The sequence below is a fragment of the Abrus precatorius genome, unplaced genomic scaffold, assembly GCF_003935025.1.
Source record: "Abrus precatorius isolate BTA unplaced genomic scaffold, Abrus_2018 Scaffold5, whole genome shotgun sequence".
Taxonomy (NCBI): Eukaryota; Viridiplantae; Streptophyta; class Magnoliopsida; order Fabales; family Fabaceae; genus Abrus; species Abrus precatorius.
The window spans coordinates 7472791-7544879 of NW_020874395.1; the positions used below are offsets into that span (position 1 = coordinate 7472791).

The window sequence follows — 72089 nt, forward strand, 5'->3', positions numbered from 1 at the left end:
TTTTACAAAAAATTAATTAAAATAAAAATAAAAATTTAAATAGAAGTAAAAGGACAAAATTAAATATTAAACATAAGCAATGTAAACCTATTATTTTATTATTGTTACAAAATATTTAAAAATAATTATAATTATTATTATCATATAAATATATAAAAAATATAACTAATGAATATAAATATAACAAAAATTATTTTGCAATTAAATATAAAATATACTATGATGGATGTAAATATTAGATATATTGAAGTAAGGTCTACATGAACGTTTGCTGTTTGCTAGTTGCTTGGATAAGTGTAGGCTACTGAACATGGAATATTTTGGTACTAAGTTTACTTGGCAGAGGAAATGTGTTGGTGGTCGTCTCATTTCTCGACGGCTAGATAGAGCAGTTTGTGACTAAGAGTGGAGGATGGCTTTCCTGGAGGCGTCGGTAGAGCATTTGGTAAGACATCAATATGACCATAATCCAATTTTGATGCGGTGCTGGAGTTCAAGTGGGACCCGATCGAATCGTCCGTTTCATTTTCAAGCTGCATGGTGTTTCCATTCTGCCTATGCTCCTTGCGAATATCCAATTTTATCCAGGTCCCTTTCAAAAATAAATTTCAAAATAAAAAAAATATAATTTTATTTTTTAAGAGGTTAAGAAAATAGAAAAAAAAACTAATTTAAAATTTAAATTTTCAATTCTTAAATTTTAAATTAGATTAGAAATGGTCAAAGTAGTTTGTAGATTCTTTTACTGGTCATCGAAAAATAAAGGAGCCTTTATTAAAAATAAATAAATAAATAAATAGGATTTAGGTTTTAGAAAATACCTATAAATAAGAAGTTTAGGTTTTTAGAGAGGAGACTTGGAGGTGGACACCTTTTATTTTTATGAGAACTCTTTGAGAGAGAGTTCTAAAGAGAGCCTAGGAAACAAAGAGCAAAAGGAGGAGAGAGAATCAGAGAAAACTATCTAACAACACCAAAAATTCTAAAACACATTTCGAGATTGATTACAGAGAACAAATTGAAGGAGAGATCCAACCATAAGGAGAAAAAGAAAAACTTTCATCGAGCAAGTATTCTCTATTTTATTCTTTAGTTTGTTTCTCATCCCCCTTTATCTAATAAAGATTTTTCCTCTTTGTTCATTTTCCATCCTCCCTTTATCTAATAAGAATTTACCTTCTTTGTTCATTTCTCATCCTTCCTATATTTATTAAGGAACCTCCTTCTTTGTTTATTTATTTTGTACGTTCTTCTCTTCTTCTTCATGATTTAACACATTTTGCAAGTGTAATAAATAAATAAATAAATAAAAAGAGAAAATTCAATAAAATTTCATTTTTTAATTTTTTTATAAATTCTAATAATTTTTCTAACCCTAAATTACTTCTCCCTTAGTCAAACCCTAAAAAAAAAAAATTCCAAATACATGAAAGTTAATTCTTTTCTAACTATTTTTTTTTTGCAAACCCTAAAAATAATATTTGTTTTTCTAACCCAAAATCATTCAATTTTTTGCAAGGTCTAAAACAAACTATTTTTTTAACTCTAACAATTTTGCAAATTATAAAAATTTAATTTTTTCAAATCTTAAAAAATTCTTTATTTTCATAAATTCTAGAAATTCTAATTTCTTTGCATATCCTAACCTAAAAAAAAAAATTTAATTCCTAAATCGAATAAGAGTTATATCCTCATCATTTTTGTTTGCTCTTGTATTTGTTTATTTGTTCTGTATGTCTCTTGTTTGTTTCTTTTTTGTGTGCAAAAATCTCATATTAAAAGGTACATCGATTTTTCATTATTAAAAAAAAAGTCTTTTGAATCCACACAACGGCCAAGTAATTTTGATAGAGTGGAGGATCCACCTTCAAGGTTGCTTGGATCATAAGGGTTTATTGAGTAGCCTGTGCTAACTTGAACTCTGTGCAGGAGTGGATTTACTTAAAAAATAATAATAATAAAGAAAAATCAAGATTTTCACAAAAAAAAAAGAAAGAAAATCTTTGAAACTTATTCAAAACACAATTTTTGAAAAAGAACTACGTGGTAGCTTTGATTCTTCCGTTGTATACGGAAGATACGTAGGAGCGGGAACCTTACCCGTCAAGTCTAATTTTTTTAAAAAAAATTTTAGGTTCAAAATATTTTTAAAATTATTTTAAACTAAGATTAATTTCTAGCACATTTTCTTTATAAAAATTAAAAAAACAAAATTTTTATTTTATTGTAAAAAAATAAAAAACAAAAAATAAAGTGTTAAGATAAGTTCTTTTTTTCACTATATATTTTTTTAATACAAAAAAATGAAAAAAAAGAATAATATTTTTACAAATAACTCATTCCTTTAATTCAAATAATTTTTATTGTGTTTCCTTATTTTAAAAAAAATAAAATTAAAATCTTTCAAAAAAATTGTAAAAATTAGAAATAAATCTAAATAATAATAAATTTGAAAATGGTAAAATATTAGTTTCTTTTAGAGTGAAATAAATGTTGTTAAACTTAAAATAAAATTTTGCACAAGCAATTAGAAAGTAACTGTTTTAACCAACGGACGTCTTAAGGTGCTAATACCTTCCTTACCCCGAGCCCAAATCTAGTTTCAAAGATTTTTTTTTTTTTATCAAAATTTTTTTCAACGTTTTCTTTAATAAACTTTGGTGGTGACTCCTTGTCATCACCGTCCCATTGTGACCCCGATTGCGACACTCCTTTGGTCCATCAAACTTGGTAGAAAAATGCAGGTTTGTTGGGCCTCAAACTATAGAATGTGGTAGATGCCTTTGTCAAGTTTAACAAAGAGGAATTTGGGAACATATTTGGGAGAAAAAAATAGCTGGAGGCTTGGTTAAAAGGGGTGCAACGTGCCCTTGAATCTTGAGTCTATTGGGCTTTTTAACTGACAAAAAAAGCTACTCCAGGAGTATGAGGAGTTGTTGTTTCGCAAAGAGGCATTCTGGTTTCAAAAGTCTCGAGATAAATGGATCCGACTGGGTATTAGGAATACTTCCTTTTTTCATATGCAGACTATTATTAGATGAAATAGGAATAAAGTGCATAGGTTGTAGTTGCTGACAAGAGAATGGTGTACGGATGCGGAACGTCTTACATATGAGGTGGTACAATTCTTTAAAAACTTTTTGGGTTCCTGTGATAGAGTTTTTCAGGACATGAATGGTAGGCCTCCATATACTTTATCTACTGAAGCGAAACATGCTCTTGTAGCACCAGTCCTGAAGGAGGAGGTGTATCAGGCCCTTATGGGCATGAAGTTGTACACGACACCTGGTCCAGATGGGTTTCAACCTATTTTCTTCAAAATATTTTGGCAGGTTAGGGATGATGCGTGGAAGTTTGTGGCTAATGCTTTTGTAATGGGAGTCTTGGAGCCAAGTTCCACGGATACACTTTTGGTTTTAATTCCAAAGATTGATATTCCCCGTTCGTTCAAAGAGTTTCGTCCAATAAGTCTTTGCAATGTTATTTATAAGTTGGTTTCTAAGGTGGTTTCTAAGGTGCTGGTCAACAGGATCCGACCATTCTTAAATGATATTGTTAGCCCACTGCAGAGTAGTTTTATTCCGAGAAAGAGCTCAAAGGATGATGCCATTAGTTTGCAGGAGGTCGTCCATCACATGCACAAGTCCAAGAAAAAGAACGGTGATATAATTCTCAACCTGGATCTTGAAAAAGTATATGATAGGGTGAATTGGTATTTCCCCAGACACACACTTTGTTTGTTTGACTTTCTGGGCATTATTATTGAGTTAATCATGTCCAGTATATCCGCATCTAGAATCTTTCTTCTCTGGAATGGCAACAAGCTAGAACCCTTTTCTCCTCTTCATGGTTTAAGGCAATGAGATCCACTCTCTCCGTACTTGTTTGTATTATGTATAGAGCGATTAGGTGATTTGACCTCTAAGGAGGTGCTTTCAAGAGGGTGGAAACTTTTTCATTTTTTTGGAGCAGGACCTCGTATCTCACATTATTCTTTGCGGATGATGTCCTTTTTTTTTTTTTATGAAAGCTAGTGTACAACAAGCTGATTTAGTGGCCAAGGTGTTGAGTTTTTTTGTGACATATCAGGGATGCGAGTTAATGTGGACAAGTCTCGTGCTTTTGTGTCTTCAGGACTCTCTAGAGTCACAAGGGAAAATATTCTCAATAGCACTGGCATTCAGTTTACTCGTCATATAGGTAAATATCTTAGCTTTCGTATGGTACAAGGCCCGGTTACTCGAGCTGATTTTAAAGATATTGTGGAGAAAATGGGTTGTCGGCTAGCTGGTTGGAAGGAACGTGTGTTGAACAAACCTAGTAGAGTGACTCTAGCTAAGTCAGTTTTATCGGGAATTCCATCGTATGTGATGCAAATTCAGTGGCTTCCTTATCTATGTGTGATTTTATTGATAAAACATGTTGGCAATTTGTTTGGAAGGGGCAAAATACCCATGGTGCACATTGGATCGCTTGGGAAGAAGTCACACGCCATAAAAAGATGGGCAGGTTGGGATTAAGAAAGGCCAGATTGCACAATATTGCGTTCCTTGGGAAGTTGGTTTAGAATATTATGTCTAACTCACCTTTGCTTTGGGTGGAGGTACTTCTGGATAAATATCTTCATGATAGGACTATCTTTGAGGCTAGTGTGGTTCGAGGTTCCCCTGCTTGGCATGCTATTATTAAAGATGTAGATGTTCTTGCGGACAGTTTCCAAATTAAATTGGGAAATGGTAGGTTAAATTTCTAGTCTGATCCTTGGGCACTCAAGATCCCTATCGGTCAAGTGGTTCCCTGGGTGGATAGTTATGATGTAGAGGTTTAAGTCAAAGACCTTTGGTCCCCACAAGGTTGACGACTTGATCTACTTTATCAAGAATTGCCCATGTTTGTGACTTAAGCTATTCATCAGGTAAAACCAATTTTGGTCCCTAATCTCTCTGATTTGTAGATTTGGAGTTTTAACATCGAAGGAAGGTATACCACTAGATCGGGCTTCCGATGGCTTACGCAGGAAGATGATTCTCGAGATTGGAAGGGTAGATGAAGTTGGATTTGGCACCAGAATTTACCTGCTAATATTCAATTCTTTATTTGGCAAGTTTGCCATTTAGCTGTTTTGGTTAAGCAACTGATGGTGGATCGACATATGATGGAGGAGGGGCGATGCCTGAGATGTTTGATTGAACAAGGAACAATACAACATACCTTGTTCAATTGTGAGTTTGCTAGACTTGTTTAGGTGGGCTCTGGATTTCAAAATTATATAGCCCCTGTGGATGATAGTGACTTTACTAATTGGCTGCGTGGACAGATACATGAATGTCTAGTTTTAGTGCTTACAGCCATGTGGTTGATCTGGCTGGCATGCAATGCGCTAGTTTTCCGCCAACATGTCTCTACAGTGTTAGAAGTGTGTTCCAAAATTGTGGCTCAGTCAGGATATATTGAAGGAGCCTTTGCAACTTCTATTTCTAGTCTTTGAGTGCCGAGAGAGGTGTGTTGGATAGCTCCTGCTCAAGGTTTTATCGAGCTTAATGTAGATGGCAGTTTAGTCCAATAGCTTCATGCAAGGTATGGTGGGTTGGGTAGGGATCATTGTGGCCGATTCCTGTTTGGGTTTTATGGCTATGCTGGGAATATTTCTATTCTTAAGGCAGAAATATTGGCAGTTATAAAGGGCTTGGAGGAATGCTGGAGGATTGGATATAGATAGGTGATATGTTTTTCAGATTCGCTTATAGTTGTGAATATGGTTTGAGAAGGTGTCTAGCATTCCCATGTTATGCAAATGAGATATCCCATATTAGGCGACTTTTGACAAAGAATTGGAGGTTCTCAGTGCACCATATTCTCCGAGAGAGAAATAGCTGTGCTAATACTTTTGCTAAGATGGGATCGATTTTGGAGAATGGTTTTACGTTTGTTGATCAACCTCCACCAAGATTGCTAGTGTTGTTTCAAACTGATGTCATGTAATTGAGGCTTATTAGGCAGTAGAATGGTTTGCGTTTATCTTGGTATTTGTAATTAACTTTTAATTTTTTTGTCTTCTTATTTCTCTCATTTAACCAAAAAATTCTACATGAATGTAGTCTTATTTTATTTTTAAAGCAAATTAAAGCAAATAATTATGGATAAAATTATTAACTTATGATTTTAAAATGCTATATTTAATATTTGGCTTAAAATATGTGTTATGATAAATCATTTTATATTATGCATTTTGATTTAGATCTATTGTTATATTTAAGATGTATTTTTTATTTAACATAAAAAAAAATATTTCTATCAATTAAAATTATAACAACGTGTACAAATTTAGGAATTATATATAAAATTTAGATAAATATTATCTTAATAACTAAATTAAGATGATATAAATTATTGTATAAATAATCAAATTAAAATTAAGGCAGTAATATATTAATAATAATAAATTAAGAATAATATAAATTATTGTATAGTTTAAGAAATTTTAACTATATATTATAAATTTATAATTGATATATCAATTTTTTTTTCTTTTTTAGTAATCTTCGTAATCTTATAATTAAAGATTTACCTTAAGAACTTATTTATTTTCAAGTTGTTTTATTTTGTGTTTAATGATTATATTGTCTAAATTTTTTTTCTTTTTAATTTGTAAATATCACAACAATGAAAATAAACTTTTTCTCCTGATATTATAAATTTTATAAATAAAAATAATAAAATTTTAATATCATTTTATTTATTGCCTTTAATATGAGTTTCAATTTTATTTGTTGTAAAATTTTATTTTTTACAATCTTTAAAGCTAGTACTTATTTAAACACCTATGATATTTAAAAGTTGTGAAAATAACTTTAAATCAGCACTATAGTTCTATAAATAAAATTATTACATATATATATATATTAATTTTTTTTTGTTTATATAATCAATCATATAGTTAGATTTTCAAGTTAGTTAAACTTTTATACATTTGCTTATGTAATTAATCATGTAGTAAGAGATTTTTTAACTCCACTCCTTCTAATTAAGATAAATATAACTGAATTAGAAGAATTTTTTATTTCAAGATGAAGACAAATTTGTAATATATACAAATTAAAGAAATAATTAATTGCTTGTAACCTAATTTACTCCAAAATTCACTTTCTTGAGGCAAGAGAGAGATAGTTCTGCCACTCTACTAGAGTTTCCTTAACCTCGGGATTTCACCTTCAATCCAGACACCTCCACATCTCTGGTGGTTCCACTATGGATTAGCAAAAGGGTTCTTCCCTAAAACCCTAAGTTTTTCTTGGATGTGAAGAGAAAGATGGAGTTTTTTGAAGAAGAGAAAATATCCAAGAAAGAAGTCGGTCTGGTGTTCAAAAGCAAGAAGAAGATCAAGATGGTTCAACCATATCCTTTCGAGGACCTATGAATGCAAGAAGATTGCCCTAAGGAAAGCAACATGAATCAGGTGATACCAAATCCTAATCTCTCTACATGCATGTCATATAAGGATAAGGTACTTGCAGTTAATGACTTAAATCTAGTATCAGGTGATGAGGAAATTATTAAATCGGTCATGAAAGATTTTAATATCCCTCTGAACTCTGAAAAACTTGTAACAGAAGATGATAATATTGTTAATCTTTGCCTCAAGCTTAAAATCCCATTAAAGGACTAGAAGGCATGGTGTAATCCATAGAAATTTAGTCTCATAATAAAACTCTTAGATAAGTTCATTAGTTTTAATTTTCTAAGCCAAAAAATTAATAAACTCTAGGGAAAGAATGGTTTGATTAAATTTAAGAACTTAGAAGATTACAAACATGCCCTATTTGAAGGGTCATGGCTAATAATGGATCATTATCTCTTAGTTTAAAGATGAAGGCATTTGTTTAGACCAAAAAATCATAACCTTAGGAAATTGGCAGTTTGTGTGCGTATGCTAGATCTCCCCCTATAGCTGTAAAATGAGAAGTTTTTATAGCAGGTAGGTAGTACCTAGGATCTATATTGAAGATTGATTCTAACACCTCCTTATTAGCTAGAGGTTGTGCTGCCAGAATTTGTGTTGAAATAGACTTAAATAAGAAACTCACCTCTTCCTTTAAAGCCCTAGGGCAAGTGTTTAGAATAAAGTACAAGGGTTTGCATCTTCTCTATTTTAATTGTGGGAAATACGGGCATAAATTGGATTCTTGTATTGATATTCATAAACCCTTCTCAATTAAGGTAGTTGCTAAGTATAATCATAATCTATCTGAGATGTCTAAGGACAATGTATCTACTATTCTTGATTGTCACTCTAGAGAATGTTTACAGGAGTCCCATAAAGATATGTTTAGTGAGGTGCAAAGTCAGTTTGGACACTGGATGTTGACAAAGAAACCCTTTAAGTAAAAACCAACACACTCCAGAGGGTCAGGAGGGTCTACTTCTAAGGACAAGGGAAAAGAGTCATTTTCTGGGTCAAGTAATGTTACCAATGGCGGATGGTGGCTCATGAAGAAAACAAAAAAAATTGTCATAAAGCTATGACGGCCGCCATAGCAAGTTATAGCGAATATAATAAAATATATAAAAAAATACTATAGGTCACAGGAAATTATAGAAAGGAATTAACTCAAAATATATGTAGCATAACCTATAATCCAAAGCATAATTCAATACAAAATATGCAATTATCAAATGTCAAGTTAACAATAAAAATAAAGATTATCAATTTAGTCCTCTTCTTCAACTCCAATATAATCATCTTCTTTCTCATCCACTAAGGCATATCCCTCCTCCTTTTCTCGCTCAGATTGTGGAAGATTAATTTCTAATTCATCTTCTATATCTTTTGACATTTCTTCATTATTATCTTCAATTACCATTTTCTCTTTTTCTTTTGCTGTTGAACATTCCTTGATCTTGGAAAGTTTTGCAACTTTGATAGTAATAGCACTTGATGGACTCTTGCTTTTCTTATAATGACGCCTAGTATATGTTGTAGGCTTTCCAAGTTCAGAAGCTTCATAAACAATTGTCTAATTTGAAGTGTTATCACCATAAAAAAAAAAAAAAAACTAAGTCATTTCCAGCATCCTCATCATAAGCATCATCATTCATTTCTCCAACCAACCACTCATTACACTCATTAATGTCATTGAGTGTAATTGGATCAATTACATCTTTAAGATTATAATGTTCTTTGAGTTGTTGGTTATATTTCACATAAACTAAGTCATGTAATTTTTTGTAATCAAGCCTGTTCCTCTTATTTGAATGAATCTACAATGTGAATTTAATTAAAAAAAATATTAATTAGTTTCTTTCTAATTTCTAGAAGAAAGTAGTAGGCCTGAGATATGAGATATTACTTTCTAAAAAATACTCCAATTGCGTTAACATCCGGATGCACTACATGTCAAGTTCAAAATTTTGATAGCTAGTTACTGCAAATGTGGAGTTAAATGTCTATACATTCTCCATCATTGAGCTATAAAATTAAAGATAAATTATAACTCTAAAGATAAATTATAATCGTAAAATTAAAATTTTGAAGTTGTAATATCCTTGTTTTTATATTTATTATTATAGCATTGAATGTTGGTTGTACGTGTGAAGTTATTTGAATTTTAGAGGGTTTAAATGATGTAAATTGTAGGATATCTCGTTGTAGCGAGAAAGAGCATCCAAAATCATGTTCTCTTACTGTAGCAAGGATTCTCTCACTATAGCGAAGAGTTCTTGCTATAGATAGAGTGACAGATAGCAAAGAAAAATATTGTCTGGTTTTTTCGCTACAACATGAGAAGGGCTCGCTGTAGCGAGAATATTGCTAGTTAAGGGTATTTAAGAGTTTTCAACCCAGAAAACTTATATTACAATCCATGTTTCGACCTCTCCTCCATTCTCTCTGATCTTTCATTTCTCTTTTCTCAGAAAATTTCCCCTAAACCTCAACCTTCCTCTGAATCCGGCTTTAGAAGTTCAACCAATCAACTCCAAGTAAGTTCTTGGAGCTTAGTTCTATCATTTTTGTTTGTTTTCTATGTCTCTCACTTCTTAAAATGCTCTCTTTTGTGATACCTAGGAAAAGCTAGGACCTTTCACTGAAACCCTTCATAAATCTTCCTTCAAAACTTCGTTTCGAGGTAAGGAGACTATTTTGCCATTTTAAGCATAGTGAATATTTTGTACTCATAAGAGTACTTTTGTGTGTTTTCTTGTATGTAAATACATGATTGAATAATATGGGATTATAGTGAAAGGTTATTAAAGTATGTTTGAGTGATTTTGGGTGTTAGAACTATATTTAGTAGTATACGTGTTTTGAACTTACTCTAGGAGTGCTTTACTAAGCATCATCTTTTACTTGAATAATGAGATGACACGAAAAAGAGTATGTGATGAGTATAAAATGCTGAATGGATTTAGTCTAGAAATGGTGGGAAATCTGAGAGAAACGCATGATGGTGAGCAACATTCGCGTATGTGTACACACTCTTTTTGAGAGCTAATGCGTCACATGGCCTCACACTCGTTTTTTGACTAGACTCCTGATTATACCTTTGCTAAGAAGCCCGTTATTATATATGTTGTATTTGTGTGCATGGGCTAACTGGCGACTATTTACCTAGTTGGGTAAGACCTCAAGAACTGTTGGAGGCATTGTATATTTGTGATCACAATGTACTGGAAGTGCGTATTTGAAAGAGAGGAATGTAATGACTTGTGATAGAATATTTGAATGTGTGATTGTGTGAGAATAATAAATACACTATGTAAGTAGTTGATAATTATTAATATATATTACTTTTGAGATTGATATTATTGTGTTTTCTTATATTCCATGATTATGATTGTGTTGTGATGTTAGTCCTTGAAATAGTGTTATGTTTAAATGATAAGATAGATGCTTATCCTTACTAAATATTTTAGGGAATAAGGATGACAACACCACAAAAACAACTTAGATTAGTAGACTATCTTGTTAGTAGTAGAATGAACTATGACTTTAGGAAGTATCAACGTTTTGTGTATTTTTAATTTAATATAGATTGTGGGATCATAATATATGGATTGTAGAGATAAATGTAAATTATGATGTTCCTTTAAAGTTTCCTGTAAATAGTCATATCCATCACATCCTTAGTTTTTATATCTATCTAGGAACAATTAGGCCCTAAAAGGTTGTAAATAATGTTTTTACTTTCCACGATCGTGAACTTTTTGAGAGATCCACCAAGTATACATTTGAGAGATTTTCAAGTTTATAGGTTGTGGCAGATTCTAGTGATGCCTACCTCAGAGAAGACGAAGAATTGATCTGGCCGAGATAGAGGGCTAGTACGATTTTGATGACTAGGACAAGGTCTTGAGTGCATGGATGTGGATAGGGACTACTCTTAAGACTTAGTTTATTTTGGTTATGCAAATATTTATTTTAAGTCCTACAACTTTTTAATCAACAATTTGTAAATTATTCCAATGTTCATATGTAAATGGAACTTAGTATCCGTATATTTCTTTAACTATTTCAGTATAATGTAATTACTAAGTCACGATTTACTTTGTACATTTGCTCCCTTGTTAATTTTGTGAATGAATTCATCCATAGAAAAGTTTTAATTTCTTCTAAATTTTATATTGTTTGTTTAATTGAAATTTATTTTATGTCCTCCAAAGATACACAAACTATAAGGTATATGAGAAGTCAAAATTTAGGGTGTTTCAAAAGTTTTTGATGAATTACTAGGAGAAATGCTTTTTCTTTGTGCTTTTGCAAAGTTAGACCCAAAGAGACCACTATTACTCTTATAAATTGGTAATTTAAGTAGTATGCTTTGTTGCACATCCCAACTTGGCACCAACCTCTTGATACAATCATACAATCCATTTGTAACTTCTAAATCAAATTCTATTAGAGGGTTGTCATAATAGAACTCCGGTTTAAAATGTGACTAGTTGCATGTAATGGATGGTGAAGTTGACAAGTCCATCTATTATCAATGATTGCAAACACATCTTTGTATTTGCTTTCATTATTTTTGAATGACTTCATAATAGCTTCTTTACCTTTCTCCATTGTTTTATAAATATACCCAATGGCTGGTCTTCTTTCCTGACCAACCAAATGTAACACCCGACAAGAGGATCCATAATTTTCAAAGTATATACCACATTATTCCAAAATATAGGATTTAATTAAAATTTTGTTGCTTGTTTCCCTTTAGGTTTCTTTGACAACTTGTTTTTACACTACTCCTCAAAAGTAAACATCTTTCTAAGATTTGTTTTTTCTTAATGAAGCCTTTCTAATGATAGAAAAGAAATTGCAAATCTAATAACTACATGTCTCACAAATTACCTATTGTTTGTAAAATTTCTCAACAAACTGAAAGTACTTGAATGAATGTAGATAAAGCCAACAACAAATATTTCCCTTTGAATTGTCTTCTTTATCAAGGGAAGCTTTCTAATATCTTCAAGCATAAGATCTATGCAATGAGTTGCACAAGGAGTCTAATAAAGATGTTGTCTTGTTGCTTCCACCATCTTACCAACCAAGACATAATTGCTTCCATAATCCGTTATTATTTGCACAATTTTATCTTCTTCAATCTTCTCCATAAGACCATTAAGCATCTTAAATAATTTTTCACCAATCTTCACAAAATTAGATCCATCAATGGACCTCATAAACATAGTCCTAATAGGAGAGTTGACCAAGAAATTAATCAAACATCTTTGCTTTCGATCCGTGCATGCATCTGACATGATAGAACAACCATGTTTACTCCATTGCTCCTTATGATCTTTTATCGGAGAATTAGTATAGTCTATCTCTTTCTTAAGAAGTGAAACTCAAATATCATGATAACTTAGAATCGGTAAATTTGGACCAAAGGCACCAACAGCTGTAAATATTTCTTAAAAGCTCTTTAGTTTAACAAGGTTAAAGGAAAGGCTAACTTGATACCAAAATCAAGCTATGTATTGATGGACCCTTACCTTGGCTTCTTTGTCACATCGTTCTCTTATATTTGTTTTCTCAATTTTTCTTTTTTACTTTTCTCAATAGCACTTTCTGGCTTTCTACAAAACAAGTTCATTGGGCTTCTTTGATTTCCCATGGCAATGTTACAGGTTTGGGTATCCTCTTCATCCTCATTTTCATCATAGCTTGTACCTTCAAAGCTTATCAAATTTGGCATCTCAAAGTGGTTTTGACTTTTTTTTTTCCTTTTGATATGTTTCAATCTCTTTTTTAACTTCTTCTAGACACTTGGGACAAGCTTTGACGTTATCTTTCTTTCCAATCAAATGTTGTTTCACTTTAGTAATTCCAGCACTCATAATTTTTCTACAAAAGTTACATACAATATTGTTTGTATCTCCATCTTTTAGCAAATGAGCATATTTCCATCTTGAGTCAAAACAATTAGAAGCTCATAAATAATTTAGTGAAGATTCTTGTTGAGCTATGTTAAGGGAAGCTAAAATAAAGAATTTTTTTTTTTTTAGGAAAAATAAGGAAAAAATAGAGATATGGGAGAGGTAGAAATTGAAAGATGGCAAGTGTAAAATTGAAATGAGAGAAATAAAGAAAAAACTAAGGGAAAAAGTGAAAAAAAAATGGCTACCAAAAAAATGCAGTCACCGAAAATGGAGGTTAGAGTCGTCGAAAATGGAAAAAGAATTGCACCGGAACAGAAACCCAAGTTGTAACACCTTAAATTTAATTTGAATATCAAATTTCATAAAATAGGAGAAAATAAAATTTCATTCAAAAATAGTTTTTCCCATACATAGTTTATTAAAATATTCAAAATAAGGATGGGTTACAACTTGCATCAAATCATTGCTACGAGATTAATTTAATTACAGCAGAGTTCAAATAAATTTCTAATCCTATAGCAATTTCATCCATCCCTTCACTGAGCTCGGTGCTAATCGTCTTAGTCACCTGAAAAATAAATGTAAGGGTGAGTACTCTACACTATCTAACACACATATAACATAGAGACTCACCATGCACATCCACATGTATTCTAACATATTCTACTCAAGTCTAGGTAATCACAAGCAACATTTTCAAGTATTCATTTCAGTTCATAACCGATGCACTCACGGCACCAAAACATTTTATTCGCATGCACTCATCGCATGCCGCCACGCTCACTGTGACACTGTGATCATAGATTTACACCATGGACGGTCGTCAGTTACCCCCGCCTCATGGATATTGTGTGGACAGTCACGAGTCGCTCGACAAAGGTAGTGGTCAGAGGTCTAGTCAGGAGGAGAGTGTGTGGCTTGTGGTGCACCCACGCTCACTGTTGGTGTCACCACCACTCTCTCTTCCCCAAGGTATTTCTACCTCCCCATCTTTCACATCTCTAGTGTATCGCTGAACCATTCATAGCATTATTACAATGGCATTTAGCATGCCTCATTCACATATATTTCAATCGCACTCAATATTCATATTCGCACATGGCACTCGAGCCCACATCCCTTCACATTACACGGCACTCAGGCCCATACTTGTTCACAGCACACAACACTCTGGCCCATACTTGTTCACAGCACACAACACTCAGGCCCATATTCAAATCACATTATTAAATCACCACTCGATAGCATTCCAGAATACGCAATCATCCACAATGGGTTCAACTAACTCATCACACATCACATTGCATTCAAACATACAATAATTCCCAGCAAAACATATGTTTCCTACCCTCTATCTCAGCCACATTAAAATATTTAGCAAAATAAACGGTAAATCATACACAATGAGATAGGATAGAGTCTTACTTATCTCAAATTGAAGACCCACACACAAACAATGGTAGAAAATGTTCTCCACACAAATGTCATCCCTAAAACACACAGAAAACTCCATGAGAACTCAAAGGGAACCTAGAAAACAGAGAAGAGAGACAAAAACCAAAACTCTAACCATTAAAACTCACCTTTAAGCGTTCTTAACACAAATTTGACCTTCAATCTAGCTCACAAACGGCTTTGCAGACAATTTAATCAGTGAAATAGGGTTTGAGATTGAGAGGATCGAAGAAATTTTGAAGGTAGATATGAGAAATGAGGTTCCCCAAACCCCCAACCCCTTTAAACCTCTTTCTAGTCGCGATACTCTTGCTACAACGAGACATTCTTGTTGCAGCGAGGAGTGTCGCGACAACGAGACATTCTCGCTGCAGCGATATCCTCTCTCGTTATAGCAAAAATCTCAGAGGGAGTTGCATTCTGGTTTCTGCAGAATCTTGTTACAACGAGACTACAACCAGAAATGCACCCCAAACTGTCGCTGCAGCGAGAAGACAATAGTTTCACGCTTTTCTCCCAAGGCCTTCTCGCTACATCGAGAACACCCCAATATTATACCCTTAACTTGTTTTCAGTCCAATCAATCCAATCCAATCATATACAAATACATTTATACGCATCCATATGCATTTATACACATCAACATTCAATATTCATCACGCACTCAAGTGCAAATTCCAATATCCATTCACATCATATATATATATATATATATATATATGATACCAGATAACCCAAAGCGGATCAAAGAAAAAACAAACTGAAAGGAAAGTAGGCAGTAGCAGGACTACTAAATGAAATGCAGAATGTAAAAATGCAGAAATATAAATGTAAATTTAAATCATAGAAACTAGAACGACGGTAGAACCAACACATATCTAGTGGAGGGAGAAGAGAAGAAAATAAACTTGAAACAACAAACTTTTATTCAAAATCTTAGAAAGAAAGGCTTACAAGGAAATTTTCACTCGGAGCTTCTCTCTCTAAAACTCTCTTGAATTGTATAATGAAAGGGTGCCTCACATCATGGTCGAAGACTCTTTTTAAAGAAAAAAATAAAAATTATTTCTACAGTTCCGATTGATTACTGGAACTATTTACTACAGTTACAAATTAAAGTTCTTGAATATCAATACCAAAGCAGTCATCTTCATTTTAATACATATCATCTGCATTGATATTTTGTTTTGTAGATGATTCATCTTCATCCTGGCTTTGTAAGAGAAGAAGAAGATCTTGTAAATTTCTCTTCATTTTTTCTTTTGAATCGCAACTTGATAAAAAAGCTGCAATTTTTTTATTTCTGATTCAGAAATTGAAATGTTGCTGGATCTGCCAAATTTAATAATTTTAGATTTTTCCCAAAATATTCGGCAACCCCAGAGGTCTGACATGGTCAGCATTAAACTAATTCCACCATTTCACAAAGGAGTATTTGTGAAGCAGAGGAAGAGTTTCTTCATTTTCTGTCTTGACATATCTATATTGCTATAAGAATACCCATGCTAAATCAAAATCAGAAAAATACTTGAAATCTGCTGGAATTCTTGATTCTCGCAGATATCTACCTTTATAGATCTTATATCCTTCTTTAACAGGTGTAGGAAGGATATCTTCAATTGGTCCAAAATAGTCCCACCATTGGAGAAACCAATTTGGAAAATCATAACTCTGATTCTTTTTAAAATATATTAAGCAAGAATGTCGGTTAAGTTTATTCTCGAACCAGAAGCTTTTTGTCCATGCATCGATGTAATCCGAGTAATTGTAACCTACTGGGTCAAATGGTTGAGAAAACTTTTTATAAGAATTCAGATTTTTACCAAATGTCTTAGGGGTTAAGACTTTTAGGATTTGGATTGTGGAATGGGTTATGATGGAAGGGTCTTTTTGATTCTTGTAATGTTTAATGGAAACAGAGTTTGAATCCACTAAAATAAACTCATAGAATTGTCTGGTTTTATTTGCAGCATATGGTTTAAAATGAAAACCAGGTGGGAAAACTTTAGAAATGACTTTATAGGAATTTTTATCCCAAAATTCAGGCTCCATTTGTATGACTGAAGAGAATTTCTCTTTTGCCATATAATGGTTAGGGTTTGAAGATTTCTGTTTATCTTTTTGAAGGTTAAGGGTGTTTTCTGTTTTGTTTGGATTGCTGACTATTTTTTGGGATTGGTTAAAAGACTGGATTATAGTGTTTAGGCTTGCTAAATCTATTTCCATATCTTCTTCAAAGGTAATATCTGTCCAAGATTTCTTTGGTAAGCTACTTAGGCTTCCTTGTTGGACAGCTAAGAGAGTGCTAATTGATAAAGCATAATTTGCTTTAGTTTGTTTGGTTGTTTTGATAGAAGAATCAATCTTTTTGGATGATTTTTTTGGAGTTCCAGATTGTTGGGTTGATGACTCAACAATTTGGATTGCCTTTTGAGTCGATGACTCGATGGGGGTAGATGACCTAGAAGATACAGATTTTGAATCTGCAGAAGCAGATTTTGGTTTTGATTTATTTATAGTAAGAGCAAGCCTCACTCTTCCTCCTCGGGAAGTCCCACCCCGAGATGGGGTTGTTGCCTTTCTAGGCATCTTACTTATCCTGTAAATATTCACAGGTAAGAAAATCAGGAAGGGAATTAGAAGTGCCTTTGAGATATTCTATGTTAAAATTAAAAACACTTAAAATTGCTTGCCATCTTGCAAAAATTTGTTTTGAGGCATGATTTTTAACATTTTTTTGTAAAATTTCTTTAGCAGACTTACAGTCTACTCTAATAAGAAATTTTTGATTTAATAGATCAGATTGAAATTTTGAAACGCATAAAATAATTGCTAAAACTTATTTTTTTAACAGTTGAATAATTCTGCTGTGCAGAATTCCAATGTTTTGAAGTATATGCAATGATATGCTCATACGACTCAACTTTTTCTTTGAGAATGCCATCATAACCTATGTCAAAGGCATCTGTTTCAACAATTTTGAAGGCTTGAGGAACAGGGAGATAAAGGTAATTTATCTCTCTGACTCTATTTTTAATTTCCTTGACGACATTGGTATGAACATCAGTCCAAGAAGGAGGATTTTTTTTAAGCCTATCATGTAAAGGCTTAACAATATTGTTAAGGTGTGGAATAAAATCACCTACAAAATTTAGACATCCTAAAAACCTTCGTAACTAGGTTTTATCAAGGATTCTGTCAGGAAATTTGTCAGCAAATTCAATGGATCTGCTGATAGAAATGATAGTTTTGAGGAATATTGTGACCAATGAATCTAATATTGGTTTGAAAGAGATTAATTTTAGACTTGGAAACAGCAAGTCCATTTTGTTTGATAACATTGACAAAAACATTTATATGTTTAAAATGTTGATCAATGGAATGGAAAAAGATTAAAACATCATCAATATACACAATGATAAATTTTGAATAAGGATTAAAAATATCATTCATAATCTTCTGAAACTCAAAAGGGGCATTTTTTAAGCCAAAAGGCATAACATTCCATTCGTAATGCCCAAAGGGAACAGTGAAGGCAGTCTTATACCTATCATCTTCACAAATTTGGATTTGCCAAAATTCAAATTTCATGTCAAATTGTTTGATCTTAGCAGAATTTAATCTATTAAGAAGATCTTTTTTATTGGTAATAGGATACCTAATCCACTGGAGGGCTTGGTTAAGAGGTTTGTAGTTGATAACTAATCTGGGAGTACCTCTTTCTAATTCTGCAGGTTTATTGACATAAAAAGCAGAGCACGACCAAGGACTCTTACTTTTCCTAATGAGTTTTTTGTTTAAGAGATCTTTGATCTCTTTCTAGCAATATTGAAGGAGTTCTTCATTCATTTGAATACGCCTAGCTTTAGTAAGGATTTGACTATCCTTAAAATCTGACTCATAAGGAAGACTAACAATATGTTTCTTCCTATTCTAGAATGCGTTAGGCAAATCAGAACAAATAGAAGATTGAATATCTTCAAGAAGAGATTGAATCTTCTTCTGAAGTGAAGAATTTTTCAATTGTTTCTCAATGTTGGCAAAAGAAACTTCTTCTTTCAGAAAATTAATTTGATTAATTTTGCTTTGAATAGAATTGATATTTTTAGTAAAAGGTTTACTAGAAAATTTGAAGGTTATTTGTTTACCTAAATGATAAGTAGAAATACCTTCTTTCGAAATCTGTAATGGGAAAAGAACTTTAATAAAAAGGTGTTCCCCAAATTACTTCATTTTTCAAATTTTTCACAAGGAGAAAGTTTGTTTCAATCATAAACCCTTGATTTTCTATAACAACTTTAGATAACTTATAATTGATTTTGAGCTTCTAACCACTAACAGTGCTGAGTTTTTCAGAAGTCTTTTCAAAATACTTTGTAGGGACTAATCCTTCTAAAATACAATTTGAATCAACACCTTTATCAAAGAGGGCTAAAGTATCAAGAACAAAATCATCAATAATGATTCTAATGCTAATATAAAATTTTTGAATTTTGACCTTGTTGATCAAATACATAAAAGTCTCTTCCAAATTATCATAATCGACCTTTTCAGAATCATTTTCTTCAGGAAGTTTTTCTTTCTCAATATCAGATTCATCATCTAGTTGGGAAAGAATAACTTGATGAATTTGTTGTTGTTCTTTAATCTCTCTAATCACTTTCTTGAGATTGTTAATCTCAATCTAGAGATCATGGATAGTGGTTGGTTTGATATTAGAATTCTTTTCTAATCTTTTGAAAATATTTGTTATGTCAAATTTATTTGTAGTAAAATATTCTCTGGGTTTAGGTTTTGATTCTAAAACTTCTTTGAATTTGTTCAAAAATTCTTTTCTTTCTTGGAGATCATAAATAGAACTTATTGCTTCAATAAGAAGATCTTATTCTTTTGTCAAAATATTAATTTCTAGAGTATCATCACTATCAGAAGAAGAGATTTGATCATCATTTTGGATTTGGTTGACATCCTCATTGGATTCTTTGACAGAATCTTCTTTAGAATATTCAATAAGGAGGTTGTTGATCTGATCTTCCACAGAAAGATCAAGGTTAAGGTTGCTAATTTTCTTCTTCAGCTTACAGTATTTACTAATATGGTCGGGTTTACCACAGTTGTAACAAGTTACACCTGTTCTGGGTCTTTTGGGAATATTGTTGGAGATAACATCTTCCCTTTGTTTCTTCGAAGGAGGTTTCCTATTATACTTTCTCTTGTAAGGTTTCCTATAGGTTTCAACAGTCTCCTTTTTGGGAGTTTGTTTTTTCTTTTTGGTAGGCAAGATGGAAGACCAAATTGCTCGCAGAAAGATCCTAATTCTTTCTTGTTCAAGGCTCTTTCTTTGGCAAGCTGCTTCTGGAGTTTATCCTTTTGACAAACTTTAATGGCATCATGGATAATTATGTCAGTAAGTTGACCATAGTCATAACTGTCATAATTGATTTCTCCATTAGGAGAGTGACTTTGGAGTTTACTTCTAATAAGGTCTCCAAAAGACTTTGGAAGCCCATCAAGGTATTTCTCCTTCCAATAGGCTTGGTTACAATCTTCTCTGGTTAAGACCCTAGACATAAAGGTATCTTTATACCATTTGAAGTTTTTTAAGGATTTACATCTAAGATTAGAAAGAAGCTCACCAGACCTTTCTCTCCATAAAGAAGGGTCTCCAAGAAAATGTTGGGATATGGTATATAACAAAGTACACACCGCATCAGGGAGCTGTTCATTATCATTGACAATGGTTTTACCTTTGTCATCAATTTTTACTGCAGAGAGAATATTTTTTCTATCAGTTTCAGTGAGATAATTATCCCATCATCCTTTGAGCTGACCAGTAAAACCTGCAACTAGAATGTAAACAATAGTGTCTTCAGGCATATTTTGATTGGTAAAATAGCCCATAGCGACAACAGACATGTTTTGGAGTTTGGCAATAATATTATATTCAGATAATCCATCAATATTCCAAATATAAATATCATTAGAATTAAAACTCTGGATATAATCTTGTTTGTCCTTAATTATAAGATCAATAGCAGTAGCTCTATTATAATAAAGTTTAGAAGAATTTTTCCAGTTATTAACTGGATTGATGGCTAAAATGAATTTTGTCTCAGAATTTTGATCTGAACCAGTTTTAGAGAGGGCATTAATAGTTTTGGCAAGAGATCTAGTCCTAAGTTTGACGCTAGATTCTTCAGAAGCTTAAGGAGTATCAGGGACAGTAGTGAGCAAACTAGTGATTTTACTAAGTAGCTCATTCTGGTTGTCATCGATAGCTTTGGCCTTTTCTTTTTGTCTAATCTCCAGGATTTTTTGTTTAGCTTTGGCGCTAATCTTAAAAGGCTTGAAGAGGGGTTTTTCTAATTGAGGTTGGAAAAAGGCAGAAGCGTTGTCTTCCACCTTGGGTTTAAGAGGATTCTTAGAGATTTTTTCTCCTAAAACCTAAAGGTATTTGTTGGTATAATTGGCCTGTTCCATGAGGCCTTGAATATCATTGGGAGTAATGGTTTCATCAGGATTTTTGGTTTTGAAAGGAGTAGCAGTAACATGGTTACCGCTTTTGTCTTTCAAGTTTGGTAATTGATATTGAGTAGTAGGTGACAGTTCACTTTGAACAATTTGTCCATCTTTAATCTGCCAAGATGTAACATTAGTAGAAGAAGTGCTAATAACATCTTCTTGCCAAGGATAGTCAATATTGTTATGAATGGTATAAGTATGATACCAGTCAAAGAAAGGAATATTTTGTTTGACTTTTTCAAGAAATTGGTATAATTTCTCTTGGATATCGGACTTGTTTTTATCCTTGTAATTTTGAAAGAACCACTCTCTTTGAGGTTTCCATTCCTCAGAGTAGAAATCTTTCCTAAGGGTTTCTTTATCTATAATGAATTTATGAGATAACATCATATGACTCATTAAGGAAAGAGTAGGTTGGAGATTGAATACTCTGGTTTTCTTCTTCTTTTTCAGAGGTTTGGTATACATTTCTAGGAATCCTAGAGGAAGTATCTAAACCTTGTAAATTTATAGAAGGATCATGATTAATGGATTTGGGAATTTCAGACCTAAAATGAGATCTAGAAGAGAATGATCTTCTAGCGAAAACAAAATTAGATCGATTGCTATAAGCATCAATTCTAGAGGAGAAAGAGTTTCTTCTATCAAAGGTTATCTCAACCTTTCCTGAATTATCCTGCGAAATATCTAGTATTTGAGGAGTAGGACGAGGAATACAGGGTGAGGCTTTATCCATCACCTATTTTTCTGGGAGAGTAACTTCATCCCATCTAATAATTCTAGGTAAAGAGACATTAGCCTTTGTCATATCAGTGGTAAACAAAGTAGTTTCTCCTCTTTGTGGTTTAAGAAGAACTCTAGATGCACAAGAGTTTATAACCTTATACTAAATTCTATAGATAAGGACTGCGGGAATAGATCCCTCTTTCATGTCTAACCTACGAAAGCAAATATTGAGAAAAAGAGAGTCTAGGATGTGTTCATCCATGAGACTCACCGTTTTATTGGGAAAACAATTAAAATAGATCGGACCAGAAGGGAATTAGCAGTGCCTTTGAGATATTCTATGTTAAAATCAAAAACACTTAAAATTGCTTGCCATCTTGCAAAAATTTGTTTTGAGGCAAGATTTTTAACATCTTTTTGTAAAATTTCTTTAGCAGACTTACAATCTACTCTAATAAGAAATTTTTGATTTAATAGATCCGATTGAAATCTTGAAACGCATAAAACAATTTTTGATTTAATATATATATATATATATATATAATCAATATTACAAAAATTCAAGTAGTTACACAAGCAACCCAACAAAACGTAAGAGAAAGAGATCTTAGTACGGAGAGATCTTAGAAAGAGTAGAGAGAAATCTTAGCAAAGAAAGAGTTTGAGATCTCAACAGAGAGCAGAGAGAGAGATCGTAGAGAGAGAGTGAGATCGCGGGGAGAAGAGAGGGAAAAAAAATCTTAACTTTTAGGTTGGGTTATCTGAATTGGGTCAGGTTGTTGGCCCAAACTTAGAAAAAAAGACTCATTTTTCTACCTAAAACGCCATATTTCTGCCGTTTCCGCCATGCGCGTAATGGGTTCATGGCGCTGTCACGAAGATTACCACACCACACCTGTAACGGGTTCCATCAAAACTGCCACACCATTCTACTATAGCGCCACCAAAACAATTTTTTAACAACACTGGGTTCAAGATTTGGGATGCTACAAAATTCTGATAAAGATTTGGCTTAAAAGTCCTACCCTGTTCAAAAAAGTCCATCTAAGAGTAAGGGTAAGCTTGAGTTGGAGGTTTCACATCATACTAAGGGATTTAAACCTAGGTCTGTAGGTAAACGTCTAAATGATCCTAGTAATAATAAGTTCTCTAAAAAGATAACTAAGTCTAGATCCAAGCCTAAGTTTGAAAAACAAATTAATCTAAGGGGTGCTAATAATCAAGCTGAGATGCAGGATCTTCTTGAATTTGATACTAAGACCGAAGATATAGTTAGTGATAAAGACAAGGATATTCTGCTTCTCATGAGTAAAATGCAGAAAGATATAAATACTCACCCATCCCAAAACTACTCTATCTAGGGCCTCTTAGGCATGAATCCTAATAAGGATTGGTCCTTGTACATCAAACTTGATAAACTTCCAAATAGGGAGTTTCCTTTGGATATGGACTTAGTTTGAACTTTAGGTACAGGGGCTTAAGATCACCTTGATGCTTCCTTGGCCCTGGAATCTAGGCTGGAGAATGCTCAACATCATTCAGATGCTTCCAAAATTTCTCCTCCTCTTATGTATAGCTTTTTGTGGAATTATAGGGAAGTTGGTGGCAGGGCCTTTTCTAGAATTATAAATGACCTGATTGACATTTATAACCTAGATTTTGTGACTTTATTTGAACCTAAGGTCAATCTTGATAAGGCTGATAGTATTATTAACAAAATTAAACTTGGTGGTAATACTAAAGTTGAGGCCTTGGATTTCTCTGGAGGCATTTGGTGTTTTTGGAACACCACTAAGGTTAAGGCTTGTGTCTTGTCTAAATCTAAGTTTGTTATCCACATTAAAATTAGTTATAATGGTCAACCTCATTGGATTCTCTCCTCTATATATGTTAGTCCTCAAGAACAAATTAGAATTAATTGTTGTAATGAACTAATTGAATTTAGTCGTACAGTTACTAGCCCCTGGTGTGATGCTGGGGATTTTAATTTTGTGCAATAAAAAGGAAAAAATTGGTGGGAGTACTATTAACCTGATCTCATTAACAACTTTGCTGATTGCCTTAATGAATGTGGCCTCAAGACTTGGGATTTAAAGGAATTCTCTTTACTTGGCAGAGAGGTGATCTTAAAGAGAGAATAGATAGAGTAATGGCTAATGAGGACTAATGCCTCTTATTCTAGAGTAGCACAGTCATCCATATCCATGTCCCCAAGTCTAACAGTGTGGGACTTTGGCTTAGAATGAGTACTATGGATAGGGTATCTCTTGCTAAAAAACCCTTTAAGTTCTTAGCTCCTTGGGTTTCTCACCCTAACTTCCCTAATATAGTCAAATCCTCTTAGTCCATCTTTAGTTCTTAGACTGAAAATGTTCATAGGTTTACAAACAACATTTATGAATGGAACAAATCCACTTTTGGAAATATTTTCTATAAGAATAAGAGAATTTTTTGTAGAATTGAAGGAATTTCTCAGAAGCTTGCCCTCTATAATAATTCTTTCCTCACTAATCTTGTGAAATCCCTTTGAAAGGAGTATAATCAAATCTTGGACTATAAAAAGTCCTATTGGTTCCATCACTATAGATCTAGATGGATTAAGTTAGGGAATAAAAAGAATAGTTACCTCTATAAAACAGCTGTTGTTTGGAAAATAAAAATTTCATAGTAGCTCTTAAGGATGAAGCTGGCAACTGGGAATACAACTCTGCTAAGCTTCAACTTTTAGTCCTAAACTATTTTAAGGACATTTACCAGGACCATTTCCCTTTGGTTTCTCTTTTAAGAACCCAGTCTTGTTTCCTTATTTAGCATAGAAAATTTTAAATCTCCTAACCCTGATGGAATTCGTGCCTTATTTTGTGACCTATCCCTTATTATCTATAATTTTGTGCTTGATATTTTACAAAACCTTACCAGAATTTCTATTTTTAACCATATTGTAATCACTTTCATCCCTAAAATAGAGAGCCCTGAGGTTATTACAAATTTGTGGCCAATCTCTTTATGCAATATCAGTTATAAAATTGTTACAAAACTTCTTGCCAATAAGCTTAGGGACGCTTTCCCTCACTTAATCTCAGTCAGTCAATCTAGTTTTATTTCTGGCAGACAAGACGTTGATAATGTCCTTATTTTACAAGAATTGATTCATTCTTTTCACAATCTTAAAAGAAGAAATAACTTTATGATTCTTCAACTTGGTCTAGAAAAGGCTTATGACAAGCTTAGATGGAATTTTGTTTATGATACCCTTCAAAATATAGGTATGAACTGAAATATGGTTAGTCTAATTTTTCTATTCCATTTGCTCCTTCCAGAGGCATACGCCAGGATGATCCCTTATCTCCTTATTTATTTGTCCTTTGTATAGAGAGACTTGCCTATATCATTAGGGATAGAATTAATAATGAAGATTGGGCTCCAAGAGCTAAAAATTTCTCATATGTTATTTGCTGATGATTCAATCCTAGTTGCTTAAGCTAGTTCTCAACAGGCTAAAATCATTTCAGAAGTTTTATTTGATTTCTGCTCTACCTCTAGTGTAAAAGTTAATAATGAAAAGTCTTCCCTTTTCTTTTCTAAGCATAAAGAGGCCTCCACTATTAAGGTTATTAGTGACTATCTAGCCATTAAACCTATTAGCTAGCTTGGTAAATATTTAGGGATTTCTATTCTACACCAGAAACTTGCTAGAATTCATCTGTCTTTTATTCTGGATAAAATTAGGGAAAATTGGCCCTTTCAAAAATGAACTCCTTTTTTCTTGCTAGTAGAGATACTCTGGTCCAAGCTTGCCTTATGAATATCTCTGCCTATGTTATGCAATCTCTGATAATTTCCTCTTCTATTTGTAATGAGATAAATAGTCTATGCAAGAAGTTCATTTGGAGTTCCTTGGAGAAGAGAAAATGTTACCTCAATGTTGGCAACACATCTGTAAGCCTAAAAATGAGGGAGGCTTGTGGTTCAAAGATCTGTACTTGCTTAATAAATCTTATATGATGAAATTATGCTGGAGGATGATTACCTCCCCTTCTGACTTATGAGCTCAAGTTCTTAGCCATAAATATAATTTTAGCCCTAGCTAAAGTTTAGGTGTTAAGAAAGTGTATAACCAGTCCTATTTGTGGAAAAGCCTTATGAGCATTTGGCCTCAATTTTCCCAAGGCCTTAATTGGTGTATTAAGGATGGAATGTCTATTAAGTTCTGGATTGATAAAGGGATCCCTTGTGTTGATAGATTAATTGACCATGCTATTACTCCCATTTTTGACCTCGATCTTATTCCCCTGTAGCTTTGTTTATTGCTCAAGGTGGCTGGGACTGAGATAAAATCTATTTCATCCTTCATACATCAATAGGTAATTCCATTGCCTTAATCAATCCCCTTACTAGATTTGATAGGTCTAATTCTGCTTTCTAAAATCTTTCTAACAATGAAAATTTTTCTCTGAATACTGCCTATTATATGCTAGATAATGTTAATATTAACCCCTCCAGTAGGAATGACCTATTCAAAATTATTTGGAAATGGAAAGGTCCTCCTAAAAGTGTTTTTCTCCTTTGGAAAATAGCTCATGAAAAATTATTTACTAACGAGGAGAGATTTATTATAGGTATGACTGAGTCTCCTATTTGCCCTAGGTGTAAGGATGACCCTGAAACTATTATACATATGTTAAGGGACTACTTCTTTGTGAAAAAGGTTTGGGATAATTTTATTTTCCCCAACCAATAGGTCTCTTTCTTTAGTTCAGAGATTTCTAACTGGCTACTATCCAACCCTTCTAAATCTTATTGTACTCGTTTCCATATCTAGTCCATCATTTTTGGTTGTATTGTTTGAAATATTTGGAATAATAGGAATCAATTTATTTTCCAAAATTCTCTTTCTCATCTTGGTAATTTAGCCCAAAAATCTTTATATGATACTGAGTATTTCTCTTTTGGTGGCAGGTTTGATTCTATACCTCTTTCTAATTTAATCTCTGATTATGGGATGGTTAGATGGACTTCTCCCTCTACTGATCAACTCAAACTAAACGTGGATGGAGCAATCTCTATATCCAAAGGTGTGGCTACCTGTGGGGAATTGATTTGGCATAGTCATGGCAGATTTAGTATTGGGTTTTGCAGTAACTTGAGTCTTTGCTCTCCTCTCTCTCTTGAACTTTGGAGGATCTTCTTGGGTATTCAGTTGGTTGTCTCTACCAAAATTCTAGTTATCTAGATTGAGAATGACTCTAAGAAAGTCATTGCTCTTGTGTTGAATGTCCAACTTCTTTCCAATCCTCTGTTTCCTTTACTTTGTGATATTATAAATGATTTAAAATTCATTAACTTTGTTAGTTTTGCTCATATATGTAGAGAAGCATACCAATGTGCTGATTATTTAACAAAATTAGGTCTAAATGCTCTAGTTCCTTATTCCCAGTTTAAAACCTCCTTCTTTCTTTTTGCCTTTCCTTAATTTGGACTCTAGTTTCCAGGGTTATTCTAAGCTTTGTGCCTAGGTTCAGGTGGACCTTCTTAAGAGCGGAAGGGGGCCATGGCTCCCCTAAAACTTATAAATCTTTTCATGATTATAATATATATATATATATATATATATATATATATATTCTACTGGTCCTACAGCTAATTGATAAAATGTGAAACAAATAGATATGCTTTTATAGAATAAAGTGGGTCGTGGCCTATGCCCATTATTTCAATTTTAAAAGCTAAAAGACTTTTTATACATAGAGCAAATGACACATAAGTGAGAGAGAGAAACTTATTCAAAAAGAAACTTCTCAGCTTCTCCTTTCACGGTTTTGCTTCTATTAGACATAGATGTGCACTATTTGCAAATTGCAACTTCAGCTACAGCAAAAAGGTGCACCATTTTTTTATCATTTACTTTCAGTTATTAAACTTATTTATAAGTAGTAAGTCCTAAACTGAAATAGTTATAAGCTATAGCAAAAAGGTGTGTCTCTTTTTTTATCATTTACATAGATGTAAATATACTTAATCTTTTGTATATTTATTACTACTTTGCATTAATATATTATTTTGAGACTTTGCTTGAGAAATATAAATTTTAGTTAAATTACTTGATCAATATTTATGCCTCCCCTCAAAATTTTTAGGCAAGATCTGCCATTGCCTAGGTTGTTTTCTGTTTTGGGCTTTTTTAAGTCCTTTTTACTAGCCAAAAGAAAAAAAAATAATATATATATATATATATATATAACTTAATTATTTTTAAAAATTTATAAATTAATAAACTAATTACCTTGTTATTAGGTACTTAACCTCTTTATAATAACATTTGCATTTAAAATTTTATAGCTATGAAATAAATATTTATCTAGTGATGGAGGCAAAAAATATAATACCAACCATGTCTTAGAAATGTATTGTTCATAATTGCAATACAACAAAGAACACTAATATAAAATTTAATTAAAAAATTAATTAAAAGATAAGATATGAAAAAAATATTAAAAAAATTAAATTTACCATGTCATTCTTTTTTTTTTATAGCCAAATTTTCATATATGTTCTTTAAATTATTACACTTAAGAAGAATAATAGATTCTATGATATCAATATTTTCAACAATATATAAATCATTAAAATTTATATAATAAAGTGATAATGATTAATTAAAAAATTGATTAAAAATCAAAAAATATAAAGTATTATCAATAATTTTTAAATAAGAAAAATAAAAAAACCATATTTAAAATTTTGTAATATATTAAAATTGATATAAATCTTTGTTAATTTTATCGTAAAAATAAAAAAAATGCTATAATATATAAATTTACATAAAAATAAAATCTAATACACAATGCTACTTAAAAAAGTAATGTAATTCTGTATTGACTCAATAAATATAAAATAAAATAAAATAATTTATTAGAATAAAATAAAAATACTAACCTAAACAATGCATGTACTTATTTAAATAACTATTAAAAATCAAAATATAAAAAATATATGATAGTAAAAAAAATTTAAAAATTAAAATTTATTTATATAGTTAAAGATAAAAAGTTATTTAGTAATATAATAAAAAATAAAGAATCATTCTTCTCATTTGTATTATAATTATTTGTATGAATGTTTCTTATGCTTAAAATATAAATTTGGTCTAATAGAATTGCCGCTTTTTCTTCACATTTAATAGTATTTCATTCACCGTTAATGTATCCAATCAAATAATAAGGTAGGGCTGATATTGTAGGGTCAATTTCAAAATTGATATTTAATGGTACTAAAACTCTGACAGGTAACGATGATATTTAGGAGTTTTAATCATTATAAAAATTTAAATAATAAATTTAAGAAAAATGTATTCATTTATTTTATTTCAAATATTTTTAAATTTATTATACACATTTTTATAGTTAATATATTAAAATAATTCATTAATAATATTATTTAAATAAAATAAATTAAAGTAATTAATACTTTTTTCCATTTTTAATATTCTGTGATCAATTTGTTCAGTTCTATTTATAATCAATTTTTAAAAATTCTATTAAATTAAATTCATGATTAATATTCTATTTTCATTTTTAACATCCTACAGTAATCAACATAAAGTTTTTATATATAATCAATTATACTGATTAAATTGTATTTTTTCTCCTAATACTTTTAATATTTAAAAAATTATTAAATTAATTTAAATAAGTTCTTTATTCATAAATGTTTTTTATTTTTTATTCTTATAACTTTTAAATTTTATTTTTGTTTCATATATTTTTAATTTAATATTTTAAACTCTTAAAAAAAGTTATGTAAAAATTACTGATATAGATGGAGATACATATAAAATTTAGTAACGTAATTTAGTAAGAATAGTATATATTAATTTAGTAATACGTTGAAGCGTATAAAAGTTTGCAACATGTTAGTAGTTTAGTAATAAAATTAATTTTAAGATGATAATATACATAATAATAACAAAATAAAAATAATATATATAATTACATAACTAAATATATTGATAAAATATAAATACGTTGGTCATATACTATTTTTAAAATCTTATAAAGCATTAAAAATATTTTTATAATAATATAATAAAAATTGTTCAATCTTCCAAACTTTAAATTATTACTTTTTGTTTAACAGTTTCTTTTTTCAAGTTGTAACCTAAAAAAAATAAAACACATGTAGTACAAATTATATTATACATTAATTTCTTTTGTAAAAAAAATAATGTTCTTATAGTTGGATATTCATATGAAGAAGTAATTATTTTTCATTTTTTTTTTGTTTTGAACTTGATAATTAAATTGTTTAAATTTTTCTTTTTTCAAGTAAAAATATCAAATAATAAAAATAAAGTTTTTTTTCTCATATAATAAACTTTATAAATAAAAACAATAAAGTTGAAATATTCTTTTATTTTTTATTTTTATCATTAATTTCAAAATTTTATTTGCTGTAAAAATGTGCATTCCATGATTTTTAAAGTAAATATTTATTTTTACTTAAAAAATATATGAAATGTTTATAATATTTAAAAATTATGAAAACATATTTAAATCTTCACTATCATTCTGTAAAATAAATTATCACAAAAAAATAGTTATAATTATATATTTTAATATTATCAACATGTAATGTATACAAATTAATATAATAATATATAATTTAATTAATTTTAAGATTAAACTTTAAAAATTAGAACACATTCTTATATTTATATCAACAAAGTAATTATATTATGATTGGGTATTTAACATTTTACAGCAACACTCACATTTAAAATTTTTATATGTGAAAGAAACATTTTTCTTGGAATAGAGTTGAGAAATATAATACTAACAACGTTTTAATTATATATTGCTCACATTTATAATAAAAAAAACAACATCATTATGAAATTTAATAAAAAATTAACTATAAAAAAAATTGAATTTATTATATCACTATTTAATTTTGTCATAGTCAAAATTTTAAATATGTTATTGAAATTCTTTACTTTAAGAAGAATAATAAGACTTTGTAAAATTAATATTTTTAATAGTATATACATTATTAAAATTTTTATAACAAAGTGATAATAAATAATTAAAAATTTCATTAAAAAAGTAAAATATTATCAATTTTTACCATAAATATTTTTTGATTCTGATGTAAAAATCAAAATATTATCTATAATATATGTATGTATATATTTTTGTGTAAGTATATAGGAACTATATTTATAAAATTTATTTAAATAAATAAATTTAAAAAAAAATAATATGAATAACTTAAAATTTCTTTACAATAGTTTATATAAATATTGATGTTTTTGAAAGTTGAAACATTGTTTTCTTTCATTCTTTCTTCAAATAATTCAATATAATCACCTCATACTATTATTTTTTTACTTTATTTCCTGAACAAATAATTTAAGTAAAATCAAAATATTTTTTTATAAATAATTATATTTTCTAACATTAAAACAATTATTTCTACTTTATGTCTTGTAATGAAAGTATTACAATATTAACTATGCTTTAAATAATTATTTTTTGTTTAATTGGACTTATGCACATGATCACTTGAATTACATCTACTCATAAAATAATATCTACTTGATAAGATACTATTTTCACAGTAAATTTTTTAATTCTCTACGTTCGTAAACTCAAAAATATAATAAAAAATTACATCATCATTGTAGTCTAATTTCTTCATAACAATTATATTATAAAATTAGAATATTAAATAAATATTTTCAAGTAAAACAAATTTATCTTTATTTTCTATCACTAATTTTTTTATAATATATATATTTTTTTCATATACTCTCTTAAATCAAAGAGCAATACTTTTTTTATAGAAGTAATTACTCTAGAAAAGAAAAAAAGTCAATTAAAAAGTTAAAAATAAATCAATCAAAAATTAACTAGCATATAACAGTTTATAAAAGAATATAATTAAAATTTGTTAAAATAATAAAAATTTAATTAAAAAAATACAAAGATTAAATACATTTTTATTAATTAGTATCACATCAGTATTAATTAATTCTCTTTTTAAATATATTTAAACTGACTTACCATTGTACTATTTGCACTTTTATATTTCAATAATTTATCGTATAACCATCAAGGAAAATTTATTAATCTTCATTGAAAGATGTCTTTTCTCCAAAAAGTATTAAAAAAATAAAAATAAAAATATTTTTTTAAAAATATCAATGTAAAAAGTTATATTTACATACTTGAATATAATTAATAGTTATATGTGATAAATATAAATTAAATTTATATATAAATATGATATTTACAAAAATATATCATGAACATTATACAAATATAATTATAAATAATATGGATATAAAAATATAGATTGATTTAGATATTTTAATTAATTTTAATTATAAAAAAATATATCATGACTATTATACAATTAATTAAACTTTAATAATATTAATTTTTTATTATTTATATTTTATTTATTACTAATAAGTTTAAAATACCATAAAAAATATATAAATATATTTATCACATGAGATTTTATTATTTTTCAATAATCATTTTTAAAATTTATTCATAGATATTTTGTTTACAACTTTAAAATATGAATATATATGATTTGTTAACTGCATAATTTTTATATATTTTGAATTTATACTATTGTTGGTTGGATTAGTTAACAAAATATTGAAAAAAAGAATTGGTAGAGAAAATTAAAGTAAAGAAACAAAAAAAAAACGAAAAAAAATTATAATATCAAATGTAAGACTCTTTTAGCATGTGCTCCAAGAAGTAATAAGTCTGAAAAAGATAGGACTTAATCTTTGAAACCACAATCTAAAATAGCTCTTAACTTAGCTAAAAAATTTGATGACATATACTCTTTTCTCATTCACTTTTTTGTATCCCAAATAACATTAGCATATTTGTAAAAAAGTGAAACAATTTCTACCACAACGTTTATGTGACAGAAAAAATGTTTAATATTTAGATTTTAAACTATTTTTTACACCTAACAAGCATGACTACAAGTGTAGATATTGTCAGAAATATAATTAACCAATGAGTTCCTTTAAGTCAATTTCCATCCTTATTTTTAGTAAGAGCATCAAAATCAGTTCTTACTAAGCTCCGCAGCACTCTTATCAATATTAAGATGAATTAAAATTTCAACCTAAATATATCAGAGAATTTTGGTCAAGGCTGGGATGACCGGAGCCAAAAGCATGCCAACTTCTATGGTTTCATCACAGAAGCTGTCAACATTTGGTGGAACTGCCTTCTCTGATCCATCTCTGTACAGATCAGTGGTAGGAGGGCTCCAATATGCCACAATCACTAGGCCAGATGTAGCCTATGCTGTCAACAAAGTGTCACAATTTATGGAATCACCATTGGATTAACATTGGAGGGCTGTCAAGAGAATACTGAAGGACCTGGCTGGTTTCATTAACATAGATTTCACAAAATGATAGAGCTGAGAATCATTGCATAGTGTGACTCAGTCTGCAGTTCAGACATTCATGACAGGAAGTCAACAACTGGCTTGTGTGTATACCTTGGTCCCAATTTAGTGTCCTGAGGTAGCAGAAAACAGCAAGCTGTCTCAAGAAGCAGTACTGAAGCCGAATTAGAAGCATGGCAGCATCCTTAACTGAGATCCTGTGGCTACAGAACCTGCTGACTGAACTCCAACTCACTTGCACCTGTCCTCCTCCGATTTTTCTGTGTTAATCCAGGAGTAGTCCAACTTTCAGCCAACCCTGTGTTCCATAAAAGATCAAAACACTTTGAACTTGATTTTCATTTTGTAAGAGACAAGTTCTTGCAGAACAAAATCCATGTCTAACACATTCCAGCATCTGATCAAGTGGCAGACCTCCTCACAAAACCAGTATCTTCTGCTGCTGCCTTTGAGAAGTTCAGAACTCAGAAGCAAACTCAGGGTAGTGACTAAGGGGATATAGGAGATAAAGCCCAAGCCCAATCCGGAAGTCAGCATTAGCAAGTTACTATAAGTTATTATCAGAATTTGTCAAGAAGTTAATCACTTTTAGCAAGTTGTTATCAATGTTGTTTTTGGTTGTGATTCTGTTATTAGTTGTTAGGTGGTGTAAATAGCCACAGTTGAATCTCTCTCTTATCAATTAATACAATACACACTTTGTCCAAGCAATTACAATCATCTCTCTCTTCTCTGTTGAAGCTTTCCTCTGCATCTTGCTTAAGTCTATGATACCTCACAAAATCCAAGGCAAAGCTTTTGCCTTCCATCTGAACTTTGAACACCTCCCTGTCCTCTGAATCTTTAATCAAGCAATGTTTGTCTTCAAACAGCACCTTATAACCTTTTTCCAGCAACTGAGGAACACTCAAAAGGTTTTGATTGATTTTAGGAACATATAGAACATCATAATGTAGTTTCAAACTTGTGTGGCCTTCAAACTTCATTTCCAATCTTGACTTTTGAAAGAACAATTTTATCAAGCTCTTTGAAGAGATCACGATCATAAGTCACATGGTTTGTACCACCACTGTCAGTGAGCCAACTTTTGTAGAGCTATTGGCAGCAACAGCAATCAAACTGCTCCTATCCTCTGCAACCTTACTTCTTCTTCTTGTTGAAATTTGCATATCCTTTTCATGTGGTCAATGTATGACCACATTTTTGACATTGTGCATCTGGCCACCACTAGCACCTTTTCTACGGATGACTAGTTTCTTGGCGATGAGGGCAAGGTGGATGAAGTTGAGCGTTATTGCTTTGATTGTTGTTTTTTCTATTTTCAAAATCTCCAGTCTTGTTGCTATTGCTTTTTCCATTATTGTTGATTTGCAACTTGACTTGAAAGGCATCTTCCATAGATCCTTCTTGCGTCATAACACTTCTTTGCTCTTTCATTCTTTGTAACTCAAATTCCCTTTATTAAATTTAGCACATGCATACTTTGTATCATTTGATCTCCTGTATATTTTTCTTTAAGGTAATCCCAAATCGCTTTTGCTGTTTTGAAGGTCATGATTCTAGCAAAGATAGTTTTTGAGACACAAGCAAATAGACATGCCATTGCCTTTGCCTTCTTGGTTTTTTTCTCTTTCTGATTTTTAATTGGGCTCTGACATGGAGCAACATCATTATCTTCTTCCACAGCTTCAACATCTTTTAAGACTTCTAGGAAGCTTATTATTCACTCTCTTCAAGAACCATATGATCAGACCTCAGATTACTCTGAGAAATCAAACAGAAGGATCAACATTCTATCATCAGGCAATATTGAGGGGAGCCTAGCATCGTATTCTAATTCTCAGTAATCAATATAATCAGAATGGCAGCTTATATGGTGATGTTCAGTTCCAAGGTGGAGCAGAATCAGTCTCGTCAATAGGTGACCTTCCTGGGGATGCTGATATGCAGAGGCCTCTTGAGATGGTTCCTGAAAGTAGATATGTTACTCAAACGGTTCTCATTAAAAAGCCACTTCAAAAGATTAACCGTAAATTTGTTTGTGGCCTTTCTTTTGTTCTTCTAGCGATGGCTACTCCTTTACTATGGATCAATAGTCAAGAAGAAGGCCATTTTCTTGTTCCAACATAATGTGCTCATTCAAGTGTTTACAACCCTCAATTAAGAGCATGGTAGAATGGTTCTGTGAAAGTGTTTGCTGATTTCAACTAAATGCTGGAAGCTCAGTGTAGAAGTAAAAGATGTGTAAGATTGGGCACACTCAATGTGCTTTTATTTTTCTTATAAACTATATAAAAACTTTTGATTGAATTCTACCTTCTGGTGGATGGAAGCGCAAATGCATTTATTTTTATGTGTATTTGGAACTCGATGAACATATTTCATTCAGTCAAATTAAATGTCATATATATTTTTCATGTAATATCTGAAGTTAATTAGGTGGCTTTTAGAGGTTTTATCTGTTTGCCTGACTTGCAAGAATTGTTACGATAAATTTAGCTTCTCGGTTACCATATTGAATGCGTGAGCTTATGATTAACATTTTTATAGTGGATTAAGTTTTACTAACCTTGGTGAAGACATTTTAGGAAATTTTATCATTAGAAATTGTGCAATGCTCATTGTTAGACCATTTGACAATATATTTCGATTTTCAAGTTGCCCTCTTTCGTAATGTTTTTAAATTAGACTGATGATTGAATTGGTGAGGCATTTGAGTATAAATATCCTATTGCCTGTAATGAAATAGATTAATATTTCTCACACATAAATATCAGCAAGTTTTAATCGTGGATACTTTTAAATACTGATGAGAAAATAAATTTTAAAAATATTATTATTATATAATCAATTCAACATCATACAAGTTTGTAGATGACTTGTACAACAATATTTAGACATAAAATAAACAAATTCATGTTTAAACATTCATATTAAAATGATAACTATATCATCATTAGTGGTCGAACACCATTAATTCAATTGTTGAGTTGCTTCCTTAATTGCAACAAGATCGACTCCTTCTTTTAATTAAATAGCAACTTCTTTAAATATAGTAGTGTTTTCAATAGAATAGCAAATTATGTTGACGATAACATCAAGATTGTTTTCAACATAATTTCTTTTGTTTATCCTTTTCCAAAATTAAATGAACCTTTACCACATTAAATAGTTTCTTTTGATTATTTTTGAAACTATATTGTTCTGGATTCATCAACTTGTTAAGGCTCTTGTATCAAATAAAAATTGAAAAGGACAAACCTAAATTTTACACACAAGGCATACATTTTGTCTCTGCTATCCAGTGAATTTGCTTAAGATAATCACAAAGAGAAACTTAGGCAATTTATTATAGATTTGGATTATGTAAATATTGTCCACCTCTCCATACATCTTGAGGACTTAGTATTATTGGTTTGAGGATAGCAGCTTGGCCAACACATATGTAAGAATACTTGCTGTAAATTTCAACTCGTGAGCCAGGACTGAAAAGGTACATTTCATCAAATCCATTTCTTCCAATTGACACGGAGTTTCTTCTACCCTGAGAAAATCAAAGATTTAGTGGATCAGCGCTGAGATCATGTCAAGAATTTCAAATAAAATATAATATAGTTTACCTATTCAATGGAACTAAGGTAAAATGAATTTAATTTCTCTATGTGAGGAGTGTGCAAGAGTATGCATGTCAAGTATCATTACTCATTCCACCGTAGAGCATGATAATTACATACCCTGTCAATCACTGTGAAACTTCGAGGTGCATCTGTGTATACAAGACTTATATTATCACATAACTTCTTGTAGTTGTCCATTTCCTCATCCATTTCTTCAAAATTTCTTTGCCTTCCTTCTGCTCCATTATTCTGACTTTTAGTACTCCAAGTTGGAAAAATTTTCTCAGTAGCTGAATTCCATATTTTCCCAAAGCCTTCTTCCTGGCTTGAATTTGCAGGACTCAACATAAATTCTGATTCCAAAGGGGGCTTACTGCAGTAATTTGATCTTTCTAATCCTATTGCATAAGTTGCTTCTGGTGAGCTTACTGTCAGATGGCTCAGAATGGACCCTGTCATGTGAAGGGCCAAAGACTTTGAGTTTGAGATTTCAAGCTCCGAGCTTAAGGCATCTTCTTCCAAAGTCACTATGTATTTTAATCCAATCTTGTCGTCTGATGATCTGTTTATTAATTCTACCTGCATCAAATATTCTCAACTTGTCTAAGTAAATCTGAAATTGCAGCTGATAAAAAAATCTGAAACTGTGACAGCAAATGGACCGAAGTATCTTCTAGCAATTTAGCATGTATGGCAAATTGATTCAGGCATTTCGGTATATCAACAGGTCACTTCCCATACCCATATTGGTCCAGCACAAGCTAGTTCTAGTTCTAATATTACCTTAAATTTGAAGTTTCTTTATATAACACAATATTAAATTACACCTAAGGAAAATATACCTTGATGGATTCCTTTGGATTGCCATTAATCTTATGCAGAACCCAATTAGTTGGGGAGAAAGAAAGTTCACCATCATCAGTTTGAAACTTGAAGTTTAAAGACACCCCTCCTTGAATAATGGCATCACCATATTCTCCCTCTGACACAGCAGTGTGGAGCAACTCCACTTTGCCTCCATGCCACATAGGAGTCTTGTAGGAAGTGATCAACCCACTTGGAAGCATCATGGTCGCAATGCTTCCATTTTTCAACTCCATTTTTGCAATGCAATTGTCACCAACTGCTTCAAAGGTGACTCCATGTCCACTGAATTCTTCTTCCAAGTAATCAAAGTTGATGGGTTGGTAAGGAACGGAAGCCACTAAAGGGAGTGGAAAGTCTCTCTTGCATTGCTTGTGTGGTATGTTACAACTAGCAGAAGGAAAACAAGTGTGTAGAGAAAGTGTGTTTCTAGTTGAAGTAAGAATCGATGTGGGAATGAAACTAATGGAGCAAAAAAGTGAACTTAAAGCCATGGTGATGTTGCATGCCAAATGAGGTGTTACTTAAGACATTGTTGGGGAAGAGAACTTTTTCTTGGTCTTGTTGGCATGGCTAAGAATTGGTCTATGTGGATAACGTGATTGATTTTATCGCTTCTGATTTTGCGTTTTAGCAACTTGGATAATTTAAGATATTTTGTAGCTTTTGTTCTTCTCTAACACTTTGTCTTTTTTGCTTCGTTTAGCAATATATAGGGATTGGTTCGATATTCAAGCATGCTGTATATTTCCTATGCTAACAAATTGGGTTTTAATTTAACAAAATAATGAAATTTTAATTGTAATAGTCAACAGCTGGTATTTTCCTGTCTTCTGACCCGATTATTATGGGAAAATGCAATCTGAGTTTTTGTTTTGTCATACATTATTGAAAGTTTAAATTTAGAGTTAATTACTCCAATTTCTCCTTTATTTTTCGCTTCTTGTAGTACTTAATTTTAATTTTTTAATAAAATTCTCTTCATTTTAAATATATTGCAGTGTAGTCTAATTTTAACGTTATATTTAACAACATAAATAGTCAACTATTATCTTTTTTATTAAAGTGAAAGTACCCATAATTTAAGTTTAGATTTATTGCACAAACACTATATTTTATAAGCATCACAAAATTTTTTCTCATATTTTATTAATATTTTAACCTATTTTATAACTAAAATTTATAATTCTCAAATACGTAAATGGTGAATTTTTTAAAAAATAATATAAGAAAATACATATTGAAATTAATTAATTTTATATCTTCAAAAAAATTAAAATACTTAAAAAAATATTTACGTAAATCCAAATGATTTCGTCGGTGTTCTAAAATGGTTTTAAAGAAATACTCCCTCCTTAATAACAATTAATTTAAATAATTTTAATTATTCTAAAGATATAAACATAATTAATTGTTCTATATTTTTTATAACATGGGTTTAATTATAAAACATTTATAAAATATGAGAAAGGTTTTTGTAATGCGAGTTTTCTGTAATGAGTCCAAACTTATATAAGTGTATTTTTATCACTTTTAATACAAAAAATAATAATTGACTACTGACTAATGTTTCTATTAATTGCAACATTAAAATTAGACAACAGTGTGATAAATTTTTAAAATAAAAAGAGTTTTGTCCAAATTTAAAAAGGATTTGTGATTCTATAAGAAGTTAAGATAGTAGATAAAAAATGACTTAAAAAAATTCTAAACAGTAAATTTTTAGGACTGAAGATTGATTGTAATTGAAAAACAAGAGATTGTGGAGTAGATGAAGCCTTTATTTAAAAAAATAAAAAAATATAATAAATAGAGTTAAAAAAGGGATACCCTTAAAAAACATGAAAAAAAAAAAAAAGATAAGGGAGAGAAAAGGAAAGAAGAAGAGAGTAAAGATGAAGAAAATTTATTCTCAAATCACATTTTTTTGAAGATAACAAGTAATTTTAAGTCATTACAAAGAAATTGAAAGAACAAATGTTAGAGGGTTGGAGGAGAAATTTAACTAGGAACTTTCAACTATTGTAAAGTAGTTTGAAAGAACAAACGTGGAAGAGAATAAAGTTTTTTTGTTTGTCGAATTAAATAAGGATAATTTTACCTTTTGTTCTTTTTTCTGTATGTTTACACATTAATTTTGTATGGTAATAATTCTCCTTATTTATTTATTTTTTAGTTTTTTTTTCTTATCTCTGTTATCCTGTTTTTTCTGATGGTGAACCAATAATTACAAAAACAATAAAAAATCATATTTTGTGATATAAATAACAAATAAATTATTTTTTAGTGACTTGTATATTTTATTAATATTTCTCTTATGAACCAATGAAATAAAAGAACCCTATACATAAATCATTTAATAGAAGAATTTAAAAAAAAAAAACTTTTAATATGTCACTTAAGTTATATAAGAATTTTTGAACCCAAAAATTAAGAATCAAAAGTTCTTATCACCTAAAATAGCATAACCACTTAGAATAAGAAAATTGATTATATTTGAATTTTGTGACATAAACAACAAAGGAATCATTTTTTTAATTACCTTTTTCTTCATTTTCTTTAATTAGTCTTTCTTTTTTTAATCTAATGAAATAAAAATTAAACATTGTCACATAAATAACCAAAAAAATAAATAAATCATTTTTTAGTAATTTTTTTTCTTTTACTGATTTTTCTTTTATGAATCAATGAAATAAAAATTAAATCTTGTAACAATAAACAAATTTTAGTAACATTTTCACTCCAAAAAATATATTTCCTTTTTTTGGCTATTGTTAATTTATTATTATCTTTTTAATTTCCTTTCTAATTTTTATAATTTGAGAGATTTTATTTTTTATATTTTTAAAATAAAGAAACACAATTTTAGAAAAAAAAAATTTAATTTTGAATTACAGCAATGAATTGTTTATAAAAAAAATATTTTTTTTTGTTTTTAGATAAAAAATAAATTTTAAAAAATTATTTTGATACTTTACTTTTCTAATTATTTCTTGAAAGAAGAAAATATTAAATTTTTATAGTCTTTTAAATTCAAAATTAAATAAAGAAAGTATAAAAAATGTCTTTTGAAGTTTTAAAATTGAGAAAAAAATTAAAAATATATTTTGAACTTGACGAATTAGATTTCTACTCATGTATTTCTTATGGAGAAATTAAAGCCACATTGTTCTATTTTTAAAATAAGATTTAGATTAGTTTCAAATATTTTTTCACTTGCACTAAAAGAAATTAATAAATATTTTTTTAAAATATTAATTTTATTTGAAAAGAGAGAATTAAAAAAATTACTTCTCTTAATTTAAAAATAAATTTACTCTTACATATAATTTAAGTTAGCACATAATTATTCAATAAATTATTACAATCTAAGTAATATTAAAGATAAATTAATTACTCCATTAACATCACTTCATCGTTGCATGGATTTACAATTATTTTGGAAAAAAATTAATATTAAATATTTCTTTTTTTGACTATTAGGTATAAACCCTTTTTCATAAGATTTAAATTAATACTTACGTATTCAATTAACTCTTACGATTTAAGTAACATTAAAGCTGAATTTATCACTCTATCAACATTAATTAGTTATTGCATAGATTTAGAAAAAAAATTTAAAATTTTTTTTTTCTGAAATTTGAAAATTTGTATTTTATTATTTTTTGTGCTTATGATAAAAATATATTTACAAGCAAACTTGCATGATACTCGATATAATAAAGTAAATATAGCAATAATGTTTTAAACACACATCTGTGTTATTTTTATTATATTTTCATTTTATTGGCTAAAAAGAGAAAAAAAAGTCACTATTATCTTAAAATTTTTAGAGTACATCACAAGATTTTATTATTATTAATTTTTTTACTTTATTGTATTGGTTTAAAAGGAAAAAATAATAAAGAAAATAAAATTTTAATATAAAAATTATTTAATCAAAAGATTTGATTTTTTTATTATTCAAAAAGAAAGAAAAATAGAAAAATAAAGAAAAAAAAAGTCACAAAAATTTTGTTTGTCACAAAATTTAATTTTTATTTCATTAGTTCATAAAAAAATTAATAAAAAGAAAAAAATCATTAAAATAATTATTTCTTTATTATTTATGTCATAAAATTTGATTTTTATTTCATGATTCATAAAAAGAAAACTAATAAAGGAAAAAGAAGAAAGAGTCACTAAAAAATGATTAATTGGTTGTTTGTGTTACAAGATTGATTTTATTCTATTAGATTATAAAAAAAGTTAATAAAAAAATGTCACTGAAAAATGATTTTTTTGGGTTGTTTTTATCGTAAATTTTTAATTATTTTTATTATTATTAGTTTGCCAACGTAAAGATAACAACAAAGGTAAAAAAGAAAAAAAAAATGAAAGAATAAATAAAAGAAATCATTGCCACAAAAGATTGATATAGAAAAAGAAAAAGAGAGAAGGACAAAACGTAAAATCATCTTTACTTGATTCGACAGATAAAAAATTGTTCTCCTCACATTTGTTCTTTCAACTGTGCCTGTTCTTTCAATCGTGATGGCTTACAGTTACCAATTGTATTTAAAAAGTGTTCTTTGAGAATAGATTTTTAAACTCTCAAACGTTCTTTTTTTTTTCCTATGTGACACATGCCTCTTATTTATAGTTAAATAATCCTAAACTTATTTAATATATTTTTTATTTTTTAAAATAAAAATTTTATTTTCTTCGCAATATCTTATTTTTTAATTACTAGTAATTTACTTTCTTAAAAAAATCTACCATTTTTAATTTTTTTAAGCCATTTTTTATCCACTATCCTGATTTCTTATATAATCTAATCATTATTCTATTTTTAAAAATTTTGAATTTTATTTTATTATTTTAGAATAGAACCTAGATAATTGATTATTCATACTTTTATCCAAAAATAAAAAAATTGATATTTTTTTAAATAAATAATTTATTTCTTCAATTCAAAATTAAAATTGTTTTCTTCCTAAAATCTTTCATAAATTAAAAATTAAAAATTAAAAATGAAATTAAAAAGATAATAACAATTTTAAAAAAATATATATATAAACAAATTTTTTGAAGTAAAATAAATATTTTTAAAGTTAAAATAATTATGCACAATTAATTAGGATATAAATATTTTATTTAATAAGTATTATAAGATGTTATATGTAAGTAACTTTTGAATCTAAATTTTATTTTGAAGATTATTTTTATAATTAAAGCTTTTGCAACGATTTCTTCGATAAATTTTAGTGATCACTCTCTGTCATTATCTTTTGTATGTTGATTGTAATTTTTTCTTTATTATTATTTTTCATGCAACCATCATCTCGTCGTGACTTTGATAGTAATAATATGTAACCAATTTAAGTAACATGACTTTTATTCTACGAAAAATGCTAATATGTACTCAATTAAAAAATTAAAAAAATATTTAATAATATATTCATTCTTAGTATTTTTAGTGCATTTTAATATAATTTTAAATAAAAATTTTATTTTTAGTAATTTTTTGTTTAAATAGAATTTTAGTCTCCAAAAAAGTTATGATTTTTCTCATTTGATCCGTCATTATTTTTTCTAAACAAGTCCCTCCAAAAAAAATTTAAACATTTCTTCCATTACTAATTCATTATTTTTACTCATACAATATGACATAGAATTTACGTGGATGATAATGTTATATTTACACTTCCATTCACTTTATCTTTTTAAAGTTCAATTTCAAAGTCATACTTTATAAGCTAAAATTTCCTTAAAATATATAGAAAATGTGATATTATTAATGAAACATCTTGTTCGTGTTACATCCTTTTGTTAAGTTATATGAAACAACTCAGATGTTATGTAATCAAATAACAAACGAGTTAATAAATTACTAATAAAAATGACAAATGAAAATGAAAAACAATTTTTGAGAGACAAAAATTTGAAAAGACATAAATAAAGAGAAGAGACCAAATGAAAAATAATGTTTAAGAAACTAAACCTTATTTAATCCTTAATTTTTTAACTAGTAGCAAGATACATAGCTAAACCTAATATTCTTTTTCTTTTTATTCAACCTTTTCACTCCAACCCTACAATAACTGCAACAAAGGCTCCTCCTTAACCTAACATGCATGGTAAAGAGGGAAGATTTTGCAAAAGCTAGGCCACCCAAAGTGATATTGATGTAGATGCATTACTTGTATGTGAATGTGATGAAGGCAATGGATCTTTTTACTATGGATATCTCGGGGAGTCTTGACTCTTATGCAGAAGTGAAACTATCTAACTACAAAGGCATCACCAACCAATAATCAAAACCCTGTTTGGAAGCTCTCATGGATGATTTTATGGGTAGAGTTACATTTGATCTCATGCTCTTCTTCTTTGGATACCCCACTCATCTGTCTCTTCAATGGAAAAGATTAGTTTACAGCAAATTTCAAAAGACTAAAGTGCTTTACTTCAACTTAAAAATTTATTTATTTTTATATAAACCAAAGTATGAGAATATCTTATGTCTTTCTTATGAGTAGAAGCACAAGAATGTAATTTACATCAAAATATAACAACTAGCAAAATAGTTATTGTGGGCTTTAGATATCATTGATATATATATTCTCCCATGAAATGCCCTCTTAAAAGTCAAAAGCGTGTAGAAGTAGAATGATTTTTCCAGCTCATTTTGGCAAAAGCCTCTTGCAACGACCAAAATAACTAATAAAAAAATTGTCTAAATTTCGTCAAACCCCACAATTTAAAATTTCTTCTAACACTAATTTGAAGTCATAGATAATATAAAGGATCTCAATTGATCAACAAAAAGTCAATTATTTTAGGTAATGTGAGAGATAATCATATTATTTCTGTCATACTGGCCAGTTCTTCGTAGTTAATACCAAATGTCTCCTATTTCATATATTTTAATCTAAAACGTATGCAAGATTCTTAATTGTGGTACTGATCATTATTTATTCTAATAGAATCAAAATAAAAACTGAAAATGATATAACACATGAAATATCATGACATGACTGTCATTTCATTTAAGAAAAAACGCTTTTCATAAAATTTTAAATTTATTTTAATATTTTTATAAATCTTATTAAAATAATTTTGTTTAATTTATTTTAACATGTTTTATTATTAAATTTATCATATATAACTTGTTAAATAAATATTTAATTAAACTATTTATCTAAACACGACATTTATGTACGGCATCATCCCTTAAGAACATTAACTAGGATAAAAAAATTGTTCAGTTTGGAATAACGAGGCAAGAAGGAATGGCTAAAATAAATATTTATTTTATTTTTCTCCCTTAAACTAACGTTTCGAAAGTTCCACGTAAATGCTGTAAATTACTTTTCCAAACACACTATTCGTCATTATTTTGAATAGACTCCTACGATTATCATTTCATAGGGAAAATGCATGAGATAAACTTTAGAATAAGAGAAGCGAAGTTTGACATTTCGAACAAGAAAGAAAATTAATCATTTACATAAAAGGAAAATTATGCAAAATTTTTGTGATAACAAATGAATTAATTCATCCCTACGATGGGTTTCACCAGGTGCAAAAATTTGTTCTCAATGTTCATCCTATTATCATATTGTAATTTATTAGATAATGTTGTTTTTGCCGTAAACACCACCACACCATCATCTCAAATCATCAAAGATCCTGAAACTCTCAGCTCCAATAATGGAAACTTCACCTTGGGGTTCTTCACCCCTGAAAATTCTACAAACCGTTATGTGGCAATTTGGTGCAAATCTCCAGACACTGTTGTGTGGGTAGCCAACAGAAACCAACCCCTTAATGATTCTTCTGGAGTTATAACAACATCTGAGGATGGCAAGCTTGTGGTGTTGAATGGACAGAAAAAGGTGATTTGGTCACCAAATATGTCTTATATTGCATCCAATTCTAGTTTCTATGTTTCAAGTTATGGTAGTCTTGTCTTGGTGGCTGCAACAGGAAACACCATATGGGAGAGTTTCAACCATCCTTCAAATACATTGTTGCCCCATATGAAAATTTCTAGCAACAAAATAACAGGTCAGAAACCAATAAGTACTTACATTCTAAATAGTAGTCTTTTTGTGCTATCACTCGTGTCAGATACGTATTCATATCAGGTACTGCATAGATACTTCAAATACTTTTAGTTGCAATTTTACTTTTTTTTCTTTTAATTTTTAAACTTCTACACCAATACAAATTGGAGTACCATAATAGTTGGTTAAATTTTAGCCTTTTATAATGTTTATAACTATATATGCTCATTTTTAAAACATGAATTCTGGTAATTTCAAATTTTTATTGCATGTTAATTTTAGATAAGTTTTGTGTTTGTATTTTAGTTGTATCATATCATATGAATTTTAGAGTTTGTTGTATTCTCATCTGTGTCATATCTTGTGTGTATTGTATCTTAGGTGAGAAAGTAGAACTTACATCATGGAAAAGCCCTTCTGATCCATCCATTGGAAGCTTCTCTTGTAGTGTTGAACGCTTACAGATTCCTGAAGTGTTAGTTTGGAATGGATCTCAACCATATTGGCGCAGTGGTCCATGGAATGGTCAAGTCTTTATAGGCTTACAACACATGGGAGTATCCTATCTTAATGGTTTTAGTGTTCAAAATGATGTGGATGGAACAGTGGGTATATCTTTTGCAGTAGATGACTTTGGAATCGCAATCTACTCCCTAAATTCGCAAGGACAAATCTTAGAAAAAGATTGGGACGATGAGAAAAAGGAATGGCAAGTTACATGGACAAGTCAAGAATCAGATTGTGATGTTTATGGCAAATGTGGGCCCTTTGCAATCTGTGATTCACAAGGCTCACCAATATGTAGCTGTTTGAAAGGATTTGAACCAAGGAACAAGCAAGAATGGAATAGTCAAAACTGGACTAGTGGATGTGTTAGGAGGACAGATTTGCAATGTGAAATGGTCAAGAATCAAAACACAAGTGAAGATGGTGATAAAGCAGATGGGTTTCTGCAATTACAAATGGTCAAAGTTCCTGATTTAGCACAATTGTCATCTGTTACACAAGACACATGTAGAAGCCAGTGCTTGGAGAATTGCTCTTGCAGTGCATATTCATATGATAATGTTATTGGCTGCATGTCTTGGAATGTGAATCTAGTTGACATACAACAATTCCCAAGTGGGGGAACTGATCTATACATCCGTGTAGCCTCCGCTGAACTTGGTATGCTAGGTGTTATCAGCCCAAAAATTTGAATTTAGTATCATATCAACTTTGTTTGGACATAAAATTCTTGATTTTTAAATTTTTATTTTTATTTTCCTTGAATCGCAGATAAAGGGCATAACATAAAAGTGATCATTATTATAGTTACTGTGATAATAGGAATTTTCATAATTGTCACATCTGTATGCGTCATTTGGAGAAGGGATTCAAATTCAGGTAATATTTCATTGTTGTTGATTTAAATTTTATCCGTATAGGCTTACATTTTTTTTATATGGGATCTAAGCTTATAAGTTTATGTTTGACACCCCTGCCAAACTGTGGTGCTTAAATAAATCAGCGAGGAAAAACAAGAACCCTGGATTTTTTCGACTTAACAAAGGTCAAACATCTGAAGAATACACAAATGACAATGTAATTGGAGAACTGTCACCAGCTAAGTTACAAGAGCTACTAATATTTAATTTTGAAAAGGTTGCAACTGCCACAAACAACTTCCACCTATCCAACAAACTTGGGCAGGGTGGTTTTGGTCCAGTGTACAAGGTATTGTACATCTAGCATATTTAATCATGTTTGAAACCAATGTTTATAATTCATGTTTCATGATATTGTATTCTAGGGGAAATTGCAAGATGGTAGGGAAATAGCTGTTAAAAGACTTACCAGATCATCTAGACAAGGGCTAGAAGAATTCGTGAATGAAGTAGTAGTGCTTTCTAAGCTCCAACACCGCAATCTTGTAAGACTTCTAGGCTGCTGTGTTGAAGGAGATGAAAAGATGTTGATATATGAGCTTATGCCGAATAGAAGTTTGGATGCATATGTGTTTGGTTAGTTCTATTGTTGGCCCTTCAGTGTCAATCTCATTTTCAGCTCAAGACTTTCATATTTTACTTATTCATCATACATAATTTAATTTTTCAAAAAAGTGAACAATAGTTTCCCTGCTAGTGAGATTTCTTGAAAGCATGCTAGATGGAAAAATTAAATGCATCTTCTGATAATTTAAAAATAATTATGACGTGTCAGTTTTCACTTTTTACAGATCCATCCAAAAACAAACTCCTGGATTGGAAAAAGCGCTTTAGCATAATAGAAGGAATAGCTCGAGGATTACTTTATCTTCATAGAGATTCCAGGCTAAAAATCATACATAGAGATTTGAAGGCAAGTAATGTCTTGCTAGATGGAGAACTAAATCCAAAAATATCAGACTTTGGTATGGCCAGAATCTTTGGAGGGAGTGAAGATGAAGCCAATACTCAAAGGGTTGTTGGAACATAGTAAGTGTGCCTTGTTTTTGAAATGTATAGCAACAAACTTGGAGAATCAACTGTTACATTTTTATTTTTAATGCAGTGGCTATATGTCACCTGAATATGCAATGCAAGGAGTGTTTTCTGACAAATCAGATGTATTTAGCTTTGGAGTTTTGCTAATAGAGCTTGTTAGTGGAAGACGAAACTCAAGCTTTCATGACAGCAACAATGCTCTTACCCTCTTAGGATTGGTAAGTCTCAACAAATACAACTCATCTATGGCACAATTATGGGAAATTTATAGCCTTTTTCTGATACAACTACCAAATATTTTGATTTTAGGTCTGGATAAAATGGAGGGAAGACAATATTTCATCTTTAATAGATCCAGAAATATATGATCACAACCTTCATAAGAATATTTTGAGATGCATACATATAGGACTTTTGTGTGTGCAAGAATCTGCAGCAGACAGGCCCTCAATGGCTGCTGTAATTTCTATGCTTAACAGTGAGATTATGGATCTTCCTCCTGCAAGGGAACCTGCATTCATATTGAGGCAAAATATGCTGAGTTCAGTCTCCTCTGAAGAAAGCAATAAACTGTACTCCTTGAACATTGTCAGTATTACAGACGTCCAAGGCAGATAGAAAACTTGGAGCTTAGAGTAAAATATTTCAAAGCCAGCGGTAAAATAATATTATTGAGATCATTGGCACTTGTATAATTATGACACGACATTATGGAATTATTTGATTTATGTATATCCCACATAGTAGGAGAAGGATTTGGTTATTAGAATTTTATATAGATATCCTTTCCATTGTGAGGAATACAGTAACAAATTTAATGATTCAAATTTATATAAAATTGGTTTTAGAGAGAACTTTGAAGTCTTCTATGATATTAGGGTTGGTGGGATAAGAACACCCTGCAGCATTTCAGGATACAGTGTTTTACCTCATGGAAATATAAGACTCCAGAATGTGGCTTGCCTATTTTCCTGTCGATGCAATTTAACTATGTATAACTTACCGTTATCATTCTTGCTGATGTTTTTTAGCGTACAAACTATGGAACAATATTTCCTTAGATAGAGAATAGTTTGCCCTGCCCATACAGAAGGATGTTTTTCATATGCCAATATAGGTTTTTAATTTTTATTTGTGCACAAGCTATGGCATGCACTTCAAAAGCAGACCAGTTTTTGTTTTAGTTCTCCCAAAATGTTAAAACATTTTGTTCTATTATGTTAAAAATGCTATTGTCCAAGGAAGATGGGACAGTGATCATAACACTGTCAATAAATGAATGAATTTTTTTACTTACAGATTATCATTCCTTTAACAATGAGGATATGAATAGGGCTTGAGCCTGAACTTAAACAATACAGCTCCTTCCTTTCCTCAATTTCAATCTTTGACAGGGTAGACCTAGTGGTTCCTCAACAACCATGATACTTAACCTTATTTTTTCCTCTCCAAATTGTGAAATTCCACATCATAGCTTGGTTCATCCTTGGAAGGCTGAGGACAGCACATGGACACATAAATCACAGCTCCTAGTCCTCCATAAACTTCCATATTCAGGATCAATTGTTTATAGTTTGCCTTTTGACTTCACCCAACCAATGCAGCCCTAAAACCACTCAAACCAAACAGGTTTGAATCCTTATTTATTTCCTTAAAATATGATAAATGTAAGTCGTCTTGTAAATATTTTGAGTCCAGCTACTTTTCCTTATTTAGAATGAGAAAATATTCCCTCCCCTTAAATTTATTTACAGAAAAAAGAAAGGAAGTAAATCTGGTTGCCGATGTCTAGGATAGGCAAGCAAGTATTCCTTGCATTCAAACAAGTTGACTACATTTTCTATTACACAAATGTAACAAACGTTTATTCAATTAAGCGTAACCAGTAAAATCAATATTTTATTAATTGATTTGGTCGAGTCAAAACTGATAACCAGTTTATTTATAGTTTATTAATACTACATATTGAACGTACTCTAATTTAATTTAACGAAATTCCAAACAGGCAATTTTTAATTTTCTTTAAAAATGTTTTTCACGAGAAGAAAATGCTATGGCTGATAATCTTGCTTGCATCAAACAGAGAATTCTTTATGCAAGAGTAATTAGTTGGACAAATTTCAAATAGAAATTGTATTTTTAGTTTATATTTGCATTTCTTTTTTACAACAGGGATACGGAGATAAACATTAATAGCAAGATTCATGTATTGAACAGATAAAGAAAAAAAAATGTATATATATAGATACCGTTCGATCGATCGATCCCAAATAAAGGCCATAAGCGGTATTACTCTCAGTAAATGAACCCCACTCTTACCATAAGATTAAAATTAAATAAAATTTACAGACAAACATCTCTGTCTTGATGGAAAATCAAAGTCCAAAATTTGTTAAGATCCCACTTAGACTTTGATAGAAAACAACGTGACTATGCCATGTTTCAAGACGACACGTTGATTGTTGAGATACAAACATGTCCAAAGCAACAATCGAATCTCAATTTTAGTCTTCATCCATGCCAGCAGGTTGCTCTCTCCTTGGACCACCAGCTGGTTTTGCCATAATAATCTGGAGATATCAAAATATAATACACATTAGTTTGTTACTAGAAAAAAAAAAGATGAAAATATAGTATTCAATTTCACATAATCGCAATTGTCCAAAACCATAAGAGACTCGAGAATTTCTCATAAGATCAAATACTGGAGCAACTGGTAGAACCCACTATTTTATTAAAATGAGCACCACGCCATAACCATAGCCTACCAACAGCTATATTGCAAGTATTTTATCCTCATGGTGTATAATGGCACAGTTTGAGCACTGTAAATCAGTAGTGGCTGTAGTTTTTCAACTTCAGCTCCTCATAGACACATTTATTCTTGCTGATCAGAGCATAAATTGAATAAACATTATTTGCAAGAATCTCGTATTGCTAACTCGAGCATTGTTGTTTCCAAACCTCTATATCTACATTTTAAAGAAACTTAAATCCCCATGCACTTTAAGTGCTAAACCAAGAATTGCTCCAATCTTGATTGTTAGATCCAATGTCTAAATATGGCGTACATCATGTACCCAAATGCTTCCATACAGTAGCCCATAAACACGAGTAGCATGTTATTAGCATTATTCTTAACTACAGCTTGCAATTTTCTTTAGTTGTTCTGTTCACTCCCCAAAAACAGATCAACAAACCTCCCCAAAAAACAGATCAACAAAGAGGGGAAGGGGGAATCCATATGATCAACACAGGTTGCCCCCATTTAAAAAGTTGGATATTCCTTTATAAATACATTTATTAACCATCAAAAGTTTGTTTCCCAAAGAAAAATGTGCTTCCGAGGTACTTATTAAAGGGGCAATTGTAATTGACAGGGAACAATTGGCTACTATTTATTTCTAGATGATTACCTGGTCCACTCGAAGTACAGTGCATGCAGCATCTGCAGCATATTTTAGAGCAAAGAACCTGAACAGAGAAAAACAATAAGATGAAACTAGTCTTCCAGGTAATATGAGAAAGTTCTAATATAATCTAGAATTATTTCAAATCTTAGCAGTTGAAAGAAGGCCCCAGTTTCATCAATCACAAGAACCCTTAATTACTCTCTAAATTTTTATTACTTTAAAGAAATCTACACTACAGTAATGAAAATCCAGCTCACTATTTGTTCAAACTATTAATAAATCCTGTTCATGCTAGCATTAGAAAGTAGCTTACTTAGTCACATGGAGATCCCAAATGCTCATGGTCGAGGCATCCTTACAAACACCTTCATCCAAATCAATGCCAACTTTAGTATTTCCAGATGCATGTTCTGCATACAGAGAAGATATGATCTCCATTGCATTTAGCCCAGCATTCTCAGCCAAAGTTCTAGGAATCATTTCAAAACTTTCAGCAAATTTTGCTATAGCATACTGATCCAATCTGCAGAGCAATTGCAAACATTTAGTCCATCTCACTCACATCTCAATAACCAAATAAAAATTGAACCAAAAAAAAATGAAGAATAATCCATAAAATATGGTCCCAGAATAAAATCATCCAAGATCAAGTTTAGATTTTAGAACACATTTATGTTATACTGACTTTACTAATTATCAAGAACTAGCGATAAAAGATTGACACAGCTCAATAGATCAAATCAGACAGGTGATCAAAGCCACATATTTGAAACAGAAAGATATTCAACCAATTAAACGAATAAAATAACATAAGTTATCGGTAAATCATCCCAAAGGGCTAAATGCTAATGAAATGCAAATACACAGAAAATAGGATGATGAATGTATATTGAAGCACGATGGTATCAAAATGCAGACAATTTGAGTAAACAAAAGTAGTCACCGAAGTTCCACAAATTCATGGTCAGCTGCATATACATGGGAATCAACATATTAGAAGCATTTTTTGTTTAAAATCAAAATTAGATATGTCTGTCAAGACTTTCTTTTTTAGTCACTTGCATCTCTTCAATCTGGCACTTGCTACAAAGTGCCTTACATGGACTTCAGCAAATGAAATAAAATTTTTACCAAGTCCTGATAGGATACATATATCCTTATACCAAATAAAAAAATCGTGTTTTTTAAATTAGTGAGGTATACGATCAAAAAATTCAATTTGTAATTATGTTTCATCTCCACAGATGGAAATATGTAGCATATTTGGAAACGATATGACAATCATACTCCAGGATCGAACAAACTAAATTCCCAATGTAATTAAAAATAAATATTAAAAATGCAAGAGACATGTGCACATATCCCCAAAAATGTAAATCACTTTCTTTTATAGTGAAAACTTGTGGGAAATAAAAAGTACCCTGTCTCCTTGAAGGAAAATTCTTTCACCCTTTTAGCTAACTCAATTTCAGTTGCTGCAGCTCCAGATACAACACGACTATCCCTACACATGGCCTGAGAAACAATTACACAGAAAGATATTAATCAGTATTCAAAACTGAATTAGCTAAAACCTACAATTATTTTTTAAAAAGAATGCCTGCAGAAGTGTAATCCGGACAGATGTAGTAACAACTGTTAGATGCTTGCAGAGGCCGTAGTTTTACAAGATTGATGGAAACATTGGCAAATTACCTTTCAAGATCATTGAAAATTACTAAACATTGGAAAATACCTTGTAAGTGTTCACTCCATCATCAACTGCTCTTTCAAGATCATCTAGTATACTATCAGTACTTCCTCGTAAAACAACAGTGGAGACAGAATTTCCACCCTCTTCATTTTTCACAATGGTCACCTGCATATCATATTATAAAAAAAAAATGGTAAACTAAATGCCACACTCGGAAGAAAGGAGACCAAAAAAGAAGCAAGGGAAAAGGATAATATAAAAAATATGGAACCAAGAAAATGAAAGAACCAAAAAATCCCTTCAACATACCCTTACACCACCAATTTCCTCAACTGAAACAGAATCAACATATCCAAGATCATCTGGGTTTGGCTGGCTAAGCTTTAGCTGTTGCAAGAAAATAAAATGGGTTAGACAGAAGGCAGAAAGCTTCTTCATGTAGGCAAAGAAGCAAAAGCACAAACCAGAGCAACAGAACCAGTTGTCCGGCAAAATCGACGTAGTTCAAACTTTGAACTGATCTTTAGTACCATAAGCCTACATTCAGGAACTTCAAAGTTAGAAAACAATCTAGACTCATACCATGACTTCAAAATGATAGATATATGAATTACATTAATATTAATTCAATAGCAAGAGATAATTAAAACCACCAAACAAATAAAGACATCACACACTTGTAACGTTCACAAAAATGCAATGCCATCTCTCCTACTGCTCCTCCACTGACAATCACTTTGGCGCCAGAATCTGCTACAGCTTTGATGAGCTCCTCTACTTTAGCCTCTTCAGTTTTAGAATAATTTTCTAGCTATATAAATCAAAACAGAATAAAACCAATCAGCAAAAACATCAAATAATTTGAGAAAAACCATGCTAGTATGCATTAAACAAGAAGCAAGACAGTCATCCATGCTATCAGACTTGCACCAAACCAGCTAGACATCGAGCAGTCAAGTAGAAGCATCTAAATGAAGCTGATACACATAAAATAAAAATATTTCACTAAAAGACATGATTATAGTTTAGATTTTGCAAAAATAAAGCAGATCAAATCATACAACTGAAAATACTCGGCATCCTGAGTTCTTTATCAACTTGGAACAACTATTGACCAACCATTAAGGCCCTTTAGGCTTTAACATATTTTAACAATTAGAAGAATACACAAAATATTAGGCTAAAATGAATCATAGAAACTTTAAGAATAACATCTCACCTGCTAAAATCTACAAGACAATAATTACACAGCCCAAAATAATATCTAGTTAAAGCATTTCCAAATTTCAAACGTGAAAAAGAATAAATCACACAAGTTTAGAATCAACCATTAGTATTTAGCCACAGTATCCTACCATGACAAAATTAATAGGCTTTATTTGGGAGACAGTGATAAGTCACCATCTTATAACACCAGACAAAATTGATAGGCTTCAACAACCACCGCTCAAACAATGAATAAATGTAACAAAAAAACAAGAAAAAGAAGACAGAAAGCAAATTGAAAAATGTAATCATTTTAATATACCTGCTCGGCTGTGTGTATGAGGACAGTTCCTTTGGTTTCAGTTGCAGACGTATCAACACCACCAGCAAACACAGCAACCTTAAAAAGCATAGACAAAAGACCTCAGTACTAGACAGTACAAAGACTTGCCAATATGTTTCCATTGGGAGAAAATATTATATAGTTTTTTCTATCAAATTAAATCAACAAAGAAACAGATCTTGCTCCAAGATGATAGGAAAATATACAAGAGAAATACTAGCAACACACTTTTTATTTTTAGCTAAAATTTATTGAAAATAACAAAAATCATGCAGGCTGGTTCCAATTCTAATTTAATGATTCTCACTCATACTTTTGTAGTTTTCAATAAATTTCAACCAATGAGTAAAGTGTGTTTAGAAATAGTGTTAGAGTGTGTTCCTCCAGGCACTCCTCAATATACAATTAAACGAAAAGTGAGTGAAAACAAATTTTTTCACTTCATTGAATTTACTAGAGCTTCAAAGTTTAACTACAAAATATCAAAATGCATAACACAAATAATTCAGTAGAATAGTAGGTAAGAATCAGTTAAATACAACTAAAAATCAAGCAATCCTTACTTTTGTTAAATCCTTCTAGGCGTTGGTAGTATTTGTAGCTATTCAAAATCATGAACTCGTACAAATTAAAACCTCTAAAGAATCAAAAGGGACACAAGATTACACTTCGTTTGGTTGAGTTGAAATGTGGATGACTGAAATTGTCTACTTTAAGTCCATTGCAGTGATTTGGAAGGACTTTAAACAGTAGCTGAAATGGTTTATTTCAGTGGTCCCCACATACATGCATTTCCTTGCATCCTTGGCATGAAATGTACTGTCAGGTTTTTTTTTTTTTTTCTTGATTGAAAAATAAAAATGTATTTTTATAAGATAATTTTAAAAAATAAAATAACTTTATATTATGAAAAAATTAATATAATAAAAGGTTGAAAAAATTAAGCTAAAATTATTTTTTAATATTAAAAATATTTCTATATCATCTATTTATTTATTTCCACTCTCTTTTCCATTCATCCAAATAATTCATCATTTCTGCTCTATTTCCTATTTTTCGACATCCTTCCTATTTCATTCCTCTCTGTTTCACTTCTCATCCAAACAAAGCATAAATAAATATTGTATGGTGATATAACCATAGCAGTTGCTTTCACATCAACTGTCCTAGAACATTATTAAAAAACAAAAGCTTTGAGAAATTCATATAACATAGCCCATCTGTATTGGACAAAATCACAAACCATAGCAAATTCAAAATAGCATTGACAGTTCCATACACTTCTAGAAAATGCAGTATATTAACAATACTGAATATGATTCCATTATTTTCTAAATGTAACAACTCAAAATTGTCCTTCCACCTCAAGTTATCAGCTGTTCCATCTTCTCAACATTGCTCACTATGTTGGTTGTTTATTGTGTCCTTTATTATTTTAGCATCATTAGATGGGAGAATATGTTGAAGGCAAATAAAATAGACTAAAACTTAAAATACAGCCTTCATATATTCATATATTACTTAAAAACCAGCTCAAGAAAAGTATAGCCTTCCCATAATCAAAATATCTAAATAATGAACCAATGAAGAGCACACAGCACAAGCATTCCAGAGATCATATGGTTTGAGATCATCTAGAATAAACTGGAAAAATGACAAAGTTGGGAAGAATCTCATTACTAGCAAATAAATTATATAGAAAGCTAACCTTTGCCTTTTCTGCTCGCTTTATAGTCCCAACAGCATCATTTTTCAAAACCATTCCTCGAACCACTATACTGTTATGCAAGCCCCCTCCCAAGATCTTTGCAACACGAACATTGTCCACATTAAAGTTGGCAGGGTTTTTGGGACATACTTGAATGCACGCCTATATATTCAAAGCAAAGGTCAGAATATAAACAGTATTGTTGCTTCCAAATCATTTTATCATAGTAAAATGGGGTAATCAGGAAATACTCACATCGGCAACTAGCGAGCATATGGTATCTTCTTGACCAAATTGCTTGCTAGCAACAGCTGCTTTCATTCGAGAAACAACTTGCTCCTTTTCGCGGACATCCATATTTTCTGAACCTTTCTCAACCAGTTCATCCAATATTTGAATAGTCTGAATCATGACAAGAAATCAGAGGGAGAAAGAGGGGCAGTATGATATCAAATTTCAAAAGATGAATAGCAGTACAAGTTTTAAATATGAAACAGTAAGGCTCTCATCAGAGAACTCAAAACCTTATTGATTGCTTTAGTATATCCACTGATGATCTCACTAGGATGCAAACCCATCCTGATAAGTTCCTCCGCACCCTGGAGGAGCTCACCGGCAAACGAAATAGTTAAATTAGCTCCATCCCCAATTTCCTCTTGTTGAGCCTTCCCAGCCAAAACCAAAATCTTGGCAGCAGGATGCTGAACTTCAAGTTCACTCACAATAGTAGCAGCATCATTTGTGACAAAAAGCTTGTCCAAATGATTTATAACCATCTTATTCATACCTGAAACAGATCAAATAAAACACGTGAGAACAAGACCATTAACAAAGTAACAACATTCAAAATCTAACAAAACAAACGCTCTCTTCTAAAAGTATAATGCAGCAACAGATTCATACATGAACAAACATAAAAATACACAGAACCTAAATTAGCAAATTTTCTTAAAATGAAAAAAATAAAATAAACGCTTTTTCAAATCCGCACAAATTTTCAAGAACATTTATTCTCAGCACTGAAGTAAGTGAAAATGCTAGATCAACATAAGATGAAAATGAACGCATACCCACATTTTAAAAATCAAAACTTTTGAAATCTGAAGGGGCAATTTTCACTTGGTATGATTAAAAAAGAGTGAAAACGAAAAAGGGTAAGAGTGAATGTACCATTGGGACCAAGAGAAGTTCGGGTGATAGTGGAAAGTTGCTTGCAAGCGTCGATGTTCTTGAGAACCGCTTCATCGAGACCAGAAAGGTGTTTGTGACCTTCCTTGAGCATGGATTGAATCCCATAGGGTTGAATGTTGAAACCCATCTTCTTGCAATTTGAGAAAACCCTAACCCTAAAACCCTGGGAATGGCAACTTCTCACTGCAGCTTTTAAACTCTCTCCCTTCCCCGGCACGATCTTCGTATATTATAATGATGCAACAAAGTGAGAGGAGAAAAGCAGAAAATATTCTGGATTAAAAGAAAGAATAATAATAAAATAAGAATCTCATTAATCAGTATCTTAATTAAAAATTTAATAAATATTCTTTTAGTAAAAATGTATTAAAATATATTAATATATAAAATAAATATATTTTTATATCTTCTAATTAATTTTTTTAATTTCTCCTGTTTTTAATATTTTTCATAACATAATAATAACCACATGAAGAAAAAGAGAAAATCAAAGGTAATTTTGTTTTTCTTTTTAAATATATTTTCTGTTTTTAAAAATAAATACTTCTTTGTTAATTTAAATTTTAAAAAAAATTTATTTTGATTTTTAAAATTAAAAATCAAAATTATTTTTAGTGTTTTTCTGATTTTTTTATTTTATTCAAAATTAATAAAAATTTAACTAGAATTTTATTTTTAAATATATTTTCTGTTTTAAAAATTAAAAAAATAAATTATTATTTTTTAATTTAAATTTTAAACCAATTTTTAGTTTTAGTTTTTTCAAATTTAAAATCAGAATTATTTTAAGGTATTTTTGTTATGATTATTTTTTCAAAATTAATAAAATTTTAATTAAAAAGAATTTTAAAAACTAAACTATCAAATAATATTTTTTTTTTCAAACTAAATCAAACGAGACCTTAAATCTTCATAAAAATAAATTTTATAGAAAATAAAATTATTTTAAAATAATTATTTTAATAATTAATCATTGTTATAGTTAATTATATAAAATATATTTTATGCTCAAAATTTGTAGGTAAAAATCATTTTTAAAACAATTTATTATATTTGAATTATATAAAAAATATTTTAAAAAAAATTAATAAAAAAATAAAATTATTCTTAACAATAAATTTTATATTTTAAATAATTAATTATTATAGATAAAATGAGAAGTATGAAGATTGCATAAATGATAGTTATTTCTATTATGTTCACTTCATTGCTTATATTTAATCTTTTTTTTCTTCAACTATGAAGAATGCATATATGGTGGTCATTTCTTTTTCTCGAAGACTTTTTTAATTAAATTAATAATTTTTTTTTGTTTATCTTGTCTTCAATTTTTTAAGTTCAAGATCATGATTGTTTTAGATATAACTTTATCTTTGTCAGAAAAATATTAAATCAAGTTGAAGTTAAAGTAAAAATGATAAGCACCTATAAAACTAAGCAATAGATTCTTATTAGACAAAATAGAAGACAACCATACAAAACTATGGTTGCACGAATTATGCTTAGGTTATAAATTGTTTAGAGTTGTTGTCATATATTAGCAAGTAGTTAAACATTGAGAAATGTGTTACTGATTCAAAGCATTTTTTATAGTTAAGTTTATTATATTTTATTATATTTCTACCTTTATAAATAGTGAACATGATACAGGTCTCTTTATGTTAAAAAAATCAATTGAATTGTGAATTTTGATTTTATAACAAGCTTTTTTTCTCTAGTATCTATGTGAATTTTATTAGAGTTGGTTAGATCTACTATCAATTTTGTGAGTTTGTGAGAGAGTTGGTGTTAAAAAATTTAGAAAAAAAAATTTGAGTGAATAAAGAACAAGAATGTTCTCACTTTACTAATTTCTTTTTTGAATTTATTTGAGAGAGATATAAATAGCTACAAACTACAATATTGTTTCATCTAGCCTCAAATTATATGGGAAACTTGATTATAATTATGGCATTATTGATGTCCACCCATTTGAAAGCTCATAGTATTTGGAGTTCTACTAAACCTGACTTACAACAAGGCACTAAAGATGTTGCTCAAAAGAGGGACTAGTTGGCATTATCACAAATCCACCAAGGAGTTGATTATTCTATTTTTGGTAAAATAGCAAATATCAAAATAACTAAAGAAGCATGAGACATTTTGAAGTTGTCATATAAAGGAGGAAAGAAAGCTAAAAAAATTCAAACTATAATCCTAGAGAATATGAAAGATATGAGATGTCAAGCTCAAGTGTGGAGAATTTTTTTTCTCGTATTACATACCTCATCGATGAGATGGTGTATAAAGAAGGTATCTTTGAAAGCAAGGTGGTGAAAAAAATTCTACACACCATGCTAATGAAGTTTAACCATGTTGTAACCACAATAAAAGTTTCATAACACAAACACTATGATGGTTGCAGAGTTGAAAAGAAGCATTAAAAGCCATATAAGCAGAACTTTGAAAAAGATTGAAAAAATAAATGAAGACGCTTTGAAGAGTCAAGTGAATTTTACCAATATAGCATAATCCAACCGAAATGAAGATAGTAGAGATCGTGAAGGTATAAATATAAATTTCAGAAGTAGAGGACATGATAGTTTCACAATTTATGACTAACCTACCTTGGAAAAGCTGATGAAATAAATGATTATTAATAATTTATAGTTCCAACAGAGAATAGAGGCAACAATTCAAACCTTAGAAAATCAAATTGGCCAATTGGCTAGTTCATTGAATTAGATGCAGTCCTAAGGTTATGATGTAATGCTTCGAATTTTTATAATATTGTTGATTATTAATATAAGTGTTTATATGGATTTTCATGTATTTGTGTGTGTGTGTGTCTATATATATATATATATGTGTGTGTGTGTGTGATAAGGAGAATATATGTATATGCTTGGAACTAGTTTGAATTTTGGCTAAGTGTCTGGTGCAGGGTGTTCTTGCTGCAGCGAGGGATGTCTCGCTATAGCGAGAGGACCTTAGGAGGAAGGCATGAAACTGTTGCCTTCTCGCTGTAGCGACAAAGCGACAATTTGAGATGCATTTCTGGGTGCAGTCTTGCTGCAGCGAGAAAATCTCGCTGTAGCGAGATTCTGCAGAAATCAGGGTGTAGTTTCTCTTGAGTTTTTCGCTATAACAACAAGGGCGTTGCTAATGTGTCGATGTAGCGAGCATGTCGCAGTCTGAGGGGTATTTGAAGGATTTAAGGTTTGGGAAATCCATCCCTCCCTTTGAAATCCTTTTGATTCTCTCCACTCTCAACCTGTTCTTACCGATTAAATTGCCTCCAAAGCCGCTTGTAAGTTAGATTAAATGTTGAAATCAAGTTTGGGACGCTTGGAAGTAAGTTTATGAGTTAGGGTTTTCGATTTCTCATTCCTCTTTCTTGTATTCTCGGTTTCTCATGATGATTTCTATGTTTTAAGGATGAAAATTCGTGTAGGGAGCTATTCCATCGTTGTTTTCGTGGTGGGTCTTCATTCTTACGTATGGGAGAGTAAATCCCAAACCCTAACCCCTCTTAATAGTTTAAAATAAAGAACCTGTGACTATTTTGATAATTTTTTAAATGTAATTTGTAATAAAGTTGCAAATGAAACCATTTTCGAAGGAATACTATAATTTTAGTAAGCAAATGTTGTTTGAGGGTAGTTGAAATGATGCTAAACCTTAGGATAGATGACTATATTATTATTATTGAGAAATGTGAATGATAGATTGTACGACTGAGTTGAGTTTGGAGGTGTCCGACCTCTGGCACATTGTAGTTGTTGTGTGATGTGTGATTGGTGTGATGATTTTCTTTGTGTTGAATGAATATTTAATGATGATTGTGGTATGTTGCCACTGGCTGAACCAGGTTCTAATGAAGAGTGTTAAAGTATTGCGAGTGAATGAGTTGATGAATGATACTTGCATGATAAATGACATAATTATTGTATATGTTGTTTAATGATTGAAGTATGCGAAATGAGTGAACCTATGATATAATGCAAGTGTTTGACTGTTCTTAAAGAAAAGGTTTTCTGTGTGATGTAATCACGATGCCACAATGAGCGTGACTAAGTGCAGTGAGTGTACGTCTGAATGAATTGAATGAAATATTGAACAAGTGATCATAATACGGGAGTCAGACTGGACAAATGGATGTCATTGCAATACAGGTATTGTCGTATGACCAATGGAGGTACTCATAATAAATGTATTGTAATACACCAAGTTATGTGGGTATGACTCGCGTAATATGACATGTGCCCTGTAAAAAAGGTGTAGAAAAGACTAAGAAATGTGGTGGTGAGTTTAGACAGCTACAATGATACAACTGAGGTATAGAGTCCGAAGAAGCCTTGAAAAGTCTTGGAGAAATGAGGGTGGTGAATGCTAGTGTGGATAGTACACAACGATTTGCTGAAATTAAAAGCATTCACAGGCCACACACTTATTTCCGTGTTGTTGCAGCTAACCGGCGGCTATCTAAACTGTGAAGTCCTCAAGGGATCCCAGGGGCATTGAATGTGAAAGTGTGATGTGTATGAATTGGTATAGAAATTGTGCAGTCATAATATATTCATTATAACATGTCAGTTGGTGTTGATATGATATATGTGTTGTAATACATCGACAAGTGCAATTAGGACACATGTGTTATGACATATTGATTGACGTGGTATAATACATGTAGTATGGCGTGCAAATCAGTAGAAAGATGTATGATCTAAAGTCATGAGTATGATTGATTATTTGTTCTGTGTGTGCTTCCTGATAATGACAACTTGGATGATTTGAGTGTTATTGTTAATTTAATTTGTGTTGGGTGGTATTCTTAATACTGTATATGCATGGAAGTATTTCCTTATGTTAAATTAGAAATTTAGTAGGGCGGGAGATACTCACTCTTACTAATATTTTTTAGGTAATGGATGTGAAGAGATAAAGATGTTTGGCCCGTCCTAGGATCATAATCTGAGAGTGTTGGAAGGAAGACTGCTATGTAGGGATTAAAATAGTTTGAGAAATTGTATTGTTTTATTAAATTATAAATTGGGTTGACCAAAGTTTATAAATATAAATGACTTTAATGTTAGAATTTAGAATTTAATTCCTCGAGCAGATATTGATTATAAAGAATATTTTCAAAATGTTCTTGATGGAAATTTAAAATTTATATATATTCAAAATGAACCGAATGGTTTGTTAGAAGTAAAGTTGAGTTTTATTTGATTATTTGAAAGGTTTCAAAGTTTCACCCTTGAAAGTTTGACTTCTTTTGGAGTCTTATGAAATTTTCATAAGAAGGAAATATAAAATTTTATTTTTATTCTATTATCAATTCCATGAATAGAAATGAATTTATTTTTATTTGCCACGAAAAATTTGTTTACTTGATAAAAGAAAATTTAGGTGTTACATATGATAAGTTGCTTACACAAGCACTAGTGAATTCCAAGAATGTTAACGTTATCACTCTGAGATTCAAAAAAATTGTTCATATTTTTTTGCCTGAGAGTATTGTTGTTACAGAAAAATTAATTTTTAATCTGTCATGCAATAGTAGCCGAAATAGTAGTATTAATAAACCATCACATTCTATCATCCCTCCTCTCATCCCCATTGTTCCAAATTCTTTAGGTTCTAAACAACAATATGCCCCTCTTTATTCCCACAAAGGCAAAGAGTTGTGCATAGTAAGAAGTCAGATGAAGAGGACAAAGAGATTATTGATACATTTAGGATAGTGGAGGTGAATATACCACTATTGGAGGCCATCAAGCAAATTTCTCATTATACTAAGTTCCTTAAGTAGTTGTGCACTTACAAGAGACGACTTAAGGACAATGAAAGGACTAGTATGGGCAAAAATGTGTCTACTCACATTAAGAGACCATTATCTTATATATCAAAGAAGTACAAAGATTCTGGAACATTTAACATTTCGTGCATCATAGGCAATAGTAGATTTGAGAATGTCATGCTATATTTAGGGGCATCTATTAACATTACGCCTATAACTGTTTATACTTCACTTTCCCTTAGTCTTTTGCAGAGTACATGTGTTATTATTCAGCTGACAAATAGGAATAGTGCGCTTCCTAAAGGTGTTATTGAGGATGTACTTGTGAGGATGAATGATTTGATTTTCTATGCTGATTTTTACGTTTTAGGCATGGAGGGGGAGTCTCCACTTCCAAGGCTCCTATCATTATAAGAAGACCCTTCTTAAAGATGACCAAGACGAAGATTAACGTGCATGTTGGCACATTTTCTATAAAATTTGGAGATAGTGTGGTTCAATTTAGTATTCTTGATGTCATGAGACACCCCAATGAGGACCATTTTGTTTCCTATATTGATTCATTGACTGATATTGTTCATAATAGTTTTTCTAAGTTATTGATGATGATTTACCTGTACTAGATAGTTTTAGTGATTTCTTTACCTTTTGATACATGAACTAATTCTTATATATGTTTTGTATGTGCTAAGATTGAGTTGTACTTGCACCAAGATGACACTTTAGTTACCAACATTTTAGTTATAGGTATTTCTAATGTTGTAAATGTTAAGTATGCAAGTGTTGATCATGTTGACGTGTAGGTTGCTGATATAGAGCCCACTAGACCACTTCCGTTTATAGTACCGTCTCCTACCTTAGAGCTGAAGCCTCTACCTAATCATTTGAAGTATGCCTATTTGGAGGATGATAAGAAGAGTGATCATATCTAACAAATTAGATGCAGAGCAAGAAGATAAGTTGTTATGCATCATTAGGAAGCATAAGAAAGTTGGTTGGAATTTGGCAGACATTCCTAGTATAAGCTCTTCCATGAGCATGCAAAGAATTCTCGTAAAGGAAGGAGCGAAACCAGTAAGGCAGCTACAATAGAAACTTAATCCTCAAATTTTGGATGTAGTTAACAAAGAGGTGACCAAGTTGCTGCAAACTGGAATTATATATCCCATATCAAATAACCCTTGTGTTAGTCAAGTTCAAGTAGTTCCTAAGAAAATTGGAATTACAATGGTCAACAATAAAAAGGATGAGTTGCTTCTGACGAGGGTTTAGAACAGCTAGAGATTTTGCATTAATTATAGAGGCTCAACTAAGCAACCTGAAAAAATCATTTTCCTTTTCCTTTTCTTTTCATTGACCAGATGTTCAAGCATTTGGTAAGTAAGTTTTACTATTGCTTTTTAGATGAAGACTCTAGTTTCTTTCGGATATGCATAGCATCAGAGGATTAGGAAAAGACTATCTTTACATGTCCTTTCAACACCTTTGTATATCAAATGATACCATCTGGCTTATGCAATGCGCTAGGTACTTTCCGACGGTGCATGATGAGCATTTTTAATGATTTGTTAGACAATTGTATTGACTTAATCAAGCATAACATCACTGAATGACTTTTTTTTATGCATGTTTAGACACTTTGGATAGGGTTTTACATAGGTGCACTAAAGATAATCTTGTTCTTAATTATGAAAAATATCATTTCATGGTTGAGCAGGATATAGTTTTAGGTCACATTATATCGAAGAAGGGTATTGAGATTGATCCTACAAAGTTAGATGTTATTGCAAAGTTATCTTACCCTTTTTGCAAGCGAGATGTACGTTTTTTTTTTTGACATGCAAGTTTTTATAGACAATTCATCAGGAATTTAAGCAAGATTGCCCTTCCACTAACCAAACTTTAGATGAAAGATGCAATCTTCAATTTTTATGATAGTTGCAAAGATGCTTTTGATTGCCACAAGAGGGTATTGACCACCACTTTGCCTATACAACCACCAGTTTGGATACTTCTATTTGAATTGATGTGTGATGCATCTAACTACGCATTAGAAGCAATGCTTACACATAGAGTTGGTAAGATGCTCTAAGTTATTTGCTTTGCTTCTAGGACTTTAGATATTGCTCATGTGAATTACACTAATACTGAGAAGGAGCTTTTAGCCATTGTTTTTGGTCTTAATAAGTTTCGGTCATAATTACTTGGTTATAGAGTAGTTGTTTATATTGACTATGCAGCTTTGAAGTTTATGCTAAAGAGGGCAAGTCAAAGCCATGATTTATTAGATGGATGCTTCTGCTCTAGGAATTTGATTTTGATATCTAGGATAGAAGTGGATCACATATCCAAGTGGCTGATGTAACATATTTTATGTTTACATTTAATGTTTTATTTTGATTAATAAACATTTTTCATATGCTTTATTTTTATAGTTTCTACCATTTTCTACTTATTTGAATAAATTGAACCTATTACAAATAAATGCTTTAAATTTTGTATTTTCGGTTATTCTAACCTCTGACTACTCTTTTGACCATAACTTTTCCAACAGATATCATTTTTGCCTGATTCTAGTTGCATTGGATTCTACACATTCATGACTTTAAAATGCATATATGGATCACTAGATTTGGAGTTTTTTTCTATTTTTTTATGATTTTTTGAAGTTAAGGCAGATTTGCTGAATATTGTTGCGAGATTGCATTTGGACCCTTATTATTTAATAATTGTATTTGGGCTTTTAGATATTATTGAGGCCCACATTTTGACCACTTAATTTACCCTAATCAGAACCTATAAATAGACTAATAAGATTTTGAATTAAAGAGAGAGGGATTAGACACTTTAAGCTTTTGAGACTATGCCGAAATAAGAATCTTTGTTTTACTTTCTCTCGAACTCTCTTATTCTTTTCTCATTCTTGCGTGGATTAAGCATTTTGATGAAAGGTTAAACCTCTCGTTCAATTCGCAGAATCTAAACGTTGTAGTTCTGTCTTGAGTTCTGCTTTAATTGCTCCGAGTTTGTTCTCTTTTTCTCTCTAATCTCAGAATTGTTTATTGCGATCGTGATTGACTTTTCTGTTGTTAGATTTCAAATTAGGACTCGATTGATGCTCTAATTTGATAATTAATGCAAATTAGGTTAAATAATTATTTGATTTAATTCGTAACTCTATTCAATTAGGTTATTTGATTAAATTAATAATTGAATTGGGTGATTGTTCAAACGTGGATTTAAATCTTTAGATACTGTGATAGTTGGAGTTACATGCAATTGGTATTTTGTGGATTGATATTTTTTAATTCATTTTTTACTCTAATTTTGTTCATAATTTAATTTGATTGATTGCAATTTTCAAAACCCCAAAAACTTTATTTGCATTTTTTAAAAGAAAACCTAAAATTGAATTTGACTGAAAATGTGTTTCCTTGAATCAACCTAGGTTTGACTCTATACTACAAAATCTTTAGAAAACTTAGTTATTTTGATAGTGACTCGGCAATCATCTATCAATGGCTAACCATCTAAGTGAGATTGAGAGATCGATTCACCCTTCACCTATTCAGAATGACTCTCTTGATGAGAAACTCCTCCAACTGCATTTGACTACTTCTTCTATTTCTTCATCTATTTCATCTTATATTCTCCATTCTTGATTTGTTGATATTGTGAATTATTTAGTTGTTGCTTTTTTTTTTTTAGTTGACTCCTCTAAAACTAGAGAGATAGGTTTAAGAGTGAGGCTAAATATTATGTATCAGATGACCCTTATTTGTGACATTTTTATAGTGATCAAGTGATTTGTAGGTGTATTACAGACTATGAGATTTAGTCTGTACTTCGGTTCTATCATGCTTTAGCTATAGGTAATCATCTCGGACCACAATGAACAGACGGAAGGTATTAGGTGTGAGCCTATACTGACCTACCATTTTTAGAGATGCTTGGAGAGTGTGTACCACTTATGAGCAGTGTTATAGAGCAAGTAGAGTCATTACTGCAAGACAAAAGATGTCATTACAACCTATGCTCTTTTGTGATATTTTTTATGGATAGGGTATTAACTTTATGGGCCATTTTCCCGTTTCTTTTGATTTAACCTATATTTTGATTGTTGTGAATTATGTCTCCAAGTAGATGGAGGATAAGGATGATGCTCGAGTTGTTATTGATTTTTGCAGGTCTTACATTTTCTATAGGCTTGGCATACCTAGAGCCATAATTAGTGATCAAGGTACTCATTTATGTAATAAATCCATGTAAGCTTTGCTTTGAAAGTATGGAGTTATGCATAGTGTTTTGACAACTTACCATTCCCAAACTAATGAACAAGCAAAGGTTTTATATAGGGAGATTAAGTGAATCTTAGAAAAGGTGGTGCAACCAAATAGGAAGAATTGGGGTCGAAGCCTATATAATGCTTTATAGGCATATAGGACCTCTTATAAGACACCTATATGGATGTCTCCCTACTAGATTATCTTTAGTAAAGTGTGTCATCTTCCAGTTGAGATAGATCATCTAGCATATTGAGCGGTGAAAGCTTATCACATGTCTATGGATAAGGCGAGTGATGAACAAAAACTTCAACTCCATGAGCTTAAGGAGCTTTGTTTGGAGGCATATACTAAATCCATAGATTATTTAGAGTTGTTGCCATGTATTAGCAGTTAAACATTAAGAAATGTGTCACCAATTCAAAGCATTCTTCACAGTTAAATTTACTATATTTTATTATATTCCTTGCTCAATAAATAGTGAACATGATAGGAACAAGTGATGCCACAATGCTTTGTCAAATGCAACACAGTACAAAAGAAACGAGATCCTGATAGGACATAAACTCAAGGATATGATGAAAAAGCTCAAGTGAAGCTTCGCTAAAATACCAATTTCAATTCTTTTCAGTACCATCCCATTATTGACCCCAATGTTCTTTGGCATAAATGATGAACTAAAATTTTGTTTAGCACTCTCAACTTCTTATATATATACTTTGCATTTTGTTCATCCGTATTTTTCTTTTCCTTATGAGAGAGAACTTCTAATTCTAGAAATTGAGTCTATTTTTTGTCCTCGTCTTAAAAAAAAAGTCATGACATCATAGAGATATTACAAATTGACAAGGCAATATTCATTATTTTAACAAAGAAACAAATTGCAAATTGTTCAAACTCATTTTTATTAGGTTACAACAATAGTTTATATTTGTTGATTAACTCTTTATGGTAGTTCACTCAGGTAGCATTTAATTATTAACTTAGGTTAACTTATGTCCATAACTTTGTATATGGATAAAAAATATTCTCTCAAATATGAAGACACTAGAAAATTTACCTTTTTAAAATTATAAATTTTAATTTTTATAAAAAATATTTGACAAAATAAATTACTTATTCTTCTTTATAAATGGATGATAGCTTTAGCCTTTAAATTTAATGATTTACTTTTTTTTTAATAAATGTTGCTTTAAGTTTATTCAAAAGATGTCTTTCATAAATTTCTTTAAAAAGTATCAAAATACAATGTGAAACAAATACTTTAATTTTAAGACAGGTTTTTATTACTTGCAATTATACATTAACATATTAAAACTTAAAATCTATTTTCATATTTATATATTCTAATTGGCTGATAATGTAAAAATCTTAAGTACACCAAAATGAAACATAAAATAATTTAAGCAATCAATTAAAAGTGATATAAATAAACAAATAAAAAAAAAGTGATAATATTCTCATCTTTTAATTAGTATTTGAAGGAGTTTATTATAACGAGAATGATACGAAACTAATCCTTTCGCATACGGAGAGAACGTTAACAAAAAAACATATTATAAAAACGAGAAAATCATCCTTCCCTTAAACACCTAATTTTGTAATGAAATAATTCATATTAGATACACGTGTAAATTTAGCAGTGGAAAATTTTATCTTAATTCCTAATAGTTAAAGTCATTATCAATTTTGTGTCATTTGAAATTTTTAGAGACTTATACTCGATTTAATTTTTTTATTTAATTTATATAAAACAGTCAGTAAAATAAATTAAATAAAAAGATGATATCAAACTACATATTATATAAATCTACGATTCTTATATTAGAATAATTTAAAATGAGTTTATTTGTAAAGTAAGACTATGGAGTTGTTTATCAGTAACTTAATTTAAAGTACATGGCGCATAAAAATCTGAAAAAAAGATCATTTCTTATTTTCCAAATAAACTCAGTTAGTTCAAAATTCTTGTATCTTATTTGGTAAAAGGGAAAGAGCGAGAAGGAAAGTAAATGCTCAAAGGTTCAGCGACAAGGAAAAGAGCTTTTCTAATGTTGGCGGAGGCTTCGTAATGCCAAGGTTGTCCTTCTGAAAAGCTCGCTGCATGTCCCTTCTCCAAGCTTCTGTGAGGTGACAAGCCAGCAAGGCTAGGATTTTTATATGGATTCTTGATTAAGATTGTTAATTACTTAATTATATATTTGAATTTGTCATTGTGAATAGAAAATAGCTTTTGAATCAAAGATCTTGAATCAAATTCCTCTTTGACCAAATTAACGCTTCTAAACTTAAATCTATCTATGCGAAAATTGTGATCATATGTTCACGTATCCTCGTTGAATTCTAGACATTTTCTTTAGTGGAAAATTCGTATATGTGACTATCATACATATTAAAAAAAATATTTTTTATGAATAAAATATATTTTTTTTAAATAAAAAGATTTACCACTAAAATTTATTTAAAAAAATTTTGAAAAAACTTTTAGAAATGACATTTGAAAAAAAAATCATTCAAAGTTGTTTACGTATAGAAAAAAAATATTAATACCTTGTAACATCTAATAATTATCTTATATATTAACATAAGTTATGCATAAATTTCTTATAATTTATTAGACAATAATGTAAATTACACATGATATTGCAAAAAAAAATATATAATAAAATAAAAAAATAAAATTCAGGAATTAAATGTTTAATTATTTAATTTATTAAAATTAGAAATAACTTAAGAAAATTTAAAATATGAAGTTATTTCTATTTAATGAAAGAAATAAATATATTTGAATTGATTAATGAAGATAATTTTTAATTAAAATATCAGTTCATAAGTTTATATTGTAATTGCATGACACTCAAGGTAATGTCAATATATAAAAGTTTTGAAGATTTAAAATGTGTAAAAGTAGAGATGCTATACAATAATGTTACAATCGTTGCATTAAAATAATTATTAGCTTAATTCGATGAATCAATTAATAATTTGATAATTAAGAAAAAAATCTAAATAACAATATTTTGATCATTTAAAAAATATTTATTTAATTCATTATAGTTAAAAATGTATTAAATTCTTATTGTATAAAGTGTAGATAACATAAATATATGTAAGATTTATCAACTCATAATACATGATTATATATTAGTGTTATAAATTGATGTAAATATTATATTAATTATTTATTTAAAATGAAATCCATTAATTATGAAATAAGAGAATGTCAAAATATGAATACAAAATCAAATTACATTAACCTTCTAAAATTAATAAGCAAAATTACTCTTTTCGTCTCTTAACTTTAGGATATGATTCACTTTCATCATCTAACTTTTTTTGGTTCATTTTAATCTTCTAACTTTTAAACAAGTCCTTTTCCGTTAGGGTTTAGGGTTTATAAAAATCGTAACTCAGTTAGAAAATTTTGTCGTTTTATGCCACGTGCTTGTGTGTTATTGTTCATCATTTTTTTCCTTAGATCATTGGCGGTCTAGTTTCTGGCAGCTTTTCTTCTTTTTTTTCTCTTTCATCTTCATCTTCTTATACTCAAAACTCCATCTTCTTATCACTAACACCAAGCACTCACCCCAAATCTCAAATCATAAACAAATTAACTTTCTAATTTCTATCTTCGACAGTTTGTGTTTATTTTTAGATTATGTTTTAAGCTTCCGGAATATAATTTTCTTGTTAATGAAGGCTTGGGAGGTCAGGGTAGCATGAAAAATCAATAAAACGAAAAATGGGAACGTGTGTTCAAATTTACCGAAGATGGAAAATAGGTATTAAAAAGTTAAGTTATTTATTATTTGAAATTTGGGGGTTGGTGTTTGGTGTTTGGTGTTAGTGTCAAGAAGATGAAGTTTTGAGTATAAGAAGATGAAAATGAAAAGGGAGAAGGAATAAAAAAAAGGTGTCAAAAACCAGATCAGAAATTTAAAGAAGAAGACGATAAGT

General features: G+C 30.4%; 3 protein-coding genes across 4 annotated transcripts; 1 reads left to right on the forward strand and 2 right to left on the reverse strand.

Annotated features, from left to right (window-relative positions):
* Window positions 1–36551: 36551 nt before the first annotated feature.
* On the reverse strand, window positions 36552–38686 carry LOC113867474 (protein NDH-DEPENDENT CYCLIC ELECTRON FLOW 5). 2 transcript variants are annotated; one of them, XM_027502831.1, is made up of 3 exons: window positions 37979–38686; window positions 37254–37715; window positions 36552–37063 (listed from the first exon to the last, which is right to left on the reverse strand). In XM_027502831.1, the coding sequence occupies exons 1-3, from the start codon at window positions 38492–38494 to the stop codon at window positions 36869–36871; spliced, it is 1173 nt and encodes a 390-aa protein (XP_027358632.1). In that variant the 5' UTR covers window positions 38495–38686; the 3' UTR covers window positions 36552–36868. The 2 variants fall into 2 exon arrangements, 1 of the variants encoding a protein (XP_027358632.1); XR_003505173.1 differs by having other exon boundaries at window positions 36844–37063; window positions 37140–37715; window positions 37979–38594.
* Window positions 38687–45406: 6720 nt separating this feature from the next.
* On the forward strand, window positions 45407–49475 carry LOC113867038 (G-type lectin S-receptor-like serine/threonine-protein kinase At1g11330). Its single transcript, XM_027501968.1, has 8 exons — window positions 45407–46049; window positions 46430–47215; window positions 47327–47434; window positions 47559–47764; window positions 47841–48051; window positions 48267–48504; window positions 48581–48731; window positions 48823–49475. Exons 1-8 carry the CDS (start codon window positions 45548–45550, stop codon window positions 49129–49131), a joined length of 2511 nt encoding a protein of 836 aa, XP_027357769.1. The 5' UTR covers window positions 45407–45547; the 3' UTR covers window positions 49132–49475.
* Window positions 49476–50637: 1162 nt separating this feature from the next.
* On the reverse strand, window positions 50638–58321 carry LOC113867153 (T-complex protein 1 subunit theta). The gene is made up of 13 exons (XM_027502231.1): window positions 58047–58321; window positions 57401–57663; window positions 57132–57278; window positions 56877–57038; window positions 55148–55225; window positions 54297–54430; window positions 54084–54156; window positions 53929–54006; window positions 53662–53784; window positions 53347–53441; window positions 52240–52449; window positions 51930–51987; window positions 50638–51083 (listed from the first exon to the last, which is right to left on the reverse strand). Exons 1-13 carry the CDS (start codon window positions 58192–58194, stop codon window positions 51018–51020), a joined length of 1635 nt encoding a protein of 544 aa, XP_027358032.1. The 5' UTR covers window positions 58195–58321; the 3' UTR covers window positions 50638–51017.
* Window positions 58322–72089: the final 13768 nt, after the last annotated feature.

Excerpts from the sequence above, each read along its gene's own strand:
- LOC113867153 (XM_027502231.1), bottom strand. The coding sequence starts at position 58,194 with ATGGGTTTCAACATTCAACCCTATGGGATTCAATCCATGCTCAAGGAA. Across the intron at positions 54,157-54,296 it reads CATTTTTGTGAACGTTACAA|GCTTATGGTACTAAAGATCA; the intron begins GTGTGTGATGTC and ends TCCTGAATGTAG. Across the intron at positions 51,084-51,929 it reads CTGTACTTCGAGTGGACCAG|ATTATTATGGCAAAACCAGC; the intron begins GTAATCATCTAG and ends TGATATCTCCAG.
- LOC113867474 (XM_027502831.1), bottom strand. The coding sequence starts at position 38,494 with ATGGCTTTAAGTTCACTTTTTTGCTCCATTAGTTTCATTCCCACATCG. Across the intron at positions 37,716-37,978 it reads ATCCAAAGGAATCCATCAAG|GTAGAATTAATAAACAGATC; the intron begins GTATATTTTCCT and ends TATTTGATGCAG. Across the intron at positions 37,064-37,253 it reads GTTTCACAGTGATTGACAGG|GGTAGAAGAAACTCCGTGTC; the intron begins GTATGTAATTAT and ends TGATTTTCTCAG.
- LOC113867038 (XM_027501968.1), top strand. The coding sequence starts at position 45,548 with ATGGGTTTCACCAGGTGCAAAAATTTGTTCTCAATGTTCATCCTATTA. Across the intron at positions 47,216-47,326 it reads TGTAGCCTCCGCTGAACTTG|ATAAAGGGCATAACATAAAA; the intron begins GTATGCTAGGTG and ends CTTGAATCGCAG. Across the intron at positions 47,765-47,840 it reads GTTTTGGTCCAGTGTACAAG|GGGAAATTGCAAGATGGTAG; the intron begins GTATTGTACATC and ends ATTGTATTCTAG.